This window comes from Antechinus flavipes, chromosome 1 (assembly GCF_016432865.1).
Source record: "Antechinus flavipes isolate AdamAnt ecotype Samford, QLD, Australia chromosome 1, AdamAnt_v2, whole genome shotgun sequence".
Taxonomy (NCBI): Eukaryota; Metazoa; Chordata; class Mammalia; order Dasyuromorphia; family Dasyuridae; genus Antechinus; species Antechinus flavipes.
The window spans coordinates 215936702-215987825 of NC_067398.1; the positions used below are offsets into that span (position 1 = coordinate 215936702).

Here is a 51124-nt window from a genome sequence, read left to right on the forward strand (position 1 = left end):
ATGCTAAGTGAAATGAGCAGAACCAGGAGATCATTATATACTTCAACAACGATACTATATGAGGATGTATTCTGATGGAAGTGGATTTCTTCGACAAAGAGAGCTAACTTAGTTTCAATTGATCAAAGAAGGACAGAAGCAGCTACACCCAAAGAAAGGACACTGGGAAATGAATATAAACTGCTTGCATTTTTGTTTTTCTTCCCGGGTTATTTATACTTTCTGAATCCAATTCTCCCTGTGCAACAAGAGAACTGTTCGGTTCTGCACACATATATTGTATCTAAGATATACTGTAACCTATTTAACATGTATATGACTGCTTGCCATCTGGGGGAAGGGGTGGAGGGAGGGAAGGGAAAAATCAGAACAGAAGAGAGTGCAAGGGATAATGTTGTAAAAAATTACCCTGGCATGGGTTCTGTCAATAAAAAGTTATTTTGAAAAAACAAAACTGTTTTCTTCTTTCCTTTCCTCCCCATTTCTCCACACACCTTAGAAAATCCAATTATATTTTCCGTTGCTTATTTTGAATAATGAAAGAGAATATATAAATTCTGGAATAATAGAGTAGTATATGCAAGTGTGCATATAAAAGAAATCTATTTAAATCAAATAGAAGATTTTCAACTTCCTAAATTAGCACAGAGAAAATAATAATATTAATAAGCCTACAACTTTCTCCCAGGCCTAAACTAACCATTCTGATTCCCTTTTGGCCCAGAGTATGACCTTGAGAGAATCATATAATTTGTCTGCCTCAGTTTCTTTCTCTATAATAAATGGGCATAATAATAGCATGTACTTCCCAGGGTTGTTATGAAGATAAAATGAGATAAATTTGTAAAATGTTTTATCAGCCTTAAAACACTATTATTATTATTGCCACTGCTAATTCCCTTCATGGGACCAAAAGTGTACCTAGCAAAATCTACCTAGATTCTCTGAGCCAAACTATTGATCATTTTTTTAAAAGTCTAAGCTTACTTATAGCCAATCAGGATTTTACCTGATGGTCTGGCAGGTGAGATGCTAGAATTCCATAATCCCCTAACAGAATACATCTCTCTTCACTTCTAGATGAGGAGCAAAAAAGAAATACAAACAAAAATCTCCATCCCTTCAAAATTGGAAAAGTCAATTTAATATACAAGTCATACTCAAAATTCTTAACTTATAGCTCTCATTCCTTGTATTTAACTTCATAAATTCATTGTGAGGAAAACATACTGATAAATTTTATTGTTTTTTGTCCTTTGTTCTCTAAAAAAGGCCATGACGTCTAGGAGGTTTTGTCTTAAAATGCATACATTGGATTTAAGTGAGGGAGGACTGTGCAAAGTCACTAATCTCTCTTTTTTCTCTAGAGCCATTTGGGTCCAGTGGCAAGATACAGATCAGAACGACTGGAAGTGGTCCTGAATGCAGTGGGAGATCTTGACTTTTTAAAATTAAGGTCTTTAATAGGTCTCACTTTGACTGAAGCAATATCCAATCAATGATTAAGGGTAGGTAAGAAATGAGGCAGAGAATTTTTTTTAACCTATCAATCAATCAATCTAAAAGTCTCAGAGCTTCTGGCCAAAACAGAAACAATTGCTATTGATATTCACTCTGAGCCAATCAGGGCCCAAATAATTACCAAGTGGGCCTGGATTTGGGATTTATTGTTGGCCAATCAATGAGAGCCAAAGTGATTTGGATTTAAGCATTGGTACTTAAGAAAGAACTCTAGCCTCAAAACCCCATGACTTCTTGAGAGGTTTCAGCAATCAAAATTTACTTTCCTTTGGGCAGAACACTCACATATAAAGGTATGATAGCCTATGATCAACAGAGAGAAGGGAAGGGAAAAAAGAAAAAGAAAGAAAAAGAAAAAGGGAAAAGAAAGGAAAAGAGGTATGTTGCTCAACTGGACAGTTCCAGTTAAGACTGCAGTGGGGCAGTTCCTATTCCTATTTCATAGAGGTTTTTGTTTGTCCTTTGTTCTCAAGGAAGACCATGACATTAGGGAGATGATGCCAAGACATGTGAATGAATTGGATTTAAGTGAAGAAGGGCTGTGCAAGGTCACCAGCCTCACTTTCTCCTACAGAGCCATCTGGGTCCAGTGGCAAGATAGATAAGTTCAAGATTATATTATTAAGCCATAAGTTGAGGTTTGGGTGATATTTTTTTTTAATTCAGTCACTAAGCTTTCAATTTTCCACAGCTTATTTTACTTTTCTTATGTTCCAAATCCCTCTATTCCAGTGGAATGCCCACCCAAATTTCCAAATGATACTTCAACACCAAGTAACATAATAAGCAAACAAAATCTAAGAGCTAAAAAGAGCAAAAGTTGGCAACTGAAGAGTTCCCTTTATGTGTTTCAGTAAAAGTTCTCCTTTTCTACTAAAAGCTTTTAATATAACTTTTTTATGAGCGGTGAAGTGGTTCAGTGGATGGAGTACTGGGCATGGAGTCAAGAATGCTCATCTTCTTGAGTCCAAATAATATCCCTTACAATGTAACTCTGGGCAAGTCTCTTCCCCCTGTTTGTCTCAGTTTCCTTATCTGTAAAATGAGCTGGAAAAGGAAATAGCAAATCACTTCAATATCTTTGACAAGAAAGTCCAAATGGGATCGTGAAAGATTTGATGTGACTGAAATGACTGAACAACAATAGATCTTTATGATTTGTATATGTTTTTTCATTTGATCCTACTTTATTTAAATTACTTCAATATATGATTTAATAATAGAAAGATGGATTGCCAGCTTTTTGCATTCCTAGGTCTTTACTGAAAATCTGATTCCCAGGGCAAGTAGATGATTCAAGTTAAGAATAGAATACTGACAAAAGGCCAGTAAGACCTGAGTTTAAATTTAAATTAAATTTTGGACATTTAATAACTGTGTGACCCTGTTGCTTCACTTAACCCTATTTGCTTTAGTTCCTCATCTGTAAAAATGAGCTGGAGAAGGAAATGGCAAGTCCAGTATCTTTGCCAAGAAAAGTCCAAAATTGGATCATGAAGAGTCAGATGACTAAGGCAAATAGGGTTAGTAATAGGGTCACACAGCTAATAAGTGTCTGAGGCTAGATTTGAACTCATTCAAGCTTAACATTCTATCTACTGTGCTATCTAGTGATCCCAAATATCAACTATAATTGAATACCAAGCACCAAAAACTACTTTTGGAGGAGGGATCTTCTGGTTTCATTTAAATGTCATCAGTCACACCCACAAAGAAAAGATCCAAGTGGAAACATCCTCTTTGAAGAAGGTAAGTAAATGATTGGAAGTTTACTCAAATCTTTAACTAATCTATTTTAGACATCTCTTCCCCGCCTCTACCTCTGAGTCATTAGAAGACTTCCCTTCTTGGCTATTTGGTCTACAAAACACTTCTCTTCCTCAATTGTTATGTCCACTGGTCTTTGTGTCAGCTGTTTCCCTGGGACTTGGATGAAGACTGGAGACATACAATTCCCCTAAATCTTCAACCCATGGATTCTGCTGCATTTCTCCTGTTAATGGGTAAGGGATCATTAATTTTGTGGGTCACTTAATACAAGCTTAGCTTGGAGGGAGGAAGAGTTAAGAGAAAAAAAAGGTCAGTCAATTAGCAGTTTTGAGAATGAAAGCTAGCATTTAAGATTCTGGTGATCTGTTTCCTACTTAGGATAAAGTATAAACTGTAATAATTGATACTCAGATTTGAAACGGTTCAAGAAAGCACAAGGAGAAATGTCACTTGAGGTGACACATTTCAGAGAAGCCAAAAATAAATAGAATTTACCTTCCTTAGTTCCTTGGATCAAAGTTCTCATTATGGAATTGAACTTTTTTTTTAATAGTCCCATTATGATATTATCCTTTTGTCTTATACTTTGCTGGAAAGAATTAAAAGCAAGAGAGGGGAAGGAGAGCAATTCTTAAAAGAAAAATTAAGATGTTCAGATCAACTAGACACCAATTTAATACTATTCTATGGGACAAGAAATGGGCTATATGAAAAACTAGGACCTGAAATATAAAGGGAAATTTGAGACTAGGAGATAGGACACCTGGAGAAGTTAGGACTGAAAGGGAGAGGAAACATTCAGGCTTTTCTTTCTTGCTTCTTCAGCTCCCTCTTCCTTACTTGTCTGTTCCCTTCTACCTTAAATTGTTCAAATTTCCTCTTGTTCCTCCCCACCCCCCAGAACAAAAATCTGTTGTCCCTTTATGTCATCTCCCATTAGCGCTTCAATTTTCATAACCAAGCTCCTTGGCTACATTCCTGATAATACTTCGCCCACTCAATTCTAACTTCTTTTAATTTGACTTCCTTCCCATTACTGAACTGAATCAGTTTTTTTGGGTAGTTCTCACTTCCTCATCCTTCCTGCCTTCTTTTTATCCAATTTCTTTACCATTACTGGACTGAATCAATTTTCTCTTAGTCTTCAGTAACCTAATCAACAGTGGCATCAATAGCAAGTTCTTCATTCTCAATCTCCATCCCTGGCCAACATTTGACATAATTAACCAGTCTCTCCTCCTAGATATTGTCTTTCTTTGGTTTCAGAGACACTCAACCTTCCCTGGTTCTAACCTTCAGCTCTTTTACAACAATGGACTTAATTGGAAAAATCTTAAATTATTAACAATGTTTGTAGTGCCTACTTCATAGGGCTGCTGTGAATTTTGAAATGGTTTATGTAAGATACACTTTGTAACTGTAAAAATTATTGAAAAGTGGATTTTTCAATTCACTTCCTAAGACATTTTCCACATATGCTTCAAATTAATTTATTTTATTAGAGACCCAGAAAGAGGAAATAAAATGTAATATTTTGTGACATAACAATAGTTAATAATTATATAACTTTAAGATTTACAAGGCTCATTACAAATATTTTCTGTTTTATTTTGATCCTGATAATAATCCTAGGAAGTAGGTACTCTTAATTATTCTCCTTTTACAGGTTTTAAAAAACCTGAGACTAATGAAATTTAAATGACTTTCCCTCAGTCACAAAACCAGTGTGACAGATAGAATTTGAATTAGGGTCTTTCTGACTCCAATGGGGCAGCTAAGTGGCATATTGAATAGAGTGCCAGGCTGTTAGGTCAAGGTTTATGAATTTACTCCTACAGAATGGTTCATTCCCACAAGAAGACCTGAAGATACCAGGTTGTATGAAAATGTTTAATAACAATGAATTATTAAAAAGGAAAACAAGAATTGACAGTGCAGTTCTTACAACAAAAGCACTTAATGCATCCTATGAGTAATATAATTAATACAATACAAAGAGATACATAGACTAAGGGAGGAGAAAGAAAGAATACATCACCAAATCAGGAAAGCATCAACATTGCGGACCTAATTATTGCTAATAAGTGTCTGAGGTTGGATCACAGTCCTGCAAGTACTGACTGGGAGGGTCCCAGGCAGAGAGCATCTTCTTCATGGGTGAGATTCCAATTTGGGTTTTGATCTATCATGACTTAAATAACCTAAGGAACAAAGGTGGCTAAATGCCAGCTGATCTCACTTTCTTGAGCGAATCCAGAAGTGGGGCTAGTCCTGCTAGAGTCTGTCAAGAGTGAAGCTTTACTCCTGGAGTAGCTAGTTCCAGTATATAGATACATGTCTTTGGTGGATTTGGCCAGAACTCGCCCAGAAGGGATTTGTCCCTTATGTTATATTTGCTTCTGAGACTATCTGATAGCAGTCATGTAGTAGGGTGAATAATCAATCATCACACTATGGGGGTGAATTTGTTATAATACATTGAACTATAATTGGAAGCAAAGGAAATGTGGTTTGCTTACAGGCTAAGGCCTACAGAATCTTATATGCTTGTACCTTTCATCAGACCTTAAAAATATATAGACCATAAACCATTCTCACTTGTGGTGTAAAGTAAGTATAAATTGTTTTAATTCTGAGATATATATATATATATATATATATATATATATAGCATACTGATAATAGTGCTAACAATATAGCAAATAGCAACAGGGGATGGGCTATAATAGAGAAATATTGCTGAGCAGTAACAGATTTTCTTTTTTTTTTTATTGTTTGCATTTATTTTATTTTATTTTTCCATAATTATAACTTTTTATCGACAGAGCCCATGCCTGGGTAATTTTTTACAACACTATCCCTTGCACTCACTTCTGTTCCAACTTTTCCCCTCCTTCCCTCCACCCTCTCCCACAAATGGTAAGCAGTCCTATACATAGCAGTAACTGATTTTCAAAAGAAATCATACCAATGATGATTAGTATCAGAAGTAACTAAATGTGAAACTTCAATTAATTTGCTGATCACTATATGTGTTTGTATGTAATATATTAGAGAGATGTATGTAATAATAATCAGAGAGGCCTCTGATTCTTTTGTAATAAATGATACAATTCTTTAGAAGAATTAAGAATAGATATTAAAGGATTCAAAGACAAATACGTATAAGGTAAAGGTAAAGTTTTGGGTACCCAATCCAAAGTAACTTCATCACTGTGTCAGAGGAAAAGTAAATATTATCACCCTACCCATGGAGATAGGAAACATAACTTCATTCACTGAGTGTGGGGGGAAATAACAATCATCACCCTGTCAATGGAGATATGAAACATTCACTAAACAATCAGAAAAAGGGGCACTTCGCTCTACTGAAGACAGATCATCAATATTATTAGAGGTTATACATATATGTTGTGCAGAAATTAAATATATCATAGAAAAAGACAATGGATACAAAGTAAGATCACATCAATTTAATTTGGTTTAACAGAAAGGGCTCCATCTGAATGGTTACCATTACACAGACAAGTTCTTGATACCAACTAACACAATCATCTAAAGAGTGGGTTACATTGTCCAAATCTATATAATGTCCCATAATTTGTGGTAAAGCAAAATAAGTATATAATACAAATTAGATGACATAAAATGGACACATTACAGGGTAACATTTAACCTTAAAATGAATAACAGCATCAGTACATGAAACACCAGAGCACTTAGGAGTGGTTACAGAGGAAGAAATCCAATGATCTCCAGGGATATATCTCTTAAAGATGTTGCTCCATAAATCAATATTCCCATCTATCAACAGCCACAGTGAATTTTCCTTTATATATACTTTAATATATATATACATATACTTGTGTATAATTATATATACTTATATATATATACTTATGTACTTTATATATATTATATATATATATATAATTATATATACTTATGTACTTTATATATAATTATATATATACTTGCATACTTTAATACAAAAATTATACATATTCTGCAAAGAACACAATGTCAAATAAATTGTTAGTATCCATGCTAATATTGGCTATAACAGAGGAATGAAATACCATGAGGAATTGTTTCTGATAAAGTAGGCAGGATCATCATGGGTAAACATTGAGCACTCACCCTTAAAGCTTGAGATACATATTGTCCAGCATTACGCAGTCTGCTGGCCAAGGTCTCAAGATCTATTGAATTTACTAGACCCAAACCTATTCCTGCAACACCACGTAGTGTATCATACCATGGTATGCTCTTTTTACTCTGGAACTTGTAGTGAGAGGAGGAAAGCCAACATGGTAATGTAGGATATGCTTGTTGGTTCTTTGAGTCACATTTTTACAAGTAGATGGCATCCTAATGATGGATGGTAGGATTACAGCTGGTTCAGTTATCCATGTTATTTGAGCATAGTGGATAATCCAGGCAGTTCTATTCACTACAGGAGTAGCTTTAATACACATAAAATATTTCCCCTTATCTGCCTTGTTTATGGGGCATGAGGTGGGCACCATGACATTCCATTGGGTACAATTATCATATGTGGCTCACTGAACTCGTGGGTATGTTGGTGGTATAATGAGTATCAAGGGTGTGATAGAACATATCACATATATTTTTTTCTGGGGACACAATCATAGTGGTGTTAAGCAATTCCGAGTTGTTAACCAATAGGTGTAAAAATGTTGGCACAAGTGCTCCCCACAGTTCAGCGCCGGGTCCCACTGTCCAATTCATGATGGGACATAGCTGATAAGGAGGGCAAGTAAAGTTGCCTTGTGTCTGGTAGTGTAGCGTTCTCTATTCCATAACCAGATAAGTACACCACTGTCCCAGCAACGCTCCACTAGTCCATTCATGAGCATGCCTTTTCAATCTATCAATTCCCAGGAAAGCTACAAAACATTAATTATTCCCATAAATGTACTTATGATTTAGGAATGTGATGCCATGTGTCCTCCCCTGAATAGCAAATTAGTACAGTGTTGTCTTTTTCTTCTGCTATGATTTCAGTGGCCTTTGGAACATCAGTAAGGTATCTCGTTACCCATATTTTTGCTCCAGCCTTCATATTGGTTGAGACAAAATCACCAGTTTGGGCAGTGCTGATAGTTGACCCATCATGCTTTTCCCACTGAACAGTCATGCAAGGTATTATAATTAACTGACAAATTCTGGTGTCTTTAAAGGCCATATATACTTCAGTGGTGCTGAAATTATGAAGACGCACTTTAATTTCTCCTTTGTAATCACTGTCAATAACTCCACCAACTATTTGAACTTTTTTAATAGCCAGGTTGGAACGGGTGAGGAGCTGACTATCTGGAGGGAGTCTTTATTCCTAACCAGTATGATATAGACCAGTCTTCCCTGGCCCAAGTTCAATATTTTCTACTGTTCCTAGTGTCCCTTGATAGGGAGCCAAAGTAAAGAAATCATCACATGACCACCACTTCAAAATCTTGGAATTTGTTTGTACAATTCTTTTTTGCAAATTGGAGGTCATCATTCTAGAAAGTGGAGTACCATCACCCACAGGGAAATTATTTATTTGTTGTAAAGCTTCAAATAAGACATCTTTCCATTTAGACAATGTGTTATTACCTAACTTCTTCAATTTTTCTTTCAATAAACAATTCATCCTCTCAATCAGGCCAGCAGTTTATGGATAGTATGCTATATAATATATCCATTCTATAATATGGGCCTGGAAATATTTATCAATTTCTTTCCCCTTACAATGGGAACCATTAGCACTTTGAAGCTACATAAGGGAACCATAACACAAAGAAATAATATCCAAGGTTTATTCTTTTGGGTTGTCCTCTTACATAGGCAGGCTATTAATACTATAGAATACATCTTCACACAAATGCAGGCATGTTGACATCCCTGGCTCATAAGTAATGGTCCAATATAATCAATTTGCCAAATTTTGTGCAAGCAGACTTCCTCTCCCTACCTAATTTCCCTAGTATAGTATTGGGGATAGGTTTCTTTCCATATAATTGATACTACGCACATTGATCAGTAATTTGTTTCAATAAAGAAATAGGGAGAGATATTCCTCTAGGAAGGGCCTACCTGTAGGAAACTTGGGGTCCCAAATTTCCTGCAGTTATGTGGAGCCATCTGGCCAAGGGCAATAATTCTTTAGACATTTCAGGAGTTATTTGCATGGTTCCAGTCTTGGCCAACCCATCTACATATGCATTATACTCACGTTAGTAGGTGCATCTACTTGAAAAACTGAAATATTTGTATTTTGAGTCCAGTCCCATATGTTTTTCCACATTATCCCCAGACTTGTTTCCCATACAAGTCTCAATTTTTTGTATGCCATACAGGCTCTGTGTAGTTAATCCATTTGCTGTTGCCCAAGAATCTGTAAATGTGACATTGTCCTCCTTTCTCTTGTTTAATCATCTGATAAACAGCAACTAATTCAGCCCATTGGCTGCTTTCCCCTTTTCCAGTAGTTTCAAGTGTAACTTTTGTGGCAGGATTATATGAAATAGTCTTCCAGTGGTGTTCCTGTCCCATGTATTTAGCAGTTCATCAGTAACCATGCATATTTTTTCTGATCAGGGGAAAAGTGTGTCAACCCCTCGAGTATTCCAATAAATGGGAGAATGTACTTTAGGAGTCAGAGATTAGGGGTGTTTCTGCTATCTTTTCATGCAAGGCCAATACCCCTGACTTTCTGGATTTGGTCCCATCCTGCATATACTATTATCATTTAATAATGCTGATTTCTTGAACATGTCCGATTCTATGAGAGATGGAGGCGCCCATAATCCAAAGTCCTAATGAGAATGTGGGATCTCAATATCACTTCATGATTGATGGTTAATTGTTCTGTTTCCACCAGGGCCCAATAAACAAGCAAAAATTGTAGTTCAAAAGGCATGTAATTTAAACCTGCATTAGGTAATTTTCTAGACCCAAACCCTAACTTTCCTGCTTTTGCCATAAGCTCCAATTCGTGTAATCACTTGATACAGAGACTTGTAATTCCACTGGGCCTTTCTTCAAGAGCCATAGATCTAAGGCAGTTTGTATCGCTATTTTTGCTTTCTCAAAAGCTTTCTGGTTTTTTGCCCCTTGTTCAAATTCATATTTCTTTCTGGTGACTCTATATAAAGGCTGGAGTATCTGCCCCAATCGAGGTATGTAATTCCTTCAATATCCAAACAAACTTATGAATTTTTGAGCTTTCTATCTAGTAGGAGGAAGGAAATCTATCTTTTGCTTAGCCTTAGGTGAAATTTTTCCTTGTCCTGTATTCCACATTATTCCCAAAGGACTGGGAATTTGGAGGAGGAGACCCTGTATTTTAGCAGGATTTATTTCCTATCCCTTATTTTTCATGTGAGTAATTATATCATGCAAAGCTTGGTCCACTGATTTTTGATCCGTTCCTTGGATCATTATATCATCTTTGTAGTGGGTTAAATATATCTTATCAAATTTTAGCTCATCTAGATGTTCCACTACAACCCTATGGCAGATGATAGGGCTAGATATATAACCCTGGGTTATGCAGGGTTATATTGTCGCTCATGGCAATGTAAAAGCAAATTGGTCCCACTGAGCAGGATCTATGGGAATGGCAAAGAAGGCATTAATCAGATCAGTTACTGCATACCAGCATCTTTGATGTTTGGATAGATTCAATTAAGGTAATGGTATCTGGAACTACTGCTTACAGAGCGGGTGTTACTTTATTCAATTGACTATAATCTACTATTATTCTCCAAGACCCATCTGATTTCCTTACTGGCCATATTGGACTATTCCTCTGGATAGTGGTAGCGACTAACACCCCTGCTTCCAGATATTCCTTAATAGAAGTTATTTCTTCCTGTCCTCCCGGGATTCAAAAGTACTGCAATGTAATCACTTTTGAGGGTAATGGTAATAGGGATCATAGGAATTTTGCCCATCACTACTGAAGCAATGTATAATTTTCTTACAGCAAACTGATATTGTCCTTCTGATAGTCAGATAGTTATCCCTCTCAGAATCCCTATGTCAATTATACATTTCAGGATCAGTACAATTAGCAGTGAATGTTCTTGCATTGGAAAATGTCCAATTATCATTTGGAGATTAGTTTGAACTGCTTTAACTTCCGAGCCACCTAATCCTGAAATGTTTATGGGAGTTCCTCTTTTGAATTTTGTTGGATTGCCATATATTAGGGTGGCTTCAGCCCCCATGTCTATTAGAACTTTTACTATAGTAGTAGAATCATTTTTCCAATAAATCACTAGTTTTATGTGAGGCTGATAATTTTTCCTTGTCATCCTTACTATGGAGGCCTAACCTTTATCCAATTCTCTTTTTAAGTGCTCTAGACTGAGATATAGCTGAAGGTGGAGTGGAAGCCGTCACCTTTGGAGCAATTGTTACTTCTCTAACATTCTTATTCATTTTTCTCTCATACATCTGATACATTTCAGAGGTACTCCTACATTTTACTCCCGCTTTTAGTAAGGAAATAAATAATTCTCACCTAGACAATCTGTTTTGAGTGTTGTTTGTCATCTTGGATGGATCATCATTATCTTTAGGAGCAAGCTCAAACTCCCCCAGATCTCCTGGGATTTTATTAGCATCCCTAAATTTTCTCCTGTGGCTGCCAATCATAGTAAGGTTAACATGATATATTTGTAAGTAAGAGGTGCAATTTTAATTATTGGGTTATGATGGAGAGCTACTACAGGACTGGAATAATAGTGAAGTGATGAATCTAATAAAGATTGAAGATGAGAAAGATATGGCTATATTTCTAGACAGTAGGGAAGCAGCCATTAGGGGAAGAGAGTGAAAATAAATAAGGTTGAAAAGGGGGACAATTGCTGGAGAAGGTGAAGTGGAATGGGATCACTTGTGCATGTAAAGAGGTGTTTCTTGGCAAGATGGACCACCTCAGTAGTCAGACAAAGGGGAATGAGGAGATAATGGCCCAAGACATATGGATAACATGAGATGAGAAGGAGAGAAGAGGGAGCTCTGTGAATGGCCTCATATTTTTTTTTAGTAAAACATGAGGCAAAATTCTCAAGGTGGGGTAGGAAAGTCATGGAAAAGCTAAGGAAGTATACAATGGTTTGGAAAAGTTACAATGGTGATTGGGGATAGTGATTTTTACCACCCTCACTGGAAAGGAACTGAGGAGTCCAAGGATTTGAAGTCGTGGTGTGAATGAAAAACAAGGTGGGTTGCAATTCAGATAGAATAATGTTAAGTTATTCTCAGATAAGAGAATTTCAGAGTTCATGAACATGGAATTACTGCCATTATATAATAGTACAAACCATATGAGTTTTAATTCAACAATTATTTTTGGACAACTCATTTTTCTTTTTTTTGTTGTTGTTGGATTAATAGTATTTTATTTTTCCAAATACTTCCAAAGATGGTTTTCAACATTCACTTTTGCAAAATTTTGTGTTCCAAATTTTTCTTCTCCTTCACCCTCCCCCATCTCCAAGACAGCAAGCAATCTGACATAGGTTAAACATATGCAAATCTTCTAAACATATTTCCACATTTGTTATGCTATACACATACACACACACACACACACACACACACACACACACACACAAATCAAATCAAAAAAAAAAAAAAAACACAAGGAAGGAAAAAAAAAACCTAGCAACCAACTAACCAAAAAAAAAAAAAAAAAAAAAACCCAGTGAAAATACTATGCTTTGATCCACATTCAGCCTCCATAGTTCTCTGGATGTGGATGGCACTTTCCATCACAAATCTATTGGAATTGCCAACAAATCATTTTTCTAAGTAAATTACACAAGTTATACAAATTTAGGAAGCAAATCTTACCTTTGAAACCTATAAAGGTATCTTATATATAGTGGATATTTTGTGTTTATTGGATTGAGTTGAATTGAATCGAGTAGCTAACAGAGTAAGAGTCAAGAAAATAAATTCCTCTCTGGCCTCAAGGCTGACTAAGAGACTTCATGCTTCTACTCTGGGCATTTTCATTGGCTGTCCCCCATGATTTCCCATGTCTGTTCTCCTTCCCTTCACCAACTCCTGGTTTCCTTTAAGTTCCAGCTAAAATCTCATTTTCTATAGAAAGTCTCTCCTAATCCCCCTGAACTTTAATACCTTCCCTAAATTCATTATTTCCAATCTTTCCTGTTTATAACTAGTCACTTTCATGTCTTCTCTCCCATTAGATGTAAACCCTTTGAAAGCAGAGATTGTCTTCTACCTTTCTTTGTATTCCCAGAGCCAGGCACCTGTTTATTGACTCAATGTTTTATCCTCCTCCCTTTAGTTTTGGCCTCTTCTCATGGATTCAACCTGGACACAGATTATCCCACAATATTTCAGTCAGATGGAGCTGAGTTTGGGCACACTGTGGTCCTATATGAGGGTTCTCGGTAAGGATATGAGTACAATGTAATCTGGAAGTGTCAGGCTCACAAATAGGGGCTGCATGGATAGAGTGCTGGGCCTGGAATCAAAAAGACTGAAGTTCCAATCCAGTTTTATATATTTACAAGATGCATGACTATAGGCAAATCACTTAGCCTCAGTTTACCTCAATTTCCTCAATTGTAAAATGGGGAAAATAAAAGCATCTACTTGTAGGGTTGTTCCTCAGAATATACTACTATATATATACTCTATATATACATAGAGAGTTCTTCTGTGACTTTTTTCCCCTGATAAACATTCAGTTTCCACTTCTCACAGCGTGGTGGTAGGAGCTCCCTTGGAGAAGACATCCCCTAACCAAAGAGGGCAACTCTACAACTGTGAATATGGCATTGGGAAGTGTGAGGCAATCCCCATGCAAAGTGAGTAAAGGCTCCTGCCTGGAGCATACTCAGAATCTTCCTTTCTGCTCCTAAATTTTTAGCTGTTCTCTTCTTCAGTTTTTGCTCTGTTTCAGAGACTTGATGTCCCTGGAATTTAGGTTTTTCTGCTTTCCATTACTTAATTCATCCATCTTCATACCCTGCTGCCCTTGAACACTCCCACTATCCAAATCCCTCTCCCCAAGTGTCCTTTTTTTATTTTTAATTTGTGGAATAAAATAAACATTTCCAATAACATAGTATAATAAAAAAGATGATTGTACATGGAAGTGCAAATCTATTATAAACAACTTAGTAAGCCTTTTAAATATATAATAACATTATCTTATAAATTTCTTTTGTCCCCCTTTTTCCCCTCTCTCCTCCTCCTACCCTACAGATGGCTACCAAGTATGACTTCCCCCACATTCTGGAAATTTGCATAAAATATTTTTGCCTTCCCTTCATACAGGGAAGAAGTCAAATTTTTTTATGGGATTTTTACAATATCTTATTCTACTGCAAAACTCCTCCAAAAATTCCCATTTAATTTCTTTTTTTCATGTGTATATGACAGGTAATTGGGGTTAAGTGACTTGCTCAGGATTATACAACTAAGAAATATGAAGTATCTGAGTTTACATTTGAACTCAGACCCTCCTGACTCCAGGACCAGTGCTCTATCTACTGCTCCACCTAGCTGCCCCTCCACCCATTTAATTTCTAATACCAATTTGCAATTTGTCAAAACTGTGATGCAGAAAGTCCTAATGTGGAAGGGATCGTTGCATATGTAAAACCATTCTATACATATTGCTATCTATTAATTCTTTCTCTGCATGTAGTTAGCTTCTTCTTTCATCTTTCCTTTGTCATTAATTTGGTATAGTCAAAATGACTTATTTGCTCAAAGTTGTTCTTAAGACAATATTTCTGTTACTGTTAACAGTATTCTCTTGGTCCGCTCATTGTCTTTTCTTTTATTTCTCAAGCACCACATATTTCTCCACATATCTCATAAGTCTCATAGATTTAGAGATGGAAAGAATTTCTAATCCAGTTCTCTCATTTTACAGATGAGAAAACTGAGTTTCAGAGGGACTAAGTAATGTTTAAAGTCACATAAGTGGCAGAACTAGGAGTTGAATTTTTGTACACCAAATCTATTATGATTTCTCCTGTCCTATTGACTATCTTGATCTAAAGCTGAAGCATGATCCACCTGTGCAAAGCCCATGCGAGTAACCCCTCTCATCCTCATGTACCCTATATATTTGTGACTATGCATATATGTCTCTCTAGTCCCTCAAGAGGCAGTGAACATGTCCCTGGGGCTCTCTCTGACAGCTGGAACAAACCCTTCACAGATTCTGGTGAGTTAGCCTGGCTCCCAGGAAAGTAATGGGGCCTTGGGGGTAAGGAAGAGTTTGGGACTGGGGGATACAATGTCTACGTGAGAATCCACTGCACGTAGGACCCAGCAGACCCTCAGATTCTTCTTTTAACTCCTTAGGCCTGCGGACCCACAGTACATCAAGCCTGCGGGGTGAATACTTATATGAAAGGTTTCTGCTTTTTGTTGAATTCAAATCTGCAGCAACGCCAGAATTTCCCAATAGCTCTACAAGGTAAGTCAATAAGGTAGAACCATGTAAGATTCCTTTGTGGAAAATATGAGCAGGTATACTTGTGATAGGAAAAAGAATGGGAAGAATACGCATGTCATCAATTCATAGAACAAGTATTTATTAAGTTCCTACTTTGTACTCTATGCTACATGTTAAGTGTGGAGGACAATTGACAAATATGAGATAGTTCTTACCTGCAAGGAACTTATATTCTATTGGGGAGAAAAATATGCAGTTAAGTACATAAACAACATAGAGAAAGTGAATACTAAATAATTAGTATCCTCAGGTGGAGGGGGTACCTGAGCTGAGCTTGAAAGAAACCAGGGAGACCCAAGTATGAATCAGGACAACCTTCTGGGGCAATGATCAGCCTATCTCCAATTGAAGATGCTTAATGATAAAGCCTCTGGACTCATTTCAAATACCTGTGCTCTTTCTAACTGTTCTACAGAATTATGCCATGAGGGAGAAAATATTAGATAAGTCTATCTTCAAATATATTTCAACATGTAACAGTACCTCTGAAACAAAGGCTTTCTTTCTTTAATCAAGGCTTCCTTTCTTTAGTGAGACTTCCTTTCTTTAATTTTTTTTAATTAACAAGCATTTACTTTCTCTCCCTCTCACCCATCCACTCCTATAGAAAAGAAAAGAAAAAAAAAGAAAAGAAAAACGAAACAAAGAAAGAAGACAGGAAGGTCATCTAAGAGGCAAGAGATGAGAAAAGAGTACATTCCAGGCATAGGGAAGGGACTCCACAAAGGCATAGGAAGGGGGGATGGAATAAGACTTGCATGGGAAGTCATAGTCAACAGGAATATTAAGCTATTACTGTATCAGATCCTGTACTAAAAGCTGGGGAAACAAAGGTAAAAATGAGTCAATGTTCCAATAGAGGAGACAGCATTCAAAGAATGATAGACATGCAGGATATGTATCAGGAGCTTGGCAAATATTATTTCATTTGATCTTCACAACAACCTTGTGAGGTAGGTGTTATTATGACCCCATTTTATAATTGGGGAAATTGAGGCAGAGAGGGGTTGTGACTTGTCTGGGATCACACAGCTAGTAATTCTCTGAGGCTGGATTTGAACTTAGGTTTTCCTCACTCCAGACTTTGCTCCCTAGCTGAGAAGGGGTTAACCCCAATGAAATGAACATGATGATAACATGTCTCAAGTCAGCCACACTACCTGCCTGAAGAATAGGGAGGGGACAGAACCGGAAGGTTTGTAAAGACTGGAACAAGAAGACCAATTTGTCTTTAACATAGATCATATGAAGATCATAGTTCTGGATGAATAGGACTCTATGAGATAGAGAGACAATACTAGGAGAATAGAAGTTACTTTCCTGGGGCTCCACTAAATTTCACCAGATTCCTCTGTAATTTGAATTAGCTGGGAAGCATCTGATAGGTATAGTGTTGTTATTGTTATGGCATCTTTGACTCCAAGATCCCATGGACTACAGCAAACCAGACCTGTATATCCTCCACTATCTCTCTAAGTCTGTCCAATTTCATGTCTTTATTTCCCTGACACCATTTATCTATTTCATTCTCTGCCACCCCTTTCCTTTTGCCTTCAGTCTTTTCCATTATCATCTAAAAAATTTTATTTCTTTCATTATGTGACCAAAATACTTAAGCTTCAGCTTCAGCATTTGATGTTCTGATAAATAACCTGAATTGATTTCTTTAAATATTTACTGATTTGTTCTTCTTGATAGGGTGTTCAGTAAGATTGACAAATATATCTGTCTATAGGGATGGGGAAGGAGAGAAGCAAACTATTGCAAAATCAATGTGCTGATCCAGATGGAGAGTTAGGAAGTGAACCTTCATCTACCCCTTCATGGATATCAAATCATAGATTTAAGACTAAGAAACCTTAGGAGGCCATCCCATCATTCTATAGAATATGATATTCATACTTAATATACATATTACAGACTGATAACAACAAGCCACTTTTGGGTTCAATATTCAACTATCAAAATATTTAGGTAGCCAGACCAAGATCTAATCAAATTTGGGAGAATCAATCAATACAGAGTATCTGACAAGCTTTGGTTCCCATTACCATTATCTTGAGTCCCTGACAGAATACAGAGAATGTACATTTCATGACATAGAATATTTTCCACTAAGATGGCACCTCTTCCAGTGCCAAGGAGCTTGGCACTCCCCAGGGAATGATCCTTGAGGAACCTACCTAGTACAGTGTTTGACAAGTTGTGGGACTTTGAAGAAAGAAAAGGGACTCCTTCCAGTTTGATGTGGAAAGAATAAATGAACTTAGGTTTTCCTCACTCCAGACTTTGCTCCTTAGCTGGGAAGGGGTTAGCCCCAATGAAATGAACATGATGATAACATTTATTCTTTGGAAAAGGTTGAAGGACCCCTGCTTTGAGAAGAGACAAGGAGCAGAGAATACAAGTTCCTGGATGGGTGGAAAAGGCCCTAGAATTAAAAGGGAAAGTTAGGGTCATATTCTGGATATTTAGAGAAGATATACTTCTTGTTAGGGAGAAGGGAAAATCTGAGAGAAAAGATAGAACTAAAATGGAAAAGTGAATTAGATTTGAGTTAGAGGACCTACATTCAAATCATAGTTCTGATACTATCTATGAAATTATAAATAAATTATTTTCTTTGGGACTTTTGCTTTGTATGTAAAATATAAGGGCTGAAGACCTCTTCCATCTCCAATCCTATTTTTTTTTCTAATAGGGAATTGGAAAGGCCTGGAGAATGTTTTCCAGTCCTAGTATAAATGAAGGGAAATGAGTGTTGCTGTTGTTAAATTGTTTAGTGTGTCCTACTCTTCATGACCTCGTCTTTTATGGATTTTTTTTTGGCAAAGATACTTCTCCAGGATCTCCATTTTACAGTTGAGGAAATTAAGGCAAATAGACTTGCCCAAAATCACACATCTAATAAGTGTGTGAGGCTGGATCTGAATTCAGATCTTCCTGATTACAGACCCAGCACTGCACCCACTTTACTGCCTAGTCAGGGAGTAGTCCCATGAAATGAACATGATAATAATAATGACAATAACAATAACTGCATTTATTCATCACAGGAATATAAAATGTTATCTCATTTAATACTTTCTTACCTTTTTTTTCTCTCTTCCAGAGTGCCCCAAACAAGATTCTGATATTGCTTTCCTGATTGATGGTTCTGGCAGCATTTCTTCCTCTGACTTTGAGAAAATGAAAAACTTTGTGAAAGCTGTGATGAGTCAGTTTGAAAGACCTAACACACAGGTAAACACCTGAGACAGATTGTTTGGGTTTAGCTATGTGGAGAGAAATCCAGAACCACAAACCAGCATAGGCAGTTATTAAGACATGTAGCAAAACCCTCCTTTCAGTTGTTGACATCACGTAAGAGACTGCTGCTGATTCAATGTATCTATACAACACACTCCCCAAATCTGGTCTTGGGGTTCTCCTCCACTCCCCTTCACTTCTCAGTCTCCTTTTCTGGCTTTTCATTCAGATCAAACCCTCTCACCAGAGGTGTACCACTAGATTCTGTCTTGGATTCACTCATTTTCTCTTTTTATACTACTCTGCTTGGGATCTCAGCAGCTCCCATGGATTTAATTACCATGTCCATGCTGATAATTCACACACACACACACACACACACACACGCCATTACTACTCTGCTTCCTTAAGGGAATTTCAAACAGAGAGTGATCTCAGGGGCTTTTCTCCCACAGTTTTCCCTGATGCAGTTTTCCTCCACATTCTTGATTCATTTCACCTTTAACCAATTCAAGACGAGTCGTGAACCTGGAAAACTGGTGGATGGTATTTTTCAACTGTCTGGACTGACAAAAACTGCCTCAGGCATCAGAAAAGTAGTGTAAGTCCCCTTCTCTATCTTAGTCTAACTGTTCTAGCACATGTGCCTGGCTCTATGCTGAGAATGTCAATGGGAATAATTGGAGTGAGAGATGACCTTGTATTGATAGGAAGGAGTAATTTTGAGAAGGAAGGGAGAAGAAACTGAAAAGTCCACTTTCCTAAGAGTACTTCTAATTCTAATCCTGAACTATAATATAGTACAGTATCCTTACTCAGAATCAGATCTCCTTCATTTAGTTTAGGAGGAGCTGAATGATTCTGCCTCAGGTATACAAAAAGACTAGTATTGGCCCTTTCCTCCTACTCTTAATTATGTTTCCGAACTGAAATATATACACTCAGACTCTATCTCTTCTCTCTTTGGAGCAGCTACAATCTTGCTAGGGCCATCTATGTTTTTAAAAATAATGAGGTTTCTTTTCTCAGGTTGGTCTCAGTGAATATTGAACTCCATGTGATCTTGACCCTTTTTGTTCCCTGGCCAGAAAACAACTCTTTCAGAAATCAAATGGAGCACGAGAAGATGCCACTAAGATCCTCATTGTCATCACAGATGGGGAAAAATATGGAGACTCCCTGGAATACAGAGATGTCATTCCTGAGGCAGAGAAAGCAGGAATAATCCGATATGCAATTGGGGTACAGAGGGCCCTCAAAGTTTTCTCCCCAATATCTTTTCTATTCAGTCATAAGTAGCTTTTCCCTCAAGGCCTTTTTTTTTTTCCAAAAGGGAGGCAGCTTTTTTCTTTCTACATGTCCTCCAATGGGAATGTCTTATGTCAAACATAAAATTCCCTTCATTTCTCACCAACCCTCTTGCTCTCAAGAAGATAGAAACTTGGGAAGTATACTTGGAAGACAATGAGTCTCTATCCCACCTAGAACTTCCTGGGGTAAGGATATTTTTCTCTTTAGCTTAACCCTCTCTTTGTGATTGAAGGTGGGAAAAGCCTTTGACCATACATCCTCCAAACAAGAACTAAAAGAAATAGCATCAAAGCCTTCCAGTGATCATGTATTCTGGGTTGAAAACTTTGGAGCACTCAACAATATTCAAAAACAGCTGAAAGAGAAGATCTTTGCCATTGAGGGTAAGTTATTGCCTCAGTCCTTGACCCCTTAAAATGTTTCACTCTCCAAATCAATCTCCCATGATATAGAAATTTTGTCTCCAGTACAGATTTCCTCCCTAGACAATTATGTGACACAGTGATTAGAGTGATAGTTCTGATGTCAGGAAGATCTGAACTCAAATTCAGCCTCAGATATTTACTAGCTGTGTAACTCTGGGCAAATAACTTAACCTCTGTTTGTTTTGATTTCCTCAATTACAAAATGGAGATCATAATATCACTTTTTCCCAGAATTGTTGTAAGGAGCAGATGAGAGATTTGGAAAGTGCCTAGTATAGTACCTGGCATACAGCATAAAAAATACTTCCTTCCCTACAAAACATATGCATATATTGCATTCCCTGTCTGCACTCTGCTATTGCACTCTGACCACTCCCAAAGCTCATGCCTTTTTCTCTTGACTATCCAAACTCCTTTCAACCAAAAACTTAAATATCTTTACTCTTCACAGGTACCAAGTCTAGAGACAGTATCGCCTTCCAGGATGAAATGTCACAGGAGGGCTTCAGTGCTGCACTTATATCCGTGAGTGGATCCTTCAGTAGGGCAGATGACATAGAGGAGAGGGGAAGGAAAAAGGAAAAGAGAAGGGAAGAGAAAGGCCCAGAAGAAAGCTGTTGAATAAATGACAGGCTCTTCTGTTTGGGATGCTCCATTCTCCAAATATCCCTAACTCTAAAAAGTTTTCTCCCAGGAAGGACCTGTCCTTGGCACTGTGGGGACCTTTGACTGGTCAGGCGGTGCCTTCATGTACTCCCTAACTGGAAGTGCCACCTTTATTAAGATATCCAGTACAGATAAGGACATGAATAATGCTTACCTGGGTAAGAACAAAGGGCTGGGAAAAGGGAGAAAAGGGTATGGGTATGAGGGTCAGGATGGAAAGTCTCATGTCTGGGAAGAGATTGATTTGGGGGGAGGGCAGAAGGTGAGAGAAGTAAGGTAAAGATAAGATCCATTGGGACTTTTGTCTTTTCAGGTTATTCCACTGAGGCATTCATTTGGAATGGGGTTCAAAGTCTTGTTCTGGGAGCCCCTCGTTACCAGCACATTGGGAAGGTTGTGATCTTTGTGAATCGTCAAAGAACCTGGGTGCAGAAGACTGAGGTCAAAGGCACACAGGTGAAAAACTAAGAAGCTGGGATTATAAAGAAGAAAGGACAGTTCTGTGGGGGAAAAGAAACAAAGAGCGCCCTGGGTATTGAGAGGGGCTCTAAAGAAGATTCTTATACTTGGAAGACACAGGGATTATACTTGTTCTTTCCTCTGGTAGGAGAAGAATGTGATTTCAGCCTCTGTCTTCTCAGATTGGCTCCTATTTTGGGGCAACACTCTGCCCTGTGGATCTTAACGGGGATAGAAACACTGACCTGATCCTCATTGGAGCTCCTTATTACTATGAACAGAGCCATGGAGGCCAAGTGTCTGTCTGTTCATTATCTTGGCAGGTAAGGAGGTTTATAGGTGGGGATGGAAATATAGTTGGGAAAGTTGTCCAAAGAGGGTTCTAAAAAGACTTAAGTGAATTCATGGAAAAAACTCATCAGCCCATTTAGATTTTAAAATAAGGGAGGCAATTCTAAGATTAGTGTCAGAAGGGCTAAATAAGAGAATGGGCCTAGGATAACTATAGATAACTCTCTCTCTCTCTTTCTGTCTCTGTCTCTCTCTCTACACACACATACATTTAGGTATATATGTTTGTGTATATAAATATATATAGTGCATGTCTATGTATGTATATGTGTGTGTGTGTGTGTATGTATACAAAGAACCAGTTTTTAGTTTTATTTGTCATTTCAATGGTTTTTTTGTCTCCAATTTATTTCTCCTCTAATTTTTAATATCTCCTTTCATGCTTACTTTGAGTTTGTTTATTTGTTAGCTTTCTAATTTTCAAAATTCATATGCAATTAGTAAATCTTTTCTATTTTGCTAGGTTTGTTAGCTTTCTATTTTTCTTTCCTCCCCCTCTTATTGGATGATCTTACTATAATGATCTTTGAAAAATGGTAGAAAAAAGAAATGGCTCCATAGACTGAAAGAGGACGAACATCCCTATTTTAGAAAGAAGGGGGGAAGAAAGTCTGCAAATTATACAAACCAGTATATCTCATTTCAATCCCTGTCAAAAAACCAGAATATATTAATAAAGGAAAGAATAGGAACTTTCTAAAAAAGTTAAGTGCCAATCCCCAAGACCTCACATTATTTCTCTTTCTTTCTTTCTTTCTTTCTTTCTTTCTTTCTTTCTTTCTTTCTTTTTCCTCCCCGAGGCATTAGGGGTTAAGTGACTTTCCCAAGGTCACACAGCTAGGAAATGTTAAATATCTAAGGCCATATTTGAACTCAGATCCTCCTGACCTCAGGGCTGGTGTTCTATTCATTACATTACCTAACTGCCCCTGATCTCACATTATTTCATCACAAATTAACCCTTACTTCCTTCTATGAACAGTGCTATTAGACTGTTGGATCAAGTGAATAATATTTACTTTAACTTCAGCAAAGTATCTCATGTCATTCTTCTGGAAAATAATGGAAAGATGTGAGATATTTCAATTTACTAATTTGAAACTGATTGAATTGCTTGAACTAGAGTAATCATTAATGGGGCAGTAGCAACCTGAAATGAGCTCTCTGAGTACTTCAGGAATATGTCTGTAGCTCTATACCACTTATTTTTATCTGTGACTAGTTATCATTTATAGAGTGTCTGCTATGTTATAGATACTGTGCTAAGCACTTTACAAATATCTCATTTTATCTTTATGACAACTCTGGGAGATAGGTATTGTTATTATCTCCATTTTATAGAGTAGTAAACTGAGATAGTGAGAAGTTGTGACTAGTCCAAGATTACATAGTGTCTGAGGATCAATTTGAACTCAAGCCTTCCTAATTTCAGGCTTTGCTCTCTATCTACTGTGCCAGCTAATTGTATAAAGTTTAAAAAAAAAAAAGACAGATGATCCATAGCTAAGAGAGATGGCTAATACCCTAACTGTATTAGCATAGAGTGTATGTAATAGATGTAATGCTTACCAAAGTGACAGATGACACAAAGATGGGATAGATAATTAATAACTCTGGACAACAAAGTTAATATACAAAAATTTTTAGACAGGTTGGAACATTGGACTGAATGATGATTTGACACAAGTTGGATGGCAGAACTGAGATCTCAAAAGACTTCCACATGCTAAAACATCAGACAAAATTAATACAGTGGAACTTAATAGGCATAAATATAATCTTACACTTGTCACACACACACACATACATACGTATACTCACAACCAACTTCAAAAGAACAAAATGAAGAAAGTCTGAAAGTTTTAGTGGGTTGCAAATTTGATAGCAGTATAATAAGACACCAAAAAATAAGATAAGCAAAACTAACATGATCTGAGACTGAAATAATGTCCAAAATAGTGTCCAAAATAATGGAAATGATATTCTTATTATATTGTGTTCCAGCTAGACAGTATCTAGAGTATTTTATCCAATATTTTAGAAAGGGCACTGATAAACTGGAGAAACCCAGTAACCAGAATGGCAAAAGGACTCATAATCATACTATAGGAGGGTGAGTTGAACAAATGTTTAGACTGGAGAAGAGGAGAGTGAAGGGGATTAGAGGGACAATATGGTAGCTATTACAAGTATTCCAACATGCAGAAGGGGGGTTAGGCAGAACAAAGAACAAATTTCACAAGGTATGAATAAGAAAAAAAGAAGATTCTGCGAGGTTGCCACATTGAACAGGCAGCCTCTGGATCTGGAGGGGTACCCCTTATTTTTCCTCTCCAAGCAAAAGCTGTATGAAAACTTGTTCGGTAGGTTGAAGGGGAAATTCTTAGAACCATATCAGAGGATCCTATTCCTTCTGATTCTGGGATCCTATGATTTTATAGAATGAAATTCAGGTACAAAATTGAAAAGTTTGCCTAGATTTTCAAATATGTCACAACTTTAATTTTTTCAGAAAGCCAAATGGCAGTGTAATAGCATTCTTCGTGGGCAGCAAGGACACCCCTTGGGCCGTTTTGGGGCAGCTTTGGCTGTTCTAGGGGACATAAATGGAGATAAGCTAGCAGATGTGGCTGTGGGAGCACCAGGGGAGGAAGAAAACCATGGAGCCATTTATTTGTTTCATGGAATGGCTGATTCCAGCTTCAACCCTTCTTATACCCAGGTAAATTTCTGTCATAATCTGAATTAATCCAAAGTTCCCAAGCTGATTTACTTTGCTTCTAATGTCTCCTGAGTTTAATCTATCCCATTATATACCCCAATCCAGATTGGGATATATAGTGTTCTTCACTAGTTCTCTGATTCTACTTTCAATTTCTCCTCAGAGAATCAGTGGCTCCCTTCTTTCCCCCACAATCCAATATTTTGGCCAGTCACTGAGTGGAGGACAAGATATCACCCAAGATGGTCTCATGGATGTGGCAGTGGGAGCCCAAGGACAGGTACTGCTTTTCAGGTGAGGACAATCTTTCTTCCTATTGTTATCCTTAAATCAGCATACTGCTCCTTTACAATCCACCTTGATTTAAGAATATAATTAGTTGTTTTGGGCCCATTTAATGCTCCACAGGACACAGCCAGTGCTGAAAGTTAAAGTGTCTATGCAGTTTTTGCCAGCAGAATTGTCAAGGTCTGTGTTTGAGTGCCAGGCACAGGAAGTTACCAACAAGGAAGCAGGAGCTCTAGGATCTGCCTTACTATCTCCAAAAGTATTCAAGACAGGTTAAGTGAGTATGCTTACTAGTAGACCCAGCCATCCCCCCTTTAGTCTCCTGTAGAGTCCATCATCCCATTCCTGAAGGTATACATTTGACCAAGACTCTCCATCCCACCTCTAAAATGGATTGAGAAGTTCCAGCTTTTCTCTTTCCTCTCTATTCTTTTATTTCACCTCCAGCTGACATCCAAAGTTCTGTGAGTTATGACCTGGCACTGGATCCTGGACGCCCAAAACCTCGTGCCATCTTTGATGAGAAAAAAAATCGGACCCTAAATCGAGTTAAAATCCTGGGACTAGGGAATCACTGTGAGACTGTGAAGCTGCTGTTGCCAGTGAGTTTGGGGATGATTGTATGGGTTTCTGAGAAGGGGATCATAAAAAAGGCAATCATGAAAAGCAATAAAGGGTTTGAGCAAGAAGAGAATGAGCTGATGGTAAATTTGTATTCTGAGAAGATGATGTAGATAAACTGGAGGGAAAACTAGGGGCCAAACTATCTGGTTCTCTTTATCTTTGCATTCTCAGTACCAAGCACAGTCCCTTGCACATAGGAGTCCAGTAAAAGCTTTTTGTTCAATTCATTCATAATTGATTCCCACAGGAATGTGTGGAGGATTCTGTGACTCCCATCATTCTGCGCCTCAACTTCAGTCTGGTGGGACAGCCCATCCCTTCTTCTGGGAACCTCCGACCTGTGCTTGCTAAGGACTCTCAGAAAATCTTCACGGCAGCTGTGGGTCCCAGTTTTTGTATACTTTGAGATTGAGAGGATGGTGGGATTTCAGGAAGTAGAAAGAAAGAAGCTCCAAAATAAAATCCTATTTTCTTTTTTTTCACAGCTCCCTTTTGAAAAGAATTGTGGTGATGATCATATCTGTAAAGATGATCTCAGTGTCACTTTGAGTGTCTCCGGGTGAGATATTTTACTTTAATCCTCTCTCTCTCTCTCTCTCTCTCTCTCTCTCTCTCTCTCTTTCCCCTATCCCTAATCTCTTTCACAGAATCCAGGACACTTATAACACTGTACTTTAATCTTTAGTTTTCTCTGACAACCTGGCTCTTTGCTAGAACCCATGTGACTCAGTTATATATCCCAGTAGCCTCCCACACTTCTATGACCAAACCCAGTCACAGTTCAAATGAAAATTTTCCATCTTCTTTCCCTTCCTCTTTCAGGCTGCAGACCTTGTTGGTAGGATACCATCTCGAGCTGGATATTGAAGTGACAGTGAGGAACCAGGGTGAAGATTCTTACAGAACCATGGTCACTTTCACATATCCCCCAGGATTGTCCTATCGTCGAGTGTCAGTGACCCAGGTAAACCACCTCCTTAGTATGTTTTCAGCTGCACAAATGCAGAATGGGGAAGACCTTGCTTGACACATTCATGTTGAAAATATCTGATTGCAGGTTAGTGATTTGGGAGTGATCAAATATCATTTTATTGTGTTTTCTCCCCCTTCTCTCAAAAAGAAATTCAGGGTTCCTAGAATTATATTGAGCCAGAAGGGAACTTTGAATCTATCAAGTCTAACTCCATTTTTTTTATTTTATAATAACTTTATATTGACAGAATCCATGCCAGGGTAATTTTTTTTACAACATTATCCCTTGCACTTGCTTCTGTTCCGATTTTTCCCCTCCCTCCCTCCACCCTCTCCCCTACATGGCAAGCAGTCCTATATATGTTAGATATGTTGCAGTATATCCTAGATACAATATATGTTTGCAGAACTGAACAGTTCTCTTCTTGCACAGGGAGAATTGGATTCAGAAGGTAAAAATAATCCAGGAAGAAAAACAAAAATGCAAATAGTTCACATTCGTTTCCCAGTGTTCTTTCTTTGGGTATAGCTGCTTCTGTCCATCATTTATCAATTGAAACTCAGTTAGGTCTCTTTGTCAAAGAAATCCACTTCCATCAAGTCTAATTCCTTGATTTTATTGATACAAAACTGGGGTCCAAAAGGGTTAAGAGACTTGCCCAGAATCACATAATTAATAAATGTCTGGGGTAGAGATTGAACCTGGATCTTCCTAACTCCAAATCTAGTGCCTCATATACTACACCATGCTGTTTCCTCAAACACTGCTTTTGGGGGATTTGTAAATAATAACTGAAGAAGACACTGAATCAGATCTCCCTTTTCACATTACTGCCTACTTTTGGTGAAAATTGGCCCCTAAGTGAGTCATTTGTGATAACCTACCACACTCTGGAGAGAAGGAAATGGAACACATCCATAAAATTGACATTGAATCTAAAAGGGGTCTCAAAGAGAATTCTTGGTAGTCAGTAGAAGTTTTAGGATAGATAAAGACAAGTTGAGATGCTTCTTAGGTTATGTTTTGAATAGGGTCTTTACAATTTGGCTGAGACTGATGAGGCTTGTCGTCTCAGCTTGGTCAGTGGAGAAAGTAAAAGAGTATCTAACTTTATTTCTTTTTCCCAATTAGAAACTCTGATTACTTTTTTTGGAAATTATGTAAAATATTTCCATTTAGTCATTTTGTACAAGAAAACTCAAATAAAAGAAAAAATGAAAGAAATAAAATAAAAATAGTATATTTTAATCTGTATTCAGTCAACACTAGTTCTTTCTCTGGAGGCAGATAGTATGCTTCATCATTAGTCTTTTGGGATTGTCTTGGATCATTATATTGCTGAGAATAGCCAAGTCATTCACAGGTCCTCATCAAACAATATTGCTATTACTTTGTACAATGTTCTCCTGGTTTCGTTCACGTCACTAAATCTCAATTCATGTAAGTCTTTGATTTTTCTGAAATCATACTATTTGTCATTTCCTATTGAACAATAATATTCCATTACAATCATATTATATACTTACATACATACAACTTGTTTTAAGTCATTCCCCTTATGATGGTATCCTTTTGTTGATCTAATTTCTTACAGTGTGACTTAGTGTAAATCTTAACCTAAGTTTACTTCTGTTTTTTTTATCTTTTTGTCTTTTTGAGAAGAGTAGATGGTAATCACTAGGCATTGCAGCAAGGTTGCAACACCAGAAATGACTCTATGGATAGCTCAGATTACTGTCTCAGATTATTGGGGGTGAGAGAAACAGCTATAACAGCTTCAAAGATAGCTGAAGAGAGAGAGTTGTGACTCAATGCCCTCCTTCACCCTAAAGAAGATTTTTTGTATAAAAAGAGCCTCATTTCTGACACTCAGTAGAGATGCTGAGGTTTGTTTGTGGGGTATTTTTAAAGAGATTTTAGAATAGTGATTGGCTGAAATGAATGCTGAGTGCTGAACTGGAGGAATCATCCTTCCTGTCTCTCATCACTACAAAAGATGTTGTTTGTCCTTCCTAAATGAAGAGGACCTGTGACATTATCAAGTTGATGTCTTGACTTGCAAATGAATTGGATTTCAGTGCAGTCATTAACCTCAGTCTCTCCTCCAGAATCATCGAAGTCCAATGGCATGATATAAGCCAAAATGATTTGACAATAGCCCCTGTTGCAAGGAATACATTGACCTTTTTAAGCAAGGCCTTTCCCAGGTCTCAGTTTATCTGAGACAATGCCCATTCAATAAGAATTGAGGCAAAAAAATTAGCCTATTTTGCCTTTATAAAAGAATCAATCTGAAAAGAAAGACCCTTGAAGTTTCTAGCCAAAACAGAAACAACTAATTTACACCTATTCTGAATCATGAATGCAATGAAATAGTAGTTCACTGAGATAGAGCAAAAGAAACATGGGAGGACTTATAAAAACTGAGGCATTCTGGAAACTGAGTGGATGCCCATCAATTGGAGGATGGCTGAATAAATTGTGGTATATGAATATTTTGGAATATTATTGTTCTGTAAGAAATGACCAGCCGGATAATTTCGGAAAGGCCTGGAGAGATTTACACGAACTGATGCTGAGTGAAACGAGCAGGGCCAGGAGATCATTATATACTTCAATAACAATACTATATGATGATCAATTCTGATGGATTTAGCCCTCTTCAGCAATGAAATGAACCAAATCAGTTCCAACAGAGCAGTAATGAATTGAACCATATATACCCAGGGAAAGAACTCTGAGAGATGACTATGAATCACTAACTAGAATTCCCAATCCCTGTATTTTTGTCTACCTGCATTTTTGATTTCCTTCACAGGCTAATAGTATACTATTTCAAAGTCCGATTCTTTTTGTACAGCAAAATAACTGTTTGGACATGTATACTTATATTGTATTAAATTTATACTGTAACATATTTAGCATGTATTGGTCAATCTGTCATCTGGGAGAGGGGGTGAGGGGAAGGAGAGGAAAAATTGGAACAAAAGGTTTGGCAATTGTCAATGCTGTAAAATTACCCATGCATATTACTTGTAAATAAAAAGCTATAATAATAAAAAAAAAAAAACCTGAGGCATTGTGAAGTTATCAGACCTAGGAAAAAAGGTACAAAATAACAATTCTCCACAGGAAAACAACTATGAGAAACTTAAGAACCATAATCAACACAATGGTAACTCATGACCCCAAAAGACCGATAAGGAATCATTCTTCCTATCTTTTGATAGAGAGCTGACAAAACAGAATGAAGCATATATTTTCAGATAAAATCAATGAACATTGTCATAATTTGGGAAACAGAGAAATTTTCTCAAAAGTTTAGGGATTTAAGGCAAAATAATAAAATTGCTCAAGGAAAGGAATGACTGTCAAAGCATCCAAAGTAAACTTTTTAAAATTTTGTTTTCTCTAACTCAGTAGACCAAGATCAAGAGGAATGGCCTTGGAGCTTACTCCAAAGTCACTGCTCTCATTTTTTTGTATGATAGACCCTTTTGACAATCTAGTGATTATCTTAACCCTTTCTCAAGAATAATGTTTTGCAATAATTGGAAAAACCACTAAATCTCAATTAGTAAAAATCAAAATGTAATTTTTTCCTTTTGTAAGTTCATGGATTCCCTGAAACCTATCCCTTAGTACCATGTTCTTTTTGAGAATCCATATACCTCAGGTTAAGAATTCCTGTTTTCATAATGAGAACTTTACCTTCAAATTCTATATATGATTGTTTATCTAGATAGGGATGGGAGAAAGGGATAGAGACTTCACAAGAGTTCTAATCTTAATGAAGAAAAGGTCTCAATTTGTCAATATACACACATGCTACACACATGTACACATTTTCTGGCAAGCAATAACAATTCATTTATATTAATGAGAGAAGACTGGTCTTACAAATACACAAGTCTAAATAGCATCTTTTAAGATTGTATGTTTCTTTAACTTCTCATAGATCCTCTTTATATCTTTGCATTGTTCTCAATTGATGTTAGGGTTTGTTTTTTTTTTTAATTCTTCCCTTTCCTCTAGAATTCAATGCGTCAGCTGCATTCCCCACGTCTAGTTTGTGAAACAGCAGCCGTGTCGGAGATGGAGAATTTAAGAAGCAGTAGCTGTAGCATCAACCACCCGATCTTCCGAATGAGAGCTATGGTCAGCAACTTCACCTGCCAGCTTTTCCTCTGATTATTCTTCCCTATTTCATTCATCCTTTGACTTTCTACTTTCTGTTTCATTTTCTTCCATTAGGTAACTTTCATAGTGACATTTGATGTGTCTCCTACAGCCAACTTTGGAGCCCAGGTGATCATCAAAGCCACTGTGAGTAGGTAAGACCAAAGTCCATAAAACTAGCTCATTCATTCAGGAAACATTTAGTAAGCCCTGCTATATTCCTTGTGCAGAGACATATAGTACTTAATATAATAAGAAGCCTTTCTCGGCACCCTTGGATTCTAGAACCTTCCCTGTGAATTTGTTTCCAAATGACATTGTATATATTTATTTGTGCATAACTATTTTTATATCTATTCTCCCATTAGATTATCAATTCCCTGAGGTCAAGAATTGTTTTTGCCTTTCTTTATATCCCCATAACTCAGCATAGTGTCTGACACATTTTAGGTACTTGAGAAATACTTCTTGACATGAGATTAGCATGAAAGCTTTCCCTGAGGTTCCTTCCTAAGTGAATACCTTCCTCTTTTTTTCCAGTGAGAACAACATACCAATGACTGATAAAAACATCTTCCAACTGAAACTACCAGTAAAATATGCCATCTACACAGTGATCAACAGGTACCACTCTATTCTCTAAGACTCAGTCATCCCTAATGGCCTCCCTCATAACTCCTCTAAAAGCTGCACTTTTGTATTAATGTGATTTTATTATTGTCCTTCATATTAGAATATGGGGCATTGTAGATAGTGTTCTGGATCTGGAGTCAAGAAATATCATCTTCCTCATTCAAATTTGATCTCAGAAATTTACTAGTTGTGTGACCCTGGACAATGCTTCAGTTTCTCATCTACAAAATGAACTGGGAAGGAAATGGTAAATCTTTGCCAAGAAAACCCCAAAATGAAGTCAGAGTCATACATAGCTTAAAGCAATTAGGATATCATGCTAATCGTGACAGCATAACTGAGTGCCAGAAATAACATTTATAGATTTCCTTTTATGTGAAGCACTTTCCTATAAAGATGATATTTATTTAGACCTAAATTTATGCAAAACACATCATCTCATTGCATTCTCACAACAGCCATATGAGGGAAGTAGCATGTGTCACTATTCCCATTTGGACATTGAGTTTCAGAAAAAGAGTGATCAGTTCAAAGTCACACAAATAAATAATATAAGTCAGGGCCCAAACATAGCTCTGGTGGTTCCAAATTCAGGACTCTTTCCACAATGACTCCAAAATTGGTTTAGCTCATTTCTACACAGATTAATAACAGAAAGAAAAGATGTAATCCCTACCCCTACTTTCATCATTTAGAAACTTGTGGTGGAAATAAAACTTAAAACTAAGAAACAGAAAAAGACAGAAGATAATCAAGTGTCAGTTCCTTAGTTCCCATTCTGTAAGTGTTCTGAGAAGGAACAAATCAGTCTATATCTTGTGTGACCTCAGAGTGTTTTTGCAGAAAAAATGTGATTTTAAAAGGGACTTGAATGATGGACACATGAAAGAGAAAGACAGATGGTCTTTTCAGGGGGCAATGAAAAGACCAGTTGGGTTAGAATTGATGGGCTCTGAATGAGGAATTTTAAGAGTAGTAAAAGTTAAAGAGTGAAGCTGGCAAATAATAATAGCTAACATCTATAATAGTATCAGGTGCATTAAAAATATTATCTTAATCTTACAACAACCATGGAAGGTAGGTGCTTTTATCACTCCTATATTACAGATGAGGAAACTGAGATGGAGATTAAGTGCTTTGCCCAGGGAAACACAGCCATTAAGTATCAGGAGCTATATTTGAACTTGGGTCTTCCTGACTCCAGGTCCAAAGCTTGAAATAGGTAACCTTGAAAGTCAGAAGAGTTTAAGAGATGGTAGGCAGTAGGGAGCCATGAAAAGTTGTAGAGTAAAGGAATGACAATAACAAATCAAAATAAAGTCAATAAATATTTCTTGAATATTTGCATTGTGTCCTTGAGGACAGGGACTATTTCATGTTTGTCTCTGGATCCCTCACCACTGTGAAGAGTATATGTATATACTATATTGAATACTATATATATGTGTGTGTGTGTGTATAAAGTCTTTTGGCTCTTTTGGTTAGGATATATATTTTTTTAGACTGAACTTGTTACTTCTTCAGTATAAGAAAGTTCCTGTATTAGTGCAGACCAGCACCCACTCTGAAAGTGATAATCTAATAAAAATTTCAGAGGCACTGAGGAATTGAGTTGATTTGTCTAGGATGTTATTGTTATATCTTCCTGCGTACATGGCCAGCTCTCCATCACCTAAGCCATTTCAGATATATAATCAACATTTAATAAAAATTTGTAGAATTTAACCATGATAAGCCTTGGCACACAGCTACTTTCTGTAAATAATTTGGGAAATATTGATGATGAAATTACTGCTACATCCATACCTTCTTCCCTAAAGTATATATTTGTTTATAGGCATCTCCTTGGAATGATTTCCTTATACATCAAAATTTTCAGATTCATATCTATCTCCTTCTATACACATTGTTGCAAGTGACATCCACTGTAACAAGCCATTCTATTTTAACTTCAGTTTTAACCACAGAACACTGTCGATGAGCATACAGTCTTGTGCAGATCTTGAAGTCAATATTGAGTTAACTATCATATCATGTACTTTAGGCAAGCCATCTGTGTTCATGAGGGATCTCTGAAGGGGAAATCTAACAGTTAAGAAGGGCTGACCTTTTCTAAAGGCTTATTTGTTTGAGGTGAGAGGGGAACACACAGGAGGATGTGGCCAATGGTGTGCTAGAATTAAGCCCTGGGGAGCAGAGGTGTGAGCGTCTCCAGGAAGGGTGATTAGTTACGTGGATTGAGGAACAGCATGGTAGAGTGATCACTTATTTAGGACCTAAAAGAGACCTTAGAAATCATCTAGTTTCCTGAAAGAATTATGATAAAAAATGCTATCCACCTCCAGGGAAGAAAATGCAGCATACTTTTTTTCTAAAAAAAATTTAGTTATTAATCTTGGGGAGATTTTTTTTTATTTCCATTTTCTTTTGCAATATAGCTAATATGAAATGTTTTTGCATGACTGAACATATTATAATTTATATCAAATCACTTGCTTTTTCAAGGAAGGGAGAAAGAATATCAAACTTTTTTTTTTAATACAGACTAAAATTTTTAAAGCATGTTTAAAATGTTTTAAAATTATATTTACATGTAATTGAGAAAAATGAAAGAAAAATTAAGTGTAAAAAATGAAATCATCTATTCCAACTTGCTCTTTTACAGATGAGAAAACTGAGGTCCACATCTGTTAAGTGATTTGCAAGGTCACATGGGTAGTAAGCAGTGAAGTCAGAATTAGAACCCAAGGCATCTGATTCCACATCTAATGTTCCTAGAAGAGAGACTGATGCCAGAAATAGTTTCAAAGTTAATCTGTTATTGTGTCTCTTACTAAGCAGAAGAGAAGTCGTGCTTCCCTTCTTTCTCCTCTCTCTCCAGAGACACACACACATCATCATCAATGTCCTTTCCAGCATCAGTACAATGGGGCAATGCCCAAACCCAGGCCATGAAGGTCAAGATATTTGGAATTTTCCAAAGAAAAAGATTTTTAAATCAGAAGAGGGAGTATCATATATTGTTCTAAACTTGGATTTTTCCCTAGCTAAGAAGCCTTTTATGACACAAGAGGCAGATTGTTGGGCTTAAAAGTCAAGAAAACATAAATTCAAATTCCAGCTCTTGACACTTAACAGCTGAGAAACTCTAAGCATGTCCCTTAATCTTTCTGAGGATAACATCCATCTCCCAGGCTTCTTGGGAGTTTTAAATGAGACAATGCATATGAAGTAAAAATGCATGATCTGGAATCAGGAAAACCTCTGTCCAAATCCAATCTTACTTATTTACAGACATTTACTAGTTTATGAACCTTAGCAAGTCATTTAATCTGTGGGCTTCAATTTCCTAAACTATAAAGTGGGGATTATAATTCAGGGATTCCTGCATGTGTGTGCAGGAATATATTGTGTTGTGTACATGTATGCAACATGTATGTTGTGCAGTATTGCAGCATCCATGTGTGTTTTGCATTTGTGTAATGCATGCACATATATGGTTGCATGCCCATGTATTTATGCATGCATGCATGCATGCATGTACTTGTGTGTGTTTATGAACATTTGTCTGGGATTCAGAGGACCCTAGAACTTATGAACTGGAAGTTACATTAAAGAAAGTATGGTCGACTCCTTTTTACAGAGTAGGAAACAAGAGAGGAAATGAACTTGGCCAAGACCACATAGCAAGTTTGTGACCATCTGGATTAGAGTACAAGTTTCTGCTAAACCTAATATATTGTTGTCCTGTTGGTCATTCATGTCTGACTCTACATGAGCCTATGGACATGGTCCATAGAGTTTTCTTGGCAGAGATACTGGGGTGGTTTGCCATTTCTTTATCCAGTATGTTCCCATTTTACAGATAAGGAACTGAGGTAAATAAAAATTAAGTGACTTGTCCAGGATCACCCAAATAGTAAGAATCTGAGGCAGGAGTTGAACTCGGCTCTTCCTGACTCATCTCAGTGTTCTATCCACTGCACCATCTAGCTGCCCTATGCCTAGTAGAGCTGATATTTTTGTACCTACTTTGCATAGTTTTGTCCATTTTTTCAAGCAGTGGTTTCCCTGGTTTGCAAGTGATTAAAGCATTTAAATCATTCAAAACTGCAAAGCCACAATAGTATTCACTTTCCCAAACAGCCACTCTTCCCAAGGGCTCTACTTGTCCCTTCATCCCAATTCACAATAAGCGCCCTTAGCTCCACTATCACAACTGTGTGACTTTGGACAAGTTCTATTGGACTTTGTGCAATCTCTACTATGGAGATTAGTCTAGCTGATCTCTAAGGTACCTGTTAAATCTAGAAATTCTGTGTATACACTGCTTAACTAATCTCAAACTCTTATTCAAGGACTCTCCATGGTGTTCATTATTACATCAACATCTTTTCTTTTTCTGCCAGCATTGAAGACTCCACCAAGTATCTCAACTTCTCAGTTGCAGAAAAGCATCAAATTAACATGACAGAGCACAAATACCGAGTAAGAGAGGAGGGGCCAAAATCCCTGAGGGAATCTGGGAAGGTTTAGGACTAGCAGAGACAAAACTAGAATGGAAAAAAAATGGTCTTTGTCCCATGGCTACAGAAATGGGATGGGGATTCTTTCCTGCCTCAGTTCCCCAGAGGCACAGAGAAACACTACTCCAACTCCCACTCCCAGGATAGCGTCCCTCACCCTTATGTCCCAACCTTCTGTGATGAGGATTCTCTGGAATGTGGGCTTCCTACCATCTTTCATACTAAATATTTCAGTGGTAGGACTGTCTTATATATCACTACAATCCACACTGCCCTCTCCACTGGGAAATTGTCCCAGGCTCTATTTCAGTGAATGTACTCAGGTACAAAATGTATGGAGGTGGGAATGTAAATAGGATCTAGTTTAAGTTGGGGGAGAACCAAGGAGAAGGCAGTATTCAAAACATTGTTTCCTATCTTCTCTGCAGGTAAATAACCTGGGACAGAGAACTTTACCTATTCACATAGACTTCTGGGTCCCCACGGAATTGAACCAGGTGTCTGTGTGGAATCTGACAGACATCATTCACCCCCAGGTACTGTTGGATCAGATGTAGGAGTTACCCTTCCACAGCCTTTCTTTGAATGGGGCCTTAGCTTCCCTGTTTCTCCAACAAAACCTCCACTTCCTATTTCATATTAAGGATCTTGTCTCTTTGATTTTTCTCTCCCTAGGATTCATCAATTCAGTGTTCCACAGAAAGAAAACAACCCCTTCACTCTGACTTCCTGACCCATGTGCAGAAGAGCGCAGTGCTGGTGAGAATGGCCTTTAAAATTAGCTCCAATTTGTTAAGAGAACACAGAAGTTCAGTCTTATGTTGGGTAGTTATTTTACCTCAGAGATACCTCTGACTCACATCTAACTCTACTCTCTTACCTCAAACAAAACAGAGGTCAATGTTATTTTGAGCACTAAAACCCTAAATCCAGCTCCTTCAGACCCTAGTTTTTCCCCCCTCCCCAGAATTGCTCCAGCGCTGTCTGCTTGAAAATTGGCTGTGATATTCCCACCATCAACATCCAAGAGGAGCTCGACTTCATCATTAAAGGCAATTTCAGCTTTGGCTGGGTCAGCCAGGTATGTGGGGATAGGAGTGAGGGTGGAGGAGCTTGACTTTAGAACTGGGAGAAATCATAAAGGACATTTAAGGCCAGTGCCCTCAGTTTATAGATGAGATTACTGTGACCTTGAGACGTCACCTAGGGAGTAAGCATTAGAGGAGATATTTGAACTCAGTGCCTCTGACTACTCTACATCAAGGATTCTTAACCTTGGATCCATAAACTTGTACTTTACTAGTTTTTTTTTTTCATTTGGATGACATTTTATTTCATTGTAATCAGCATTGTGCCAGGTCTATAACAAGAATGGCGTGAATGGATGTCATAGACCCACTAACTCTCCATCAGACATTAATACATATTTCTATGAATTGAATCTATAATTTCTTTAAAACTTAGTTTGTATCCCATCCTCTGTCCCTATGTCAGAGAATTATTTTTGGTCAATTAAACATCTTTACTCATTCCTTACTTTTCCTACCATAAAAAGTAGAAATTTCCTAGTATAAATGATAGATAAGCCTATCTGACGGGAATGTGGTTGAGGCAAAAGGAGTGGAGTCACATAACAATTCGACAATTCAAGCCCATATCTATACAAACATATGTATATATGCATATGTATTTACATATATGTATATACATATATATATGAAATGCTTTTTTTTCTTTTTTTAATTAAAGCTTTCTAATTTTCAAAACATATGCATGGATAGTTTTTCAACATTAACCCTTGCAAAATCTTGTATTTCACTAGATTTTTAAATATTTTGATAACTATATTTCAATATAATTGATTTTCTTTGTGATCTTATTTTATGTATTTAAAAATATTATTCTGAGAAGAGATCCATAGTTTTATCAGATTGACAAAGGAGTTGATGATACACATAAAAAAGAGATTAAGTATTCTTACCTTACCTAGCGCCAATGTTCTTTTCCTGCTCCTCAGCTTTCTCCCAAAGGGTCCTATATCCAAATCAGCCACCTGGTCTTTATTCTCAGATATTGCTATTCTCCACCCCAAAACAGACATTGTCCCTGCTCTATGACTTTCCCAGAACCAGCTACTTCAGCCTTCCTTCCTTTCTTTGGTAGACTATGCAGAAGAAGCTGTCGTTCATGAATTCAGCTGAAATCATTTTTAGTGAATTGGAGTATTCTCAGCTTCCAGGACAAGAGGCCTTTTTGAAAACCCAGGTAATTGACTATAATACCAACAAGGCTAGCAAATCTCTTTCTTGGTATAACATAAGTTTGTGTTTAGGGTTGTTTGTTGTTGTTTTGCTTAAAGTTGGGAGCATACAATAAAAAAGTGGATTTCTTCATAGGTCTCCAAGTGCTTTTGTATAGAAAAGAAAAATGGTTAGCAGCTCAGGTGGTGCACTGGATCTAGAGTCTGAAGCACCTGAGTTCAAATCTAGCATTTTAACTACTATTATTAGTTCAGATGATAATAAAGTTTGTCAGCAAAATCCAGTTTTTTTTAATGGAAAGGATTCTCTAACATAGTCACATAATGGGCACTTAATAAATGTTGAATGATTGATTGATCGATTGGGACTCCTCCAAACCAGATAGAGACAGTGGTGGAACAGTATGAGATCCATAATCCCATCCCCCTCATCTTGGGCAGCAGTGTGGGAGGACTCTTGCTACTGGCACTCATTACGACTGGATTGTATAAGGTGAGACTGCTCCTCCCTAGCCCACCATCCTCCCCACATGTTTCTACTTCCCTTTCTTCCCTCTTGACTTGTCCATCATGATTTTGCTTCCTTCTCTGCTCCTTCCCCAGCTTGGTTTCTTCAAACGTCAGTATAAGAACATGATGGAAGGTACAGGTGAAGAAGGGTTTGATATGAAAAATGAAGAGTCTCAGGTCCCTGACTCCTGATGCAGCCATCCCATTCTCCTAGGACCTGTTCTCATAAGGGTAGAATTTCAATCTTCCCTTTCCTTGCACAAAGGTGGGCTTGAAATAAGACCCCTTTTTGAGACTGTTTCTACAAACTCTACTACATTGGATTAGGAATGAAACAGAATCCTTTATGACAACAACCACAGAGCGCACAAAACCTGTCATACTTTCTGGGAAACATTATAATTTTGGCATATTTGAATAAAATCTCTTACCTGTGAGTCAATCCACCTATTCTTTAGTCTTGCAATTTCATTCGGGGGACTGGTAGGCTTTGGGAACCATGACTGTTGTGTGAACATGGAGTCTTCTCCCTTATAAATTAGAGACACTGTGCCTGAATGTGGGTTGACTTTTTCAGGATTGAGAATTGTCAGGCATAGGAAATAGGAGAAACACCAGGCATAAGTTTTTCCAGCATTGGATGCCAGAAATGCTGTCTCATACAAGGACAAAGGTGTTCGTCTCATGGATACCAAATTATCACTAGTCCAGACTCTATTTTCCACTGGAAATTTAAAACAACAACAACAAAAAAAAAAAAAAAAAAACAATAACAATAATCAGCACGTGTCTGAGAAATAGAGACAGGGAATGTAGTTCCCAGCAAAGGTTGGGGAACACAAGCTAGCACCCCGCCCCCCCCCAGGGGCTGTCTATTCTGAGATTAGAAGGGTCATTCTTATAAGCTTTGAGGTGAGTACAAGTAACAGTTGTTTTTCACACCATCTACTCATATTGAGAGAGGAAGGAATAAAAGTGAAGGCACTGTGTTGAGTTGTCAGCTTCAATGATGATTTCCCATACATAGACTCCTCTCTCACCCCACCCTCTCCAGGGAAGTAGAGCACTGAGAATAGCCTTTCATTTAATGCTAACAGAACAGGTCAGTAGCCTAAGGAAAAGAGAGTAAGAAGAAATCAATCCTTTACTTGTTCTCTTTTTCCTAATGATCCTTCCACCACTTTCCTTTTCAAGCTGGGTAGAGATCATTAGACAGGTCCGATTCTTAAAGATCATCAGATGATAGGATCATAGATTCAGAACTGGAAAAAATATTGGAGGCTACTGTATCCAATTCTCTCATTTTACATATGAAGAAGAAACTTGAGGCAGAGAAAAGTTAAATGATTTGTCCTTTCATAACTATAGGAATATGAGGTTGGATTTGAACCCAGCTCTTCTGGGGTTTGATTTCAGATCTACTATGCCAGTCTGCTTTAAAATTTTTCCCTGCCCTTTGTGAATGAGCCTGTTCTAGACTTTTTAAACTTAAAACTCCAGTGAAACATTTCATCCCCATGTGGGAGGAATGACTTTATTGTTTCTTGGGCCCCTATCCATCCACAACCATGGAGCTCAAGGAAACTCATAATTCTTGATTGAACTACTCTGTGTCCCCATGAGAATAAAAGTTCCCCGAGGACTACTTTGGTCTTTGTATCAATAAGCATGGTTTTTTAACCTAAATTACACAAATTTCTTTTCCTTGATATTGTGATAACTATTTCAATATACTTGGATTCCTTTATAATCCTATGTATTTTATTTTATTTTATTTTATTTTTAAAAACATTATTCTGTTGAAAACTATTTTTGCATGTATTTTGAAAATAAAAAAGCTATTAATGAAAAAAACCCAAGAAGAAATTCATAAAGATAAGAACTGCTAAGAAAATCCATTCCCTCCAAAATGTTAAGAATCCCTGCCCTAGAACTTAGCATTTCATGGCATGGTATATCTTTAATAAATGTGAGTTTTTTGATTGAATAATAAGAATTATCACAATCGTATGATGATTATAATTTGATCCTCAAACATTACTTTTATAGCTGAGGAAACTGAAGAATCAGAGGCAAGATGGTTTGTACCCCTGTTCACCTGTATGAATAAAGAAAAGAGGTGATTACTCAATCAGAAGCAATTTTGCAAATCGGTTCCCACAAGATATCCCCTCATTCCTGCCTATGATAGTTCTTGAAATTCTACTAAGGCATTTTTTTTTTTTTTTTTGCTGAGGCAATTAGGGTTAAGTGACTTGCCCAGGGTTTACACAGGTAGGAAGTGTTAAGTGAGATCAGATTTGAACTCAGGTCCTCCTGACTTCAGGGCTGGTGCTCTACTCACTGTACCAACTAGCTGCCCCCTAGTTAGGCATTTTGGGTTCTAGGATACTCATGTTAAAATAGAGATATTTAACCATTTTCAGTTGTCCTGCAAAGAAATTGGCTGGAATCAAAATCCTAAGCAGAATAGGGGGAAAAACCCACCAGGGGAGTTGATTAGCAAACTTTTACCTGAAGAGAGCAGAGAGAAAATTTGCTGTTCCTAGTCACTGATTTCACCTGTAAAATGATATTATTGGTAACAATTATTGGTCAGGACCAACATGACAGAGAACAAGCAGGGACTCACTCAAGCTCTCCCAAATTCCCCTCTAAACAACTTTACATAATGCCTCAAAACAAATTGTGGAATTGTAGGACCCACAAAAAGATGAAATGAAAAAAATTTCCATTTATTGTACCAGGGTGGGAGTGGAATGCAGTCCACCACTGGCTGTTGCAGCCTGCATAAGTTAGGTCCCAGAAAACCAGCAACAGTACTTGGGCAGGAAGGGAGAAAGGAGGGATGACTGAATTGGCAGCAGTAAAGGCTACTTCTGAAGTTTTCAGCTCACAGATTGTAAGGGATTGGATGACTGAGTAATAGTCTCTTATGCTGACGCTAGCTACAGGACTCTGTTGTATTCCCTATACTCAGATCTGGATCACAGTTATAGGTTGCAGTCCCAGGATAAGGAAGAGCACTGGCATTTCAGAGATTGCAGCTGCAGGAGAATGAGAACCCTGGTCACAGTTTCAGGGCAGAAAAGACTGTATGTGGTCACTCACAGATCATAATACAGGTCAAGAGAGTAGTAAACATGCTTTTCCTTAATTCATATTCCCTTGGAAGGATGAAAAGTTTACAGGCCCCCAGAACTAGGTATGAAAACAGCTACACAAAAAAACTGAAGTTTGGGACAGTGCCCCCTCTACCCCAGGAGCAGAATTTTAATATAAAGTTAAAAACCAAGAAATAGAATGGAAAAATGAACAAGTAGGAAAAAACAACATATAAAGTTACTGTGATGACAGGGAAAATCCAGACACAAACTCAGATAGCAAAGTCAAAACTGTTATATCCAAAGCCTCAACGAAAATATGAATTGGTATCAGGCACAAAAGGAGTTCCTGGAAGAGCTCTCCCCTTCCCCAACCAAAAAAAAATCAAATGAGGTAGATGAAAAAGTGTGTGTGTGGGGGGGGGGGGAAATTGCAGAAATTGCAGAGATGAAAATCATGAAAAATCAGTTAACAGCTTGGTTAAAATACACACACACACACACACTGAAAAAAAAAATTTGCCAAGTAGTATACTACTATCAGTCACTTGTTTTCACAGAAAAATTCAGCAAATTTGGGACTTTTTTTGGATAAAAGTTCACTCTTTAAAACATCTTGTCAAGATATATGACCAGTGACTGATCGAAACTATGTATTGGCATATGTAAACTTGGCTGGGAAGAGAGACATTTGAAGGTTATTTTATTTTCTTGTTTAGGTAGTATTTACCAAATTTTTAAAAATGGTATTGGGACCATACCACAATAAAGAAATAGTATTACTATAAAATATTATTACTGATAAAAATCTGTTATTTAGTAGATATAGAAAACTGACATATATATGACATGATCAAGAGAAATTCTCCAATAAATAAGTCCTTAAAAGATAAGAACAGCTGAGTAGATAATGAGGAAATTACCACTCTTTGCAGATGATATGATGATATACATAGAAAACCCTAGAGAATCAACTAAAAAACTATTAGAGATAATCCACAATTTTAGCAAAGTTGCAGGACACAAAATAAACCCACAAAAATCTTCAGCATTTTTATATATCTCTAACAAAATCCAACAGCAAGAGATACAAAGAGAAATTCTATTTAAAATAACTGTCAATAGTATAAAATATCTGGGAATCTATCTGCAAAGGAAAAGTCGGGAACAATATGAGCAAAACTACAAAACACTTTCCACACAAAGTCAGATCTAAGCAATTAGGAAAATATCAAGTGCTCTTGGATAGGTCGAGTGAATATAATAAAGATGACAGTAGTCCCTAAACTAATCTATTTAGTGCTATACCAATCAAAGTCCCAAAAAACTATTTTACTGACCTAAAAAAAATAACATCAAAATTCATCTGGAAGAACAAAAGGTCAAGAATTTCAACGGAATTAATGAAGAGAAAAGCAAATGAAGGTGGCCTAACTGCAAATAGATCTAAAACTATATTATAAAGCAGCAGTCATCAAAATCATTTGGTACTGGCTAAGAAATAGAGAAGTTGATCAGGGGAATAGATTAGGTTCATAGAACAAAATAGTCAATGACTATAGCAATCCAGTATTTGACAAACCTAAAGGCTCCAGTTTTTGGGATAATAATTCTCTATTTGGCAAAAACTACTGAAAAATTGGAAACTAGTATGGCAAAAAGTAGGCATAGACCCATACCTAACACCATATACCAAGATAAGGTCAAAATAGATTCGTGATGTAGACATAAAGAATGATATTATTAAAAAAAATTAGAAGAACATAAGATAGTTTATCTCTCAGATTTGTGGAGAGGAAGAAATTTATGACCAAAGAAGAACTAAAGATTATTATTGATCACAAAATAGAAAATTTTGATTTTATTAAGTTAAAAAGGTTTGGACTTCCGGTTAAGATGGCGGAGAGGAGGCTCACAGTTGCATAAGCTCCGCGCTTTCTCTCACTATCCACTTCATTACAAGCCTCTGAATCAATGCTTGACTGAAAAAAACCCACAAATAGTTACCAAGAGAAGCCATCCTTGAGATCCGCCAAGAAAGGTCTGTCTTTACTGGAGGGCTGGGGCGGTTTTAGATCGGGCGCAGGCTGAGGGCAGCGGCAGTGAGAGCACGGGAGCAGAGCTGAGAGGGGGTGGGGAGTGATCGTAGCCGTCTCTGCGGGGAGAGCTTCGCTACAGGTTTGGAACCTGCAGCAAGTCAACAGCCCAGCAGAGAAGCTAAAAACACCGGGGCTGAAGAATACAACCGCAAACAGCTGGAGTCTCTCAGGACCTGGCCGCCCCCCCCCCCCCCCCCCCAGTGACTCAGCACGCTTTGGGATCTCAGAACGCAGGCGCAGCACAGTCCTGCTAGGGCCTCACTGCTGCCCCCTGCAGTCTGTAGAGGAAGCTCGATAACACACCCAGCCCCCCCCCCAAAGAAAGACTCCAGTTTTTTCTGTTTTTCTTTGGTAGTTTGTCTCTGATTAATAGACAGAATGAGCAAGAAGCTGAAGAGGACTTTAACCCTTGACAGCTTCTATACAGATAGAGACCAGACTCTAAATCCTGAGGAGACTAAAAACAGGCAGTCCCCAGGTGAATCCCCAAAGGAGGAGATTGTCTGCTCCTCAGCACAGATGAACCTCATAGAAGTGATTAAAAAGGCTCTCACAAGGGAGCTAGAAGAAAAATGGGAAAAGAGCCTGGAGAAGTCAGTTAAAGAGAGAGTGGATAAAGAAGTAAAATCCTTGAAAAATAGGATTAGTGAACTGGAAACAGAAAACAGCTCTCTAAAAAACAAAATTGGCGAAATGGAAAAAAATTCCACAGAACAAAAGAACTCAATTGGACAATTAGAAAAAGATTTTAAAAAAGTGAGTGAAGAGAATACTTCACTGAAAATCAGAATTGAACAAGTGGAATTGAATGACTCGAGGAGACAAGAAGAATCAGTCAAGCAAATCCAAAAAAATCAAACAATGGAGAAAAATGTGAAATACCTTCTGGGGAAGACAACAGACCTGGAAAACAGATCCAGGAGAGACAATCTGAGAATCATTGGACTCCCAGAAAAACATGATGAAAAAAAGAGCCTGGACACTGTCTTCCAGGAAATTATCAAAGAGAACTGCCCAGAAGTCATAGGAACAGAGGAAAAAATAAACATTGAAAGGATTCATCGATCACCCACTGAAAGGGATCCTAAAATCAAAACACCAAGGAATATAGTGGCCAAATGCCAGAACCCTCAGATGAAAGAAAAAATATTGCAAGCGGCTAGAAAAACCCAATTCAAGTATCAAGGAGCCACAATAAGGATCACCCAGGATCTGGCAGCATCCACATTAAAAGATCGAAGGGCCTGGAATATGATATTCCGAAAGGCTAAGGAACTTGGTATGCAACCAAAAATAACTTACCCAGCAAGAATGAGCATCTTTTTCCAGGGAAGAAGATGGACATTCAACGAAGTAAGCGAATTTCATCTATTTCTGATGAAAAAACCAGAACTTAACAAAAAGTTTGATCTACAAATATAGAACTCAAGAGAAATCTAAAAAGGTAAAGATTAATCTTGGGAACTATATTTTGACTATATAGATGTATAAAGAATACATGTATACCTTGTTCTAGAAATTGATGTGGAAAGGACATTGTACCAGAAAAAGGGTAAAGTGGGGGTAGTACATCTCATGAAGAGGCATAGGAAACCTATTATATCTGAGAGAAAGAATGGAGGGGGATGAATATAGTGGGTATCTTACTGCCTTCAGAATTGGCTTTAAGTGAAAAATCTTAAGACATATTCAATCTATGGTGAAACTTCTCCCATCTCATTGAAAAGTGAGAAGGGAAAAGTGGAAAGGGAAGGAATAAGCTAAGCGGAAGGGAATACGGGAACTGGGAGGGAAAGGGGTAAGATAGGGGGAGGAACTCTAAGGCGGGGGGAGGGACACTAAAAAGGGAGGGCTGTGAGAAGCAAGGGGTGCTCACAAGCTTAATACTTGGAAGGGGGGGAAAGGGGAAAGAAGGGAGGAAAGCATAAACCGGGGTTAACAAGATGGCAAGTAATACAGAATTGGTCATTCTAACCATAAACGTGAACGGGGTAAACTCCCCCATAAAGAGGAAGCGGTTAGCAGAATGGATTAAAAGCCAGAATCCTACAATATGTTGTTTACAGGAAACACACCTGAAGCGGGGAGATACATGCAGGTTAAAGGTAAAAGGTTGGAGCAAAATCTACTATGCTTCAGGTGAAGTCAAAAAAGCAGGGGTAGCCATCCTGATCTCAGATCAAGCTAAAGCAAAAATTGACCTAATTAAAAGAGATAAGGAAGGACACTATATCTTGCTAAAGGGTAGCATGGATAATGAAGCACTATCTATATTAAACATATATGCACCAAGTGGGGTAGCATCTAAATTCTTAAAAGAGAAACTAAGAGAGCTGCAAGAAGAAATAGACAGTAAAACTATAATAGTGGGAGATCTTAACCTTGCACTCTCAGAATTAGATAAATCAAACCAGAAAATAAATAAGAAAGAAGTCAAAGAGGTAAACAGAATACTAGAAAAGCTAGATATGATAGATCTCTGGAGAAAATGTAATGGAGACAGAAAGGAATACACTTTCTTTTCAGCAGTTCATGGAACCTATACAAAAATTGACCATATATTAGGACATAAAAACCTCAAACTCAAATGTAGTAAGGCAGAAATAGTAAATGCATCCTTTTCAGACCACGATGCAATGAAAATTACATTCAACAAAAAAGCAGGGGGAAGTAGACCAAAAAATAATTGGAAACTAAATAATCTCATACTAAAGAATGATTGGGTAAAACAGCAAATCATAGACATAATTAATAACTTCACCCAAGAAAACGATAATAATGAGACATCATACCAAAATGTATGGGATGCAGCCAAAGCGGTAATAAGGGGAAATTTCATATCTCTAGAGGCCTATTTGTATAAAATAGAGAAAGAGAAGGTCAATGAATTGGGTTTGCAATTAAAAATGCTAGAAAAGGAACAAATTAAAAACCCCCAGTCAAACACTAAACTTGAAATTCTAAAAGTAAAAGGTGAGATCAATAAAATTGAAAGTAAAAAAACTATTGAATTGATTAATAAAACTAAGAGTTGGTTCTATGAAAAAACCAACAAAATAGACAAACCCTTAGTAAATCTGATTAAAAAAAGGAAAGAGGAAAATCAAATTGTTAGTCTTAAAAATGAAAAGGGAGAACTCACCACTAACGAAGAGGAAATTAGAGCAATAATTAGGAGTTACTTTGCCCAACTTTATGCCAATAAATTCGACAACTTAAATGAAATAGAAAAATACCTCCAAAAATACAGCTTGCCCAAACTAACAGAGGAAGAAGTAAATATCCTAAACAGTCCCATCTCAGAAAAAGAAATAGAACAAACTATCAATCAACTCCCTAAGAAAAAATCCCCAGGACCAGATGGATTTACATGTGAATTCTACCAAACATTTAAAGAACAATTAACTCCAATGTTATATAAACTATTTGAAAAAATAGGGATTGAAGGAGTCCTACCAAACTCCTTTTATGACACAGATATGGTACTGATACCTAAACCAGGTAGGCTGAAAACAGAGAAAGAAAATTATAGACCAATCTCCCTAATGAATATTGATGCTAAAATCTTAAATAAAATATTAGCAAAAAGATTACAGAAAATTGTCACCAGGATAATACACTATGACCAAGTAGGATTTATACCAGGAATGCAAGGCTGGTTCAATATTAGGAAAACTATTAGCATAATTGACTATATCAATAACCAAACAAACAAAAACCACATGATCATCTCAATAGATGCAGAAAAAGCATTTGATAAAATCCAACATCCATTCCTAATAAAAACACTTGAGAGCATAGGAATAAATGGACTTTTCCTTAAAATAGTCAGGAGCATATATTTAAAACCATCAGTAAGCATCATATGCAATGGGGAAAAACTGGAACCTTTCCCAGTAAGATCTGGAGTGAAGCAAGGTTGCCCACTATCACCATTATTATTTAATATCGTATTAGAAACACTAGCCTCGGCAATAAGAGTCGAGAAAGATATAAAAGGAATTAGAGTAGGCAATGAGGAAACCAAACTATCACTCTTTGCAGATGATATGATGGTATACCTAGAGAACCCCAGAGATTCTACCAAAAAGCTATTGGAAATAATTCATAATTTTAGCAAAGTAGCTGGACACAAAATAAACCCACAAAAATCTTCAGCATTTTTATATATCTCTAACAAAATCCAACAGCAAGAGATACAAAGAGAAATTCTATTTAAAATAACTGTCAATAGTATAAAATATCTGGGAATCTATCTGCAAAGGAAAGTCGGGAACAATATGAGCAAAACTACAAAACACTTTCCACACAAAGTCAGATCTAAGCAATTAGGAAAATATCAAGTGCTCTTGGATAGGTCGAGTGAATATAACAAAGATGACAGTAGTCCCTAAACTAATCTATTTATTTAGTGCTATACCAATCAAAGTCCCAAAAAACTATTTTACTGACCTAAAAAAAATAACAGCAAAATTCATCTGGAAGAACAAAAGGTCAAGAATTTCAACGGAATTAATGAAGAGAAAAGCAAATGAAGGTGGCCTAACTGCAAATAGATCTAAAACTATATTATAAAGCAGCAGTCACCAAAACCATTTGGTATTGGCTAAGAAATAGATTAGTGGATCAGTGGAAAAGGCTAGGCTCACAAGACAGAATAGTCAATTATAGCAATCTAGTGTTTGACAAACCCAAAGCCCCTAACTTCTGGGAAAAGAATTCATTATTTGATAAAAACTGCTGGGATAATTGGAAATTAGTATGGCAGAAATTAGGCATGGACCCACACTTAACACCATATACCAAGATAAGATCAAAATGGGTCTATGACCTAGGCATAAAGAACGAGACTATAAATAAATTAGAGGAACATAGAATAGTTTATCTCTCAGACTTGTGGAGAGGAAGAAATTTATGACCAAAGAAGAACTAAAGATCATTATTGATCACAAAATAGAAAATTTTGATTTTATTAAGTTAAAAAGGTTTTGTACAAACAAAACTAATGCAGACAAGATTAGAAGGGAAGCAATAAACTGGGAAAACATTTTTACATTTAAAGGTTCTGATAAAGGCTTCATTTCTAAAATAGAGAATTGACTCAAATTTATAATAGTTCAAGCCATTCTCCAATTGATAAATGGTCAAAGGATATGAACAGACAATTTTCAGATGAAGAAATTGAAGCTACTTGTAGTCACATGGAAAGGTGCTCCAAATCACTATTGATTAGAGAAATGCAAATTAAGATGACTCTGAGATACCACTATAAACCTGTCAGATTAGCTAAGATGACAGGAAAAGATAATGACAAATGTTGGAGGGGATGTGAGAAAACTGGGACACTGATACATTGTTGGTGGAACTATGAACAGATCCAACCATTCTGGAGAGCAGTTTGGAACTATGCTCAAAAAGTTATCAAATTGTGCATACCCTTTGATCCAGCAGTGTTTCTACTGGGCTTATATCCCAAAGAGATCTTAAAGGAGGCAAAGGGACCCACCCACCTGTGCAAAAATGTTTGTGGCAGCCCTACACTGGAAACTGGAAAGTGAATAGATGCTCATCAATTGGAGAATGGCTGAATAAATTATGGCATATGTATGCTATGGAATATTATTGTTCTGTAAAAAACAACCAGCAGAATAATTTCAGAGAGGCCTGGAGAGACCCACATGAACTGATACTAAGTGAAATGAGCAGAACCAGGAGATCATTATGCACAGTTACAATAAGACTATAGGATGATCAATTCTGATGCACGTGGCTCTCTTCAGTAATGATAGGATTCTAACAAGTTCCACTTGTTCAGTGATGAAGAGAGAGCCATCTACATCCAGAGAGAGAACAGAGTGTGGAACACAACACAGCATTCTCACTCTCTCTGTTGTTATTTGCTCACATTTTGTTTTCTTTCTCAGTTTTTCTTTTCCTTCCTTCTTGATCTGATTTTTCTTGTGCAGCAAGATAACTGTATAAATATGTATACCATATGTTGGATTTAACATGTATTTCAACATATTTAATATGTATTGGACTACCTGCCAGCTAGGGGAGGGGATGGGGGGAAGGAGAGGAAAATATAGAACAAAAGGTTTTGCAAGGGTCAATGGTGGAAAAATTACCCATGCATATGCTTTGTAAATGAAAAAAAAAAAATTTAAGATAAGAACAGCTTTCAAAATAAATATATGAAAATATTTTCCAAATCACTTTGAGAGATACATAAATCAAAGCAACTTTGAGATTTTACCTCATATTCTCCACATATTTAGGCAAAAGTGACAAAAATGGGAGTACCATTGTTGGAGCTATGGATTAATCAAATCACTCTGTATAGCAGGTTGGAATTTTAAAAGAAAAGTAGTTAAGCAATTCAATAAAGTTATAATGTGCATTATACAACCTTTGAAACACTGCTCCTGGCACTGGGCATATATTCCCAAAGTAAAAGACAGAAAAAAAGGGCACAACATATGATAAAATATTAACAGTACTTTATGTAGTAGAGATTGGCTTTAAAATGGTATATACAACTAATGGAATATTATTAAACAAGAAGTAAAAAAATGAGTTAAGATAAATTCAAAGATGCATAAGAACTGATGATGACTGAAATAGGATGTCCTAAAAGAAACTTAACTACAGCTGTGTAATTCAAAAATTTTCTAAATAGAAACCAAACGGAGCAATTTAAAAATTAATAATAGTACTCAAAGACAACTAATTAAATCTATTTCTCTCTTCTCAGAAGAAAGGGGACTACCAGGGAAGAATGTTGCATACATTGACAAATAGGGGTCTCTCTGCATCAGCTGCTTTTCTTTACTTATTAGTCTTTATATAGTTTGCCCTTTTTACAAGGGAGAGTTCAATTTGGAGGAGGTAAGAAAGACTTTTCCAGAAACTATTTCAAAGTGAAATC

General features: G+C 37.1%; 1 protein-coding gene across 1 annotated transcript; it reads left to right on the forward strand.

Annotated features, from left to right (window-relative positions):
• Positions 1–3406: 3406 nt before the first annotated feature.
• ITGAX (integrin subunit alpha X) lies at positions 3407–39439 on the forward strand. The gene is given in 31 exon segments (XM_051996403.1): positions 3407–3524; positions 13625–13730; positions 14047–14150; positions 15453–15523; positions 15664–15778; positions 18930–19060; positions 19522–19667; positions 20155–20308; positions 20610–20760; positions 21254–21327; positions 21497–21626; positions 21782–21924; positions 22110–22250; positions 24791–25000; positions 25164–25294; positions 25409–25521; positions 25524–25565; positions 25736–25890; positions 26160–26291; positions 26398–26471; positions 26735–26876; positions 30921–31043; positions 31140–31219; positions 31605–31688; positions 36107–36185; positions 36652–36759; positions 36899–36982; positions 37191–37304; positions 38387–38488; positions 38866–38976; positions 39087–39439. Coding segments are annotated over 31 exon segments (3480 nt in total). The 5' UTR covers positions 3407–3493; the 3' UTR covers positions 39186–39439.
• The last annotated feature ends 11685 nt before the right edge of the window (positions 39440–51124 follow it).